The following is a 60,948-nucleotide window of genomic DNA, read 5'->3' as shown; positions in this document are numbered from 1 at the left end:
CTGGTTTCAAAAACAATGATTGATAGGCAGCTACAACTTCTTGAATTGAACCATTATTGGGTTCAAATACACATTTAGATTTGTGAACAGCCATCCACAACAACCACAATATGTACAGCACAATAATAAGTGACATCCTTATCGCCGTAGACTACACCAATGCTGTTGTAACGGATGTGAAATGGCTAGCTAGTTAGCGGGTACGCGCTAGTAGCGTTTCAATCAGTTACGCCACTTGCTCTGAAACCTAGAAGTAGTGTTGCCCCTTGCTCTGCAAGGGCCGCGGCTTTTGTGGAGCGATGGGTAACGACGCTTCGTGGGTGTCAGTTGTTGATGTGTGCAGAGGGTCCCTGGTTCGCGCCAGTGTCGGGGCGAAGGGACGGTTTAAAGTTATACTGTTACACTGTCATCCTGACCTCCAAACGTTTGTTCAAATTGGATAATCTGTGGATGCCGACAGCAGTCGCACCATTGGAAGACATAGCTTGGACTGTAGCCTACAAAAGCCTATTCCTGCTATTTTCCGCGATCCGTGGTGTGTTATCATAGTGGACTTTGATTTGTGGTCAGATTCGCTCAGGTGGAACAAACTTAAATTTGTGCCTTTTTCTATGCTGATTTGAATGTCATTGAGAAAATAAAGAATTGTCAAAGATTTTTTTCACAAACATATTTTCTGAATTTCAAAGTAATCCTCGAAGTAATCATCTAGTTTTTCAAAAGTATCTGTAATCTGATTACAATATTTTTTTCTGTTAACGTAACGGATTACAGTTTTTTGTAGGAACTACATGTAATTCCAGTTTTTAGGAATTAGTTTTTAGGAATTACATGTAATCCGTTACTCCCCAACCAGCATTCGATAATATATGTTTTATTTAACCTTTATATCCTCAGTTCAATAAGAATTGCTTTCATTTACAAGTGTAAATAAAGACTATTGATGCCGTAGTTTAATACATTTTATTAAACTACGGCATGTTTATTGCGTTTGCCCCAGATGAACCCTTTACGTCTAAATACGTAGCTCTGGGTGCACGCATTGAGTACAAAACAAACCAGAGGCGTGTTCTTTGCTTTTTCCCCATATATTTTAATTGGTTATTCGAATGATTGACTTGCGTCTTCTTCCATTCATAGAATCGTGTGCGCAGCGCATGAAGTAGGAAGTCACTTAATAATTTTTCGGAAACTCCGTCTGCCAGGTAAGATAAAATCAACAGAATCGTTACTTTAGCGTTGTTTAAGAGTTCAAAAATGTCAATAGAACGTTGATATGTGAGATAATCATACGTTGATATGTTATAAAGTTTTGTTTTGTAAAGTGAACCTAATAGTTGCTATTTCAGCCAGCCGCGTCGCTGGCTGGCTGGGTCGATACTGTTGTTATCCAGAATATGAATTCCCTGACAACTATCTAAATTAGCTATAATGGCTGGCTAGCTGGTAGCCCACCACCAACTGCTTTTAACTACGCAACTGGTTTGAAAACGATAGATAGTTACCGAATGTAATTTATTTTAAACATGCAGACTGCCAGGCTAAGTGTCTGGATGTTCATCATTATAAAAATAATAAATTAATCATAATTTGGAAGCGCAGTTTGTTTGTCTGACTAGTTACTATAGCTAGTTAGCACAGCCACAATGTCACATTTATTATTGGAATATTATGGATGCATTCACACAGGCAGCCCAATTCTGATATTTTTCCCCACAAATTGGTCTTTTCACAAATCAGATAAGATATTTTGCCAACAATGGGCAAACAAATCAGAATTGGGCTGCCTGCCTCTCAAGGTAAATTCTGTTCACGACATCTGACGTTCTCCTCCAGTTAGGCATGTCACAGTTTTTGTCCAAATAATGCCTTGTTTGAAATCTGACCCATCCCATAAATTAATAAACTCACTATTGAGGGAGTGAGGATTTTGGCATCAAATTTGATGCTATTAAATCATGTGACCATGGCAAATTCCACCTACACCTGTTTTACAGGTCATGGCCATCACATGACATTATTTGCTCCACATCAGGGGCATGCTGGTAGCACATATGTCAGAGGTACACACACAGTACACACATTTTAACAGATGGAATGAGTCTTTATTTTTTTGCCTCTGGGCTTGTTTGCCTTTGAATTATCTCTACCACTTAGGCTAATCTGAATGAATGGTTCTCCATGGCTATGATGCATGCCGTGGCTAAGAAGCATGTTGTAGCCTGTCTGACACATCAGGACATGTAGGAATCGCACGCTTTGTCTAACGCTTGAACGGATCAGCAGCAGGTGTGATTGTGTTCTTCTCTTTGCTATTTCAGGCTTTTCTAGTTGCGGTTGATGATTTTTGTGATACATTAGGCTACAGTGATTGGATAACAGTGGGGATTTTCAATGAAGTATTTGTTGTCCTTCAACAAGAGACAACTCGTTTTCGTGCAAATCTTTTCATTGAGAAATACTGCACCAACCATCTTAGTTAGATGTAAAATTGTACGACTAAGATGTTCTCAGAAAAAACATCAAAACTAATGAGAGATTCCTTGAGTTAACTTAGATTAATTCGGACTTTTGAGGAAGCGTACACTGCCTACGGCATCTCAAAATGGACAAACGGTACTCTTGCCACTTTTTTTCTTGTTTTTCATGCAAAGGTCTTTTAAGGGAGTATACGAGCACACTTGTTCGGTTCCCGAACTGAAGCATACTGACGCCTTTAGCCTTCTAAATGTTCTCTTTCTTCGAGGCCTTCATTCTAATAGGCTAGCCTGATAACTGTGTTGATCATCAGAATGAAGCTAGAACAGCCTGATTGCCTCGGTCTTCCTGTTTTGATAGTTTTTGTTATTTAGTTTTGTGGGGATTCTTCTAAACTTATATGCAAATCACTGAGTAATTCTCATTGAACAGTTCTGATCAATCAGATTTTGCAGTCTACAATTTATTTGTAATTATGTTCCGCCCCCCTGACCTATCTGCTCAAGAATCAATCGGCTCACGGCTGAATCTAGTTTATGATCCCCGCTCTACACTATTACTGTAGTCAGTCTGGTATAGATTTGACTTTGAAACAATTCAAAATGAAATTCGGATAGGCCTAGATGTTGTCAGAATGAATTGATTTAGACTAATCTCAGCATTTCTAAATCAGAACAAATTGACGTAATTTCTAAGTAGCCCTATTTAGCCTAAGCTGTTTAACATAGCATTTCAGATAATAGGTCTAAGCAGAGTACCACTATCTCTAAATGTATTGATTTGTTAGGCCTAGAGCCTGTTACATTGTCATAACCTCAGACCTGTCTTAGTAACAAAATAGTTAGCGGTAATCTGCAGTTCAAACAATAAGAAAGTGTCAACCAACCACTGATTTCAATGGACAAATATATAATACATTTAAGTGTCTAAAAATGGATGTAGCAAGTGCAGCTATCCCCTTTGAATAAAGAGAGATCCATCATATTTGACCCAATGAATAGGAACTCTATATAAGGTGTGTTGATTCATCATCATGAGTAGTTCAATTAAATCACATCACTAGATTGTTGTGTGTTCTGCAGTGCTGAACCTTGATCTTCATCAGAGCAGTGTATCTTTAACCTATTTCTTTTTTGACACTCATTCATTCCAAAGGTCAATAAAGCTTGTTCGAAACACTTAGGCTAGCCTATTGGCATCTTGGTTTAGCATGACAAAAGATTTGACAGTGGACTTGATCCTGGTACACAAAACATTAGGAACACCTTCCTAATATTGAGTTCCTTTTGCCCTCAGAACAGCCTCAATTCATCGGGCAAGGTGTCAAGTGTTACACAGGGATGCTGGCCCCATGTTGACTCCAATGCTTCCCACAGTTGGGTCAAGTTGGCTAGATGTCCTTTGGTTGGTGGACAATTCTTGATACACATGGGAATTGTTCAGAAGGAAAAACCCAGCAGCATTGCAGTTCTTGACACAAAACCGGTGCGCCTGGCACCTACTACCATACCCCATTCAAAGGCACTTACATGTTCTGATTTGTCCATTCACCCTCTGAATAGCACACATGGACAATCCATGGTTTAAAAATCCTTCTTTAACCGATCTCCTCCCCTTCATCTAAACTGATTTTTGAAGTGGATTTAACAAGTGACGTCAATAAGGGATCATAGCTTTCACCTGGTTAGTCTGTCATGGAAAGACCAGGTATTTTTAATGTTTTGTACTTTCAGTGTATGTAAATATTCTGCTTTGCCAACAAACTTGGATGATACTAGGTTATATTATATTTCTCAAATCAATAAGATTGGTAAAGAATTGTGTAAACATAGGACAAGAATTACCCCTTGACCTGCTCTCTCCCCTCCAGTCCCAGACCATGAACTATGTGGGGCAGCTGGCGGAGACTGTGTTTGTGACGGTCAAAGAACTATACCGGGGCCTGAACCCAGCCACGCTCACGGGGGCCATCGATGTCATCGTGGTGCGTCAGGCCGACGGCAGCCTCCAGTGCTCTCCGTTCCATGTGCGCTTTGGCAAGCTGGGGGTGCTACGCTCCAAGGAGAAAGTGGTGAGTATGAAGAAGAAGAAGATTGGAGTGTGTGGTGTTGTCTACAAATGGAGGGTGCATGTACTGTATATAAGCGGATAGTCTCTCACACACACACTGCCTGTGACCGTGTGTTGCAGGTGGACATAGAGATCAATGGGGAGCCAGTTCACCTGCAAATGAAACTGGGGGACAATGGAGAAGCTTTTTTTGTGGAGGAAAATGAGGATTGTGAGGTATGTTTTTAAACATTTTATTTTGACTATCTGATCCTATAGGTTTGTTCAGTCATGGAGTTGAACCTCTCTTTATAGTTGTGTTGAGCTAATAGGGAAGGTGACATGATGTAACCTATTTAGTTTCTTCTGTAGCTTATTGATGCTGTACAGTGCATTCGGAAAGTATTCAGACCCCTTGAATTTTTCCGTATTTTGTTACGTTACAGCCGTATTCTAAATTGGCTGAATTTTTATTCCCCCCCCCCCTTCATCAATCTACACACAATACCCCACAATGACAAAGCAAAAGCAGGTTTTTAGAAATTTTAGCTAATTTATTACAAATATAAAACTGAATTATCACATTTTACATAAGTATTCAGACCCTTTACTCAGTACTTTGTTGTAGCACCTTTGGCAGCGATTACAACCTTGAGTCTTCTTGGGTATGACGCTACAAGCTTGGCACACCTGTATTTGGGGAGTTTCTTCCATTCGTCTCTCTAGATCCTCTCAAGCTCTGTCAGGTTGGATGGGGAGCGTCGTTGCACAGCTATTTTCAGTTCTCTCCAGAGATGTTCTATCGGGTTCAAGTCCAGGCTCTGGCTGGGCCACTAAAGGACATTCAGAGACTTGTCCTGAAACCACTCCTGCATTGTCTTGACTGTGTGCTTAGGGTCGTTGTCCTGTTGGAAGGTGAAACTTTGCTCCAGTCTGAGGTCCTGAGCGCTCAGCAACAGGTTTTCATCAACGATCTCTCTGTACTTTGCTCTGTTCATCTTTCCCTCGATCCTGACTAGTCTCCCAGTCCCTGCTGGTAAAAAACATCCCCACAGCATGATGCTGCCATCACCATGCTTCACCGTAGGGATGGTGCCAGGTTTTCTCCAGATGTGATACTTGGCATTCAGGCCAAATAGTTCAATCTTGGTTTCATCAGACCAGAGAATCTTGTTTCTTATGGTCTAAGAGTCTTTAGTTTTATTTTGGCCAACTCCAAGTGGGCTGTCATGTGCCTTTTACTGAGGAGTGGCTTCCGTCTGGCCAATCTACCATAAAGGCCTGATTGGTGGAGTACTGCAGAGATGATTGTCCTGCTGGAAGTTTTTCCCCTCCCCACAGAGGAACTCTGGAGCTCTGTCAGTCACCTCCCTGACCAAGGCCCTTCTCCCCCGATTGCTCAGTTTGGTGGTGCCAAACTTCTTCCATTTAATAAGGATGGAGGCCACTGTGTTTTTGGGGACCTTCAATGCTGCTGTGTTTTTGGTAACCTTCTCCAGATCTGTGCCCCGACACAATCCTGTCTCGGCGCTCTACGGACAATTCATTGGACCTCATGGCTTGGTTTTTGCTCTGACATTCACTGTCAACTGGGATCTTATATAGACAGGTGTGTGGACATGATTTGTAAAGGCAATCAATTGAATTGACCACAGGTGGACTCCAATCAAGTTGTAGAAACATCTAAGCTCAATTTTTGAGTCTCATAGCAAAGGGTCTGAATACTTATGTAAATAAGGTATTTCTGTTTTTTTATGATGAGGAACAACTTTGATTAATTTGAGAATAAGGCTGTAACGTAACAATGTGGAAAAAGTCAAGGGGTCTGAATACTTTCCCAATGCACTGTATGTGTAGCCTAGCAAGTACCTTTCTTTACCTTAGTTTGAAATATGCATTCCCCCCCCCCCCACCAACCAGTCCAGAGTGCCAGCCCACCTCTGCACGTCGCCCATCCACATAGAGCTGCTGGAGGTGGCTGAGGAAACCTTAGAGGGGCTCCCCAGTTCCGGAAGCACACGAAGGAAAAAGAGGCGGCGAGTACGCATACGCTCCGACTCCCACCTAAGAGAAGATGGTAGCTCCTCGTCCGACGAGAGGGAAAGAGAGAGAGAGAGGGAGCAGTCAGGAGAACAGGAGAGCCCCTCCAAAGAAGAGCCCAACACGCCCATGCTCGCCAGGTCACTATCAGGGTTGTTCCACGAATAGAGTACATTTTGGGTAGTGTAACAGGTGTCGTTTTAGAGTTCAGAAATCAGCATTTGAAACTTTTTCACCTGCATTTTATATTGAAAGTCACTTTTTGTTGCTTCGATAGAATGATCAGGGGCGTGCAACTATCATTTTCCTTCGCAGTAAATACATTGTTGCAACACATTTGGCAGGAAATAGCTTCATTCATCAGATGACAACAGAAGTTCCTTTGCAATTTGGCTAGCAGCCACAAAAGTAATTGAGCTTACAATGAAAAAGCAAAGTATGTTTTTGCCAAAACGATGCATATTTTGAATGTTTATCATAGAAAGAATGTAGCCAGCTACATTTCCAAATGTTTGTTTGAAATTAGTCTGGCATTTTACCCGAGAAAAGTAGGCTACACTGAGAAAAGTAGCTACACATCTCTGCTGATAGAATGCCCATTTGTGAATTCTCATCCGAGTGCAGCTGAAGCACAAAATTAGTCTGAGCAGAAATTACAATGAGATCTGCATTTACAAAACGCAGCAAGATATTTCATATGTGTTTTTATTTTTTGCGTGATAAACACGACCCTTGTGTAACTTAATTTTTTTTTTTTTTATTGTCATAAAGAGGACACGTTCAACTTAATAAAACATATATTTTTCCCATCTCAAAAAAAAATAACAGGGTTGAGTTTTTCCATCTTAAATCATCCATAAATAACCTTGTGACAGGGGGAATAGAAGCTTGCTGTGTGCAACAGGGAGAGCAATTGAATGCAAGCTTCACCAAAAAGTTTACATTTTAAAAGATTTCTAGACTATCTGTTAGTGCTCAGCGATGAACCGAAATGTCAGTTATGTTTCGATGTCTAATTGTCCAACTTCAGTTCAGTTGTTTGAATTCCATTTAGCTCGTTACATTTTGTCCATTTCGTTCGCACGTTGCATTGCAGTTTCTCAGATAATGCCTAAACTGTGGGACATTGTAGGGAGTTTTAGTTTCCAACAGGCCAATGTTCTACATACAGTACCAGTCAAAAGTTTGGACACACCCATTCATATCATGTTTATTTATTTTTTTACTATTTTCTACATTGTAGAATAATAGTGAAGACATCAAAACTATGAAATCATACAGTAACCAAAAATGTGTTAAACAAATCAAAATATATTTTACATTTGATATTCTTCAAAGTAGCCACCCTTAAAAAAAATACAAAAAAATATGTTTAAAAAATACAATAGAAAAATAACAAATAATTAAAGGGAAACAAAGTAACAGTAGCGAGGCTATATACAGGGGATACCAGTACAGAGTAAATGTGCGGGGGCACAGGTTAGTCAAGGTAAATGACAAATAACAAATGTAATATACACAACAACTGAAATATTTTAGTAATGTAAATAACTGATGGTTAAAAATTGATAAGCAGTCACTACTGTCATGGGACTTTTTATATAATCGAAAACTTTTTGAATATTCAAAACCGAGCCGACTTCACTACTATCTGTGGGTAACAGTTGACATGTTATGCTCGACGGGCTCAGTTTCCCACCACAAAACACCAGAAAATGGACAAAAAGATGACAACCAGCTGACCTGCTTTTACAGTATAATTTGATTCCATGTTCAATGTTTCTTTTGAAAATATAATTTTAAAAGGTATAATTTAACCATATTAAAAAGAGAGTTAAGTTCACATATCAGTGTTGACCTTAAAATGAGGGACCGAAGTAAAGTAATCACATGAAATAAATGATAATCTTCAGAAATGATTGTCAAAGCCAGAACGTAAGTAGGGCCTTACAATGATGGTGAAAACGTGGACAAATGGTGGCGATAAGTGGGTTAAAATCTTGCTAGAAGTCTGAAAAACTAGAGGAGAGACAGATTTTTGGCAATTTAGCAAGTCTTTATTCATATTAAAAATCTAATTTTATTGAATTTTACATGTGGTCTATAATAAAGGGCACTTAATGTAAGATAACAGGCTTTTTAAAATTAAATATTGGTGCACAAATTCTACTTAAAATATCAAAGGGATGCAAAATGTACTCTTCGTTGAACAACCCATCAACTACAATTTGAAAACATTAATTCCTTTGGTTGAAAATTACTATTCTATCGGTTTCATTGTGCCGTCCAAGCTAAATCAGGCATACCTTGAGTGTTAGGTGGAAGGCGAATACATATTCAACCCAGGTCTAATTGTTAGATTTAGCATCCGGTATGTGGCTTTGAGTGATCAGCTTTAGTGTTCTGATACCCTGTGGCTGACTTTAAAAAATAAATACAATTTGTCTCCCTAACAGTAAGTCTGTGTACTTCTCGCTGTCCGAGGAGCCGCATGAAGAGTTGGTGGCCGTGCAGACCAGGGACGTCCACCCTCACTCTGATGGAGAGTGGTCCCCCTCAGAGAGGTCAGACAATCAATCAAATGTATTTTATAAATCCCTTTTTACATTAGCAGTTGTCACAGTGCTTTACAGATACCCAGCCTAAACTCCCAAAGAGCAAGCAATGCAGGCAGAAGCACCGTGGCCACGCTAAACTCCCTAGAAAGCACGAACTAAGGAAAAAACCTGGAGAGGAACCAGGCTCTGAGTGGCCATTCCTCTTCTGGCTGTACCGATTAGAGATTTAAGAGTACATTTGGACATTATGGCCAGACAACAGGTCAGGCAATTTACCTGCACTTTAAGGGGCAGTTTCCTGGACACAGATTAAGCCTAATCCCAGACCCTAAAAAAATTCTCCAATGAGTTTGCTTTTTGATCCAGGACTAGGATAGTCTAATCTGTGTCCTAGAAACCGCCACTGGTAGTCAGTTAAAATAAGTTTGTATTTTCATTCTCTTTTACTGTCTGTCCCCCTCTTTCTCCAGTTTATGAACCCTCTCTGTCACTTTTTCCCTCTTGTCTTTTTTTCTCCTGCTCTCTCTAATTAGGAAAAACACTCACACATCTGAGGTTAATTGTTGCAGGTGTGTGGGAATTATTTGGAACTATTGTTGAAATAAGAAAAAAAACCTGCACGCTCCGCTTGCCGCTATCAGTTGTTTATCTAGCTTAGGTTTACGTATGCATGACCTTCGTCAGAGCCTTCTGAGAGCTTCTTCTGCCCCCCCCATCTCCTTCTGTCTCTCTTTTTCAACAGTTTCTCTCTCTCTTTCCTTCAATTAATTAGCCTCTCTCTGTGTCTTCTATTTCCAGTGTGTTCTATAGTCGTCCTTCCTCCCCCAAGAGTGACTCTGAGCTACTGGTGAAGCCTCCGGAGTCTTCAGGGCCTCAGATGCAGTGGAACTGGGGTGGCTTTCCTGAGGTATAACATAACAGGGCATATTGAGGCCATAACTGGGTGTACAGGTGTCATAACAGGACATATGGGTAGCATAACACGTCATAATGGGACATAGAGGTCATAACAGGGAGTACAGGTGACATAAAATGACATTAGGGATGTAACAATTCACTGATGGGCATCCATCCCCGGTTCAAATGTGGCATGAATTGGTCTGAAAATTATTTCAAAAATCATGAACTGCCGCTTCACTAATGTTTTTCTTAATCATATAATTGTATCCCCCCCTACAAAAATATCTAATATTTTGTGACTGAGTTGATGTGTCCTCTCCTTCAGTAGCCTAACTAACTACGCATGTAAATGTGTATGAGTCATTGATCTCTAAGTCTGATAACAACTGTGCATACAGAGTGCAGCTGCTCACGCCAACCAGAGCCTCCCTGATCTAATATTCTTAGCATCTTCAGCATTCAAATGTTTGTAAAATGGCTTTCGCTATGTCAAATCATAGGCTTTATTAGTTGGGTGACAACCAATTTTATTTGCTTGGTCATTGTTACCAAATACACTGTAGAAAATCGTTTTACCGACAGAGGTGTGTAGGCTACTGGAGTGGTCACAACTCGCTGCTGATTGGGGCTTTTCGATTGCTAGGTTCACCATAGGAAATGATGAAGGTAGTTTTGCTTTAAATAGTCATTTTTACATGGACAGGGTAAAGTTGTAATTTCTGCTGTACTTATTTTGAGCTGCACTGTAGGCCTATGGTCTGAGCGGGAGTCGGAGTAGAGCAGCTCTCAAAGTTCAATTTTTTTTTTGTCATTTGCAGATGCTCTTATCCAGAGTGACTTAGACAGGAGCAATTAGGGTTAAGTGCCTTGCTGAAGGTCACATTGACAGATTTTTTTCACCAAGTCTGCTCATGGGATTCAACACTCTTAACCGATAGGCTACCTACCGCCCCAAATGGTCAAAACCATTCGCTTTTAAGACTGGGGTGAAATCCAAAGCTGTTCTATATTAATTGCTCATTTCTACAGATAAATATTGACATATTACTAGCGCCCCCAAAAATGTGCTGCTAAAATGCCAAGTTAATTGGTGGGTGATGGGGATCCCCCCCTCCCACACACTCACACAGTACAGTCGTTCCAGTACTGTATCAGAGCCCATGTATCTAGATGCGAATCGAATCGTGCTTGAAAGGCACATCCCTACATGACATAGAATTGACAACTGGACATACAGGTGTCATAAAAAGTTTGTTCAGTAGCTCCATCACGACACTGCTTTGTTTTCCCTGCTCCCTCTAGATGTGTCCAACGGAGAGAGGGAGGGTGGAGGTGCAGCATGTCTCCGCTGGCATCCACTGCTCGGACAGCTCCCACTTCCGCACCATCCAGCGGCAGGACTCCTTCGACATGGGCCTAGAGCCCGGGGTTAGCTTTGTCCAGCTTTGTCCGAGCAGTAGCGTGACGGTGGTGGTCAGGCCCACGCCCAGGACCGGACCAGCGGTCCAACCCACAGAAAGTTCCCGCATAGACCTGGAGAGAGCCTCCAATATGACCCACTCCACCCCGAATCACCACACCTCAGAGCTCTTCTCAGAACCGCTAACATTGGCATCGTTAGCGATGGCTAGCATAGAATCGCCCCAAGCCCCAGGGCCTAGAAAAACAAAAACGCAGCCACAAGTAGAGACCCAGCAGGCAGGGGATGAAGTAGCCGAGGAGTCCCCATCCAACCCGGAGCTGGAAGACTCCAGAAACTCCCTGGCTAACACAATTAGCATGGCTAATGTAGACAACACTGATAGACAAGCTAGCGAAGAAAGCACAGCAAATGTTGAATGTGTAGCTAACAACATTGTTAGCCAAGTTGAAAACTGTATAGACACACACATCCCATCCATAAAAGGTAGCAAAGCTGGCACAATCAGCGCAGACAGGCTAGCTAGCGACAGCACAACTGCTATAGCTAACAAGGCTAGTTTGGCTAACACAACTAGCTATGCCAGTGCAGCCAACTTAGGTCTCATTACCACAGAGTATCTGGGTAGTAGAGCACAACCAGAACAGCACAGTGCCTTTCCAGAACACAATGGACAAGGGACAGAAGTTGTCTTGAGTGAGGGTGACAGCGGGATTGAGCCCTGCACCGAGGGAGGGGAGGAGACAGAGAACGGCTCTGCAATGACGGACAAAGCCACAGACGGCTCCCTGACCAATCAGGCTGCAGAGAGTGTCGGAGTGACAGACTTGTTAGCCACTGAGGCTCTGGGGGAGGAGCAGTCTAGCTCAGCAGAGCACCAGGACAAGAAGAAAGGTGAGAAACCGATCTCGTCTCAATCCCTAAACCCTGGGCACACATCCTGTAGATCTGAGAGGATTTGACAGGTATACGCATTATAGTAATATCTTCAAGAAGATTTGAGTGTTGGTTTTGACATGACATTGAATTGTGTGGTCTGTCTCTGCTGCTGTGCTGTGTGAACACAGGTAAACGCAGTCAGCACCTTGGACCCTCCGACATCTACCTGGATGACTTGTCTAACCTGGACCCAGAGGTGGCAGCTCTCTACTTCCCACCTAAAAGGTAAAGGGCTCCCAGCTCTCCTTCCTTCCGTCCTTCCTTTTCTTCCTCAATAGCATGCAGCGAATTCATATTAGATGAAAAGCCGAAACAAGTATGACATCCTAGCATTTAAAGTGCAGGTTGGCATTTATTGTCATGCATTTTGCACTGGAGGCAGCTCTGCAAAATCAGAAAATCTGATTTTAAACTTAACCACACTACTAACCCTAAAGCTTAACCCTAACCAAGACCAAAAAAGCTACTTTTTGTTTTCAGGAATTTATATAGCCAATTTTGACTTTGCTGGTCCATCTAGTGAAAATTGCTCAGTTCTGCCTCCAGGGCAAGATTCATGACAGTGAACGTCAACCTGCGTTTAACCCTTGTCCTACAATTCTCTCTCTTCCCCCCCCCCCTCTCACACCCCCCACCCCGTGGAAATCAAATAATAAAATCTCCATTAAGAATCCATTTGCTTAAGCTAGAGAGATGTTTTTTTGTTGCATTGTCTGCTTCTCAATCCACCACATCTGCTGATATCGCCCTTCCACATCAGCGGTGAAATGAGGTAGAGCTAGAGCAGTGTTTGTCAGACCATGATACATTCCAAAAATCGGTCTTCTCACGAAAACGTCTGAACGGTTTGGCCTGAACTATTATGAACCCTCTATTGACAGATGAGACTCTCAAAATGGTGTTCTCCATTTTACTCTACGACCCCCACAAGCCTCTTGGGACTCCTCTGAAGGTCCCCAGTACTAGTTTAAAAAATGAATGGAAGTGTGTATATATGGAGGTAAATGCATGTAAAATAAAAGTCTTTCTTATGTCTCTCAGATATAGGACCGACATTTCAGAACAAACTTCCTTTAGATTGTTTTGGGGGACTATCTGTTGTAACATGTAGTGAATCTGTTATTCAGTGCATTTCTATTGGCTAATAGCAGTAATGCAAAATTCAATGTTCCCTCTAGACGGTTAAAGCATACAAAATATTTAATGTCACATTATCTAACTTTCTATTTTTGTATACCCAAAATGCCTACTATTTAGAATGCAAGTACAGGTATTCGGACACGGAGCTACTTAAAGTTAGAACGGACATTACTCTTTATCAACTGGGGTTTTCATGCCCCACATAATTATGCTTTGGTATTTCCCATGGAATGGAGGTCAACAGGCAATGGATTTCATAATATTTAGCCCAAAATATGTCACCTTTCCCCCACTTCTGTCTAGGTATGAGCCAAGTTCCCAGTTGGCATGGCTTCCGCATTCCACACTTACTCAGTGTCAAGGATGACACAAATTAGTTAACTCTGTGTATAATGTAGCAGGATGCGTTCCCTAACCAGATCATGAGTAATGTTATCTTAGGCTTGACTGTGTCCTCACAAGGCAGGTCACACTGGTAGGGACTCACATGGACATCAGCAGACATAAGATATCATAGACTGTATCACATCCTATACCAAATCAATAGTCATTTGAGTGTTTCTCAAAGTTAGAACCTATTGATCCCACTCCCGAATAGCACCTGATAAATGCAACAGCTTGGAACTTTCTATTGCCTCATAGTGATGAAATATTAGTGTTAGATTATCCATTATGTACATGGAATCAGCATGGGGATCAATTCCATTTCAACTCAGGCAATTCACTTCTCAAGTAAATACGTAAAAGGCATAGTGGTAGAAGATTTTGCTAATGGTTATGCCTCTCCACTCAGTGAGGCAGAAGGATGCTCGCGGCTCGGTGCGGAGCAAGGGTCCGGTTCTGGTAACCAGTCTCCCCAGTCGGTGGGCAGTGGGGCCATGGACAGCGGCACAGAGTACCTGTCCGACTCTACCACCAACCACATGGACGTTAGCATGTCCCTTTGCGGTCGCACCGGCCACACCAGTCAAATCAACAAAGGTGTGTGTGTGTACAGATGTAGGATCCTAATTTGATCACCCTGTTGCAGAAGAACTTTCCTGCAATGTCTATTTCTGTGCAGCTGTGTATGTGTCCGATGGAAGGAACCACATCCGCTCACCATTAGCTGCTTCTAGTGATGATCTTTAACAAGCTAGAGAGAACAATGAAGACGGACTTTTTTTTAGATGAAATATGAACACGTGGTAACCTATGCATTCTTACCCATTTCTAACAGTTGGATTGATGAGACTTTTTCTTGACTTTCTCTATTGCCATTTGCCTCTGTTCCAGATCAGTTTATGGAGCACGTTGTGAACTACCAGGATTTGGTGAGCAACCCTGGAATCATCGAAGATCCAAACCTGGTTATCTGCATCAACTCAAAGTAAGTGTTAGAGTTGCATTTGGTAGTGTACAATACGTTGCTTGCTTGTGGTTCTGCCATCATATTTTAAATGTGTCTGTCCATTGACAAATTCATGTTTTTTTTGTGCTCTTTTAGGTATTATAACTGGGCAGTGGCTGCCCCTATGGTTCTGTCAATGCAAGTTTTTCAAAAGAATATACCAAAGGTATATCTCTAATCTCTACCCTTGTTCACTTCCCTTCATGGATTTGAAATTAAATGACGAGTATAAATAAATATGAAGAGAAGTTTCTCTCTGGCTCATACTTACTGTACACCAATGTATGGGGAGTAGTGTACGAGTGCACACTTCAGGAGGAAGTAGGGAAAGTGGTGACAGGTGTGCTATATGATCTTTAACCTTGTACTGTATGTAGAGTGCCATTGACCAGCTGGTGAAGGACAAGATGCCCAAAAAGTCTGGCCGCTGGTGGTTCTCCTGGAGGAGGAAGGACATGGACACTAACTCAAACCAGGTAGCCTATCACAGGGTTTCTCAATCCATGCTAGGGTTGTGTTCAGTAGGCACAAAACGGAAGAAAAAAGGAAGGTACTATCTGAACTTGTCCAATAAGAAACAATCTTTTTTGTTTTCAGTTGCAACATGTTTTGCTAGCGTGTCACTTAATTAACACAACCCAGGTTTTCTGGGAACCCCCAGCCATTACACATGTTGTTCCTGTCCAGCACACCTTATAGTTAACATTTTAGTCAATTTGGAATTTCATGAATCATCTTTGTATTTAAGCAATAAGGCACAAAAGGCTGTGCTATATCATGAATATAGTCACAGATAAATGCTGTTGTTGAGAGAAATTCAAGAGAAGGTTCGGACAGCATCGTGGACATGATGATATTCTTATGGCGGCGCAGTGATACCGCTGAAGGAACTGTTAGCAGGCATAGGTGTGCCAATTTCAGCAAATACGCCACAGCGTTGAACACTGCTCGTCCAATCAGCATCCAGGATCCAAACTACCCGTTTTATAATGAAGGATAATGTTAAAGAGCTGCCTAACAACAACATGTTTCTTTGTCTTTCCCTACGGCAGACTGGAGAGAACTCTAAGCAGGACCAAGAGGAGGCACAGACCAAGAATGATGTCTCAACCTCTGTGTCTGTCACTGGTCCCTCAACAACCATACTGTGAGTGATTACACACAGACACACACTGTTCCTCATGCGTAACGCATATGACCGATTGTAGTGTTTTTAGCTGATGGACTAGTAATTCTGCCATATGTGACTTTTCAGGGCGACTCTGGATGACCTGACTAGTGACGAGGAGGCGGGCCTAGGCAGAGTGGGCAACCTATCATCAGAGACCCTAGAGACCATAAACACTGCCCAGTGTTTTAGCCAAATGTACCGCAAGTCCCTACGCCTCACCTCCGAACAGATAGTACGTCATCACTGCCACACACACACCAGTCATTTTTTCGGATCGCCTAAGTCCATTCCTTTTTTTGGGATCGAAAAATGTTTTCCCTGTAAACTTAAATGACTGAAACCCGATATACAGTGCTGTGAAAAAGTATTTGTCCTCGGAGCAGAATTCATGGTTCCTTCTATTAAGGCAAGTCGTCAAGGTCCTGAAGCAGCAAAGCATCCCCAAATTAACACACTACAACCACCATGCTTGACCGTTGGTATAAGGTTCTTACTGTGGAATGTAGTGTTTGATTTTCGTCAGGCATAATGGGACCCATGTCGTCCAAAAAGTTATTATTTTGACTAATCTGTCTATAGATTTCTTCCGAGAGTCTTGATGATCATCCAGGTTATTTTTGTCAAACTTGAGTCAACTTTTTGGTGAAGCATGGTGGTGGTAGTGTGCCGGTTTGGGGATTATTTGCTGCCTCAGGACCTGGACAGCTTGCCTTAATAGAAGGAACCATGAATTTTGCTCTGTATCAGACAATTCTACAGGAGAATGTCAGGCCATCCATGTGGGAGCTGAAGCGCAGCTGGAACATGCAACAAGACAGACAGTGATCCAAAACACACAATCGAGTCAACATTAAATGGTTAAAACTACACATTTTTAGTTTTGGAATGGCCTAGTCAAAGTCCAGAACTAATCCCAATTGAGATGTTGCAGTTCATGCTTGAAAACCAACACATTTCGCTGAGTTAAAGCAGTTCTGCATACAAGAGTGGGCCAACATTCTTCCACAGCGACGTGAAAGACTGATCAACAACTACAGGAAGCATTTGGTTGCTGTCATTGAGTGTAAGGGGACAATTACTTTTTTACACAGGGGAATCGGGTGTTGAATAACTTTTAATTAAATAAAATACTTTTTTTATTTGTAAGCTCTGGTTCCCTTTATCTAATATTAGGTTTTGTTTGAAGATCCAATTTAGCATATTGTAGCAAAAATTGAGAATCAGAAAGGGGGCAAATACTTTTTCACAGCACTAACTTGTATAGAAAAGGTAATGGACCAACAGTACCAGTCAAACGTTTGGACACACCTACTCATTCAAGGGTATTTCTTTATTTTTACTATTTTCTACATTGTAGAATAATAGTGAACACATCAACTATGAAATAGCACATATGGAATCATGTAGTAACCAAAAAAGTGTTAAACAAATCTAATGCTATTTTATATTTGAGATACTTCAAAGTAGCCACCCTTTGCCTTGATGACAGCTTTGTACACTCTTGGCAGTCTCTCAACAAGCTTCACATGGAATGCTTTTCGAACAGAGTTCCCACATATGCTGAGCACTTGTTTGCTACTTTTTCTTCAATCTGCAGTCCAACTCATCCCAAACCATCTCAATTGGGTTGAGGTCGGGTGATTGTGGATGCCAGGTCATCAGATGCAGCACTCCATCACTCTCCTTCTTGGTCAAATAGCCCTTACACAGCCTGGAGGTGTGTTGGGTCAGTGTCCTTTTGAAAAACAAATGATAGTCCCACTAAGCGCAAACCAGATGGGATGGCGTATCGCTGCATAATGCTGTGGTAGCCATGCTGGTTAAGTGTGCCTTCAATTCTAAATAGATCACTGACAGTGTCACCAGCAAACACCATCACCTCCATGCTTTACGGTGGGAACCACACATGCAGAGATCATCCGTTCACCTACTCTGCATTTCACAAAGACACGGCGGTTGGAACCAAAAACCTCAAATTTGGACTCCAGACCAAAGGACAGATTTCCACCAGTCTAATGTCCATTGCTCATGTTTCTAGGCCCAAGAAAGTCTCTTCTTATTGTTGTCCTTTAGTAGTGGTGTATTTGCAGCAATTCGACCATGAAGGCCTGATTCACGCAGTCTCCTCTGAACATGTTGAGATTTGTCTGTTACTTGAACCCTATGAAGCATTTATTTGGGCTGCAGTGTCTGAGGCTGGTAACTCTAATGAACTTATCCTCTGCAGCAGAGGTAACTCTGGGTCTCCCATTCCTGTGGCGGTCCTCATGAGAGCCAGTTTCATCATAGCGCTTGATGGTTTTTGTGACTGCACTTAAAGAAACTTTCTAAGTTCTTGACATTTTCTGCATTGACTGACCTTCATGTCTTAAAGTAATGATAGACTGTTGTTTCTCTTTGCTTATTTGAGCTGTTCTTGCAATAATATGGACTTGGTCTATTACCAAATAGGGTAATATATAGGCTATCTTCTGTATACCACACCTACCTTGTCAACTGATTGTCTCAAACTCATTAAGAAGGAAAGAAATTCCACAAATGAACTTTTAACAAGGCACAGCTGTTAATTGAAATGCGTTCCTGGTGACTACCTCATGAAGCTGGTTGAGAGAATGCCAAGAGCGTGCGAAGCTGTCATCCAGGCATAGGGTGGCTACTTTGAAGTATCTAAAATATATTGTTTGATTTATTTAACACTTTTTTTTGGTTACTGCATGATTCATAGTTTTGTTGTCTTTACTATTATTCGACCAATCTAGAAAATATTTAAAATAAAGAAAAATCCTGGAATGAGGTGTCCAAACCTTTGAATGGGGGGTGTGTGTGTGTGTTTGTTAACTAACAATCACAAAAATAAAAGTTAGGCAGTCAGGAAGAATTGAACATTCGAAAAGCAATTTATTTAGCAGTACATTTTTTTTGTTAAGTTTGAGCAAAATAACACAGCATTTGCCATGTCAAAATGCATAGAATTGTAGGAAATCACCTTTTTAAAACGGCCACATTCTTTCAGCTCCAGGGCAGAATATGTAGAATCGCAGGACATTTGCTTTAAAACTGCAAACATTTCTCAGGTCCATGGAGAAATGTGTAGAATTGCAGGAAATTGTCTTAAAAATGCTAAACGTTCTCTACACCGCCAAGATGGGGGGCCTCTAAAATTTGGGCAAGGCAGACGAGCCGACTGTGCCCCCCTGCCACGCCCACCACCTAAGCCCGTTTGATCCAGAAAAAACCCTGCACACACAGTCATACACACTGCCTCATAATCCCTACCCTGTGTTGTGATCAGGAGCGGTTGAAACTGCGTGAGGGGGCCAACAAGGTTATGTTCAGCGTAACCACTCAGTACCAGGGCACCTGTCGCTGCGAAGCCGCCATCTACCTGTGGAATTGGGACGACCACGTCGTCATCTCAGACATCGATGGCACCATCACAAAGTGAGTGTGTGTTTGTGTGTGTAAGAAAGGTACTACCCTGTGCTTTTAGAGACAGTTTAGCACCATCTCAGCCCAGTATGATCCAATCTGTATGTACATGTGAATGTGTGTTCAATGCTTTATGAACTCTCTCCTTGCCAATTACAGGTCTGATGCCCTGGGTCATATCTTACCTCAGCTGGGGAAAGACTGGACACACCACGGCATTGCCCGTCTCTACCACAAAATCCACCAGTAAGTCACACCAGGGTCCTGTTCAGTAGATGTCTAGATAGTCCCTCTCTTTTTCAGTCTGTTTTCTTCTGTTAGGTTCATAATGAACAAGATGCAGCTGTTCCCTCCACCATCAGTATTTACTGTGCATGTGTTGGTTCCAAAACTCTATTTTGAGCCAAAATGACAACATTGTGAAACAACACTTCCTGCTCTAAATGAATGTGCCATGATGTGCCTCTCATTGGAAGCCAGTGATAACTTACAAGATGCTTGTATCCAGTTGTTGTTTTATTATCAATGGGTAACCCCTCCTCGCTCTCCCTTCTAGAAACGGATACAAGTTCCTCTACTGTTCGGCGCGGGCCATCGGCATGGCTGACATCACCAAGGGCTACCTGCAGTGGGTGAACGACAAAGGCACCGTCCTCCCCAAGGGCCCCGTGCTGCTGGCCCCAAGCAGTTTCTTCTCGGCCCTGCACAGAGAGGTGGTAGAGAAGAAGCCGGAGGTGTTCAAGATCGCCTGCCTCACCGACATCCGAGACCTGTTCAACCCCCAGAGGAAGCCCTTCTATGCAGCCTTTGGCAACAGAACCAATGTGAGCCACACACAGTCACACACATACACAGGCCTTGTCCGATTCCCTGACTTGCGTTTTTAGTAGTAGGCGCTTTGGGAAAATATAACATTTTATAGGGGACGGGCTGTACCAAATGAACAAATGGCGGGAAACGACAAAATTATGCATTTGAGCCAAATATGTTGATATTTTTTGCTCACTGTATACCAAACATATATATTTTTGTACTTTTACCCTGTTTTCTCCCCAATTTCATGATATCCAATTGGTAGTTAGTCTTGTCCCATCGCTGCAACTCCCGTACGGACTCGGGAGAGGCGAAGGTCGAGAACCATGCGTCCTCCTGAAACACGACACTGCCAAGTCGCACTGCTTCTTGACGCACTGCTCGCTTAACCCGGAAGCCAGCCACACCAATGTGTCGGAGGAAACACCGTACAACTCGCGACAGAAGTCAGCGTGCATGCACCGGCCCCGCCACAAGGAGTCGCTAGAGCGCAATGGAACAAGGACATCCCAGCCCGGCCAAACCCTTCCTAACCCGGACAACGCTTTGCCAATTGTGCACCGCCTCATGGGTCTCCTGGTTGCGGCCGACTGCGAGACAGCCTTGTATTGAACCCGTGTCTGTAGTGACACCACTAGCACTGCGAGGCTGCACCACTCGGGAGGCCCACATTTTTACTAAACAGTACTTTCTAAATAGTATGTACTATGATTAGTACACAGTATGTAGTTTTAGTAGGTAAGACAGATTTCAGACACACACACACACCGCTGACTCACTGTCTGTGTTTGGCAATTGTTTCTCAATCCGTTCCCTAGGGGATGGATTGAGTTTTTTTGTATTTTAAATAAACCTTGATTTAAGTGTTGTCTGGACTTTCCCAGGATGCCAATGCTTATAAGGAAGTGGGTGTCCCTGACACCAGGATCTTCACTGTGAACCCCAAGGGTGAGCTCATTCAGGAGAAGAACAAAGGGAGCAAGTCCTCGTAAGTACACTAGCCACAGAGGAGTGACAGTCATCAGTCCACTCCTCATAAGTGCACACTAAATACATACAGTACAGTTTTTGTCTTGATTTAATAATTATTTTATAAAAATTTTAAAATGCTCCTGATAACAGCATGCTTTGGTTTAGAGCATGCTGTCATGTCTGTTCCAAGATGCGGAATAGATCAGACTCCTAATAATTACAGCTGAATTTATAGAGCTGTGATGGCTCCGGCACATTATTGTGTGTGTGTGTGTGTGCACCACAGGTACACTCACCTGAGCGAGCTGGTGGAGCACTTCTTCCCTATGCTCTCTGAGGATGGGAGGTCGTCCTCCTTCGACTGCCCCGAGTTCAGTCACTTCTCCTACTGGAGAGAGCCCCTACCACCACTGGACCTGTCCACTCTGGATTAGACACACACACACGTTCGCGCGCACACACACTCGCCACTGGACCTGTCCACTCTGGATTAGACACACACACACACACACACACACACACACACACACACACACACACACACTGGACCTGTCCACTCTGGATTAGACACACACACTCGCCACTGGACCTGTCCACTCTGGATTAGACACACACACACACACACACACACACACACACACACACACACACACACACACACACTCGCCACTTGACCTGTCCACTCTGGATGAGACACACACACACACACACACACACACACACACACACACACTCGCCACTGGACCTGTCCACTTTGGATGAGACACACACACACACACACACTCGCCACTGGACCTGTCCACTTTGGATGAGACACACACACACACACACACACACACACACACACACTCGCCACTGGACCTGTCCACTCTGGATGAGACGACACACACACACACACACACTCGCCACTGGACCTGTCCACTCTGGATGAGACACACACACACACACACACACTCGCCACTGGACCTGTCCACTCTGGATGAGACACACACACACACTCGCCACTGGACCTGTCCACTCTGGATGAGACACACACACACACACACACACACACACACACACACACACACACACACACACGCCACTGGACCTGTCCACTCTGGATTAGACACACACACTCGCCACTGGACCTGTCCACTCTGGATGAGACACACACACACACACACACACACACACACTCGCCACTGGACCTGTCCACTCTGGATTAGACACACATACACACACACACACACACACACACACTCGCCACTGGACCTGTCCACTCTGGATTAGACACACATACACACACACACACACACACACACACACACTCGCCACTGGACCTGTCCACTCTGGATTAGACATACACACACACACACACACACACACTCGCCACTGGACCTGTCCACTCTGGGTTAGACACACAGACACACTGTCTGGGGCGACAGGTAGCCTAGCCAAAAGGTTGCTGGATCAAATCCCCGAGCTGACAAGGTAAAAATCTGTCGTTCTGCTCCTGAGCAAGCCAGTTAAACCACTGTTCCCCTTGGCGCCGAAGACGTGGATGTTGATTAAGGCAGCCTTCCGCACCTCTCTGTTTCAGAGGGGTTGGGTTAAATGCAGATGACACATTTCAGTTGAAGCCCTTCAGTTGTACAACTGACTAGACAACTGTACAACTGACTGGTTTTCCTTTCTATCTGTCCTTCTCTCTCATCACCTCTTTTCTCCCTTATTCGATCCCTTTCGGAGTTCAGAAATAGTTTTAATTAATAAGCATTGATGGCCTGGAATATTGTAGATGTGAAAGGTTCTCATTTAATATTCTCTGTTTTGTGTCGATTCATCTGATGCAATTAAAAACTAAAGTGTCTGGCTTTCAGCAGAGAGAAAAATGTACACGTATGCACCGATGACACTGCATTTTACGCAACACTATATACTTCATATTATGCTATACTTGATTGCAAAAAGACATACTGCACTGGCCATACCATATTGCCAATAACTAAATGATACTGGCGCAATGTGCATTTGTGCTGCTCAAGAATTCCAGTTATATTTACATTTTAGTCGTTTAGCACGTGGTTTTCCAAACTTTTTCACTCAGGCCCACCTTTCCAGTATTTGGGAACATCCCAAATACATTCCAGGTTTGAGTAAATTGACTGTTTGGGTAATTGAAATGGCCATGGTCTGAAACGGTGCCTTTTTGCTTATGATTTATAAGCTTTCATATTTAAAGGGATACTTAGGGATTTTATCTACTTCTCGATGGTCAGATGAACTCATGGATACAATTTGTATCTCTGCGTACAGTTTGAAGGAAGTTGCTAACTAGCACTAGCACACGTAGTCAGTTGACTGGATGTCTATTGGTATCTGCTAGTACTTCGACTTCCAAGTCATTGTGCTAATGCAAGTTAGTATTGGCTCACAAAACTACCTCTAACTTCCTTCATACTGGACACAGAAGCTGTGTTCGAATACCCATACTACATACTTAATGAGTATATACTATTAGTTCATTTTAGTATACTGTAAACGAATGATATTCTTTCAGTTGAGCGTACTAGCGCTTCCCTGTCTACCGGAAGTTTTTTGCTGTTGCAATGCAACCTCTTGCTAGCTTGTTAGCATAACAAATTACTAGCAAGACATTTTAGGAGTAAATTCCATCTGGAGTGCCCGAGTGCGCTCTGAGCTTTCGTAAATTCAGAGCGTTGTCAGATTGTCCTTTCATAAATTCAGAGCGCACACTGGACACTGGCCCGTTCTGACCACGCAATGGCAGTCAAGCATCCAAGCTAACTTGCTAGCTACTTCCAGACACAAATGAAAGAACACCTCACTCTGACCATTTACTCGCCCTAGCAGAGCTGGTTAGGCTGTTTTTATGTCTTCCAGAGCGTTGGTGATTGTGCTGCTGGAAACAATTTAATTATGCTTTTTTTGCCGATAATGGCCATATTCAACTGGGGTTGAGCGTTAGTAAATTCATCAGTTATTCTGCGCTCTGCCACAGGTACACTCAGACGAGAGTGCTCTGGAATCAAATTAGATAGCCAGAGCGAATTTATGAACGCACAAATGTCCATTGTGAAAGCACAATGACTATACGATTTAGCTAAACTAAGAATGACGGGAGTAATCAAGTCACTAAACGTTGGGTAGATAGTAAATATACTGGCAAGTTCGATGTATTAGTAGCCAACTAATGTTAGGTAGCTAGCTAACATACTGGTATATGCTATGCGCTTTGTAAGGATGGTGTAGCTAACAAATTGTCAGCCAACATAACGTAAGGTAACTTATTTGAAAAGTAATTACTTTATTACATTTCTCATTTTCTTAACGTTTGTCATAATTAGTTAAACCAATGAATTTGTATCCGCTCTCGTTGGACTTCGGCTGCTTATTTTATTCAAATCCGAAAACGTTGAAGTCACGCCCATTTTCTGAATAATTACATTATAGGCCCTTAAGCACGGAAAGAGTGATCACTGCTTTTATACTTCGTATTTTGGAAAATGTAGTGCGACCACCGGGAACTTTTGGCATAATAACTATATCCATACTATGACCAACAAGCATACTATAATAGTCTATTTACGTCACAAATAGTGCTGTTAGTATGAGTATTCGAACACAGCTATAGACATGGTATCTACAAGTTCATCGGATTCTTAGGAAGTAGATAAAGGGCCAAAATGCCGAAATATCCCTTTAATTAATTATATTTAGAAATATATATATTTTTTTTTGTCATCCTAAGTGATACCAATTACTCTGTTTAGAGAGACATTGCATTGGACCCGAAGAGCCTTGTTATTTTCAAATGATCTACACTGAAGAAAATATAAACATAAAATGTAAAGTGTTGGTCCCATGTTTCATGAGCTGAAATAAAAGATCCCAGAAATGTTCCATGTGCGCAAAAAACTTATTTCTCTCAAATTTTGTGAACTAATTTGTTTACATCCCTGTTAATTAGCATTTCTCCTTTGCCAAGATAACCCTTCCACCTGACAGGTGTGGCATATCAAGAAGCTAATTAAACAGCATGATCGTTACACAGGTGCACCTTGTGCTGGGGACAATAAAAAGCCACTCTAATGTGCTATTTTCTTACACAACACAATGCCACAGATGTCTCAAGTTTTGAGGGAGCACGCAATTGGCATGCGGACTGCACGAATGTCCACAATAGCTGTTGCCAGATAGTTTAATGTTAATTTCTCTACCTTAAGCCACCTCCAATGTTTTTGAAAATTTGGCAGTATAAAAGCAACATGCAACAATTACAATTTCAAAGATTTTACTCAGTTACAGTTCATAAAAGGAAATCAGTCAATTTTAAATAAATTCATTAGGCTCTAATCTATGAATTTCACATGACTGGGAATACAGATATGCATCTGTTGGCCACAGATTCCTTAAAAACAAGGTAGGGGTGTGGATCAGAATCAGTCAGTGTGACCACCATTTGCCTCATGCAGTGCAACACATCTCCTTTGCATAGAGTTGATCAGGCTGTTGATTGTGGCCTGTGGAATGTTGTTCCACTCCTCTTCAATGGCTGTGTGAAGTTTCTGGATATGGGCAGGAACTGGAACATACTGTAGTACATGTTGATCCAGAGCATCCCAAACATACTCAATGGGTGACATGTCTGGTGAGTATGCAGGCCAATGAAGAACTGGGACATTTTCAGCTTCCAGGAATTCTGGACAGATCCTTATGATATGGGCCCGTGCATTATCTTGCTCAAACATGAAGTGATGGTGGCGGATGAATAGCACGATGATGGGCCCAGGACCTTGTCATGGTATGTGCATTCAAATTGCCATCAAAATGAAATTGTTGTCTGTAGATTATACCTGCACATACCATAACCCCACCGCCACCATGGGACACTCTGTTCACAACGTTGACATCTGCAAACCGCTCGCCCACACAATGCCATACACATGGTTTGCAGTTGTGAGGCTGGTTGGATGTACTGCCAAATTATTTATTTAAAACAACGTTGGAGGTGGCTTATGGTAGAGAAATGAACATTCAATTATCTGGCAACAGCATTTTATGACTTTTTTGTTTGTTTTGGTTTTCGGCAAGGGTTATTTCGGCTGCTAGTGCACACACAAAAATGTCTAGAGGCAAGCCAAAGTCAGTAGCCGAACTATGCCCCTACGTAGGTGATTCTTCAATTAAGTGTTTACAAATCGTTTTTATTCACATTTTTCCACTTGAGAAATACTGCATCAACATCTTAGTTGGATGTAAAATCTCCTTGACAAAAATGTCTAAATTTAATGACAGATTTTTTTGCGTTCTTCGATTAATTCTGATTACTGGCTATGGCGTCTCAAAATTAACCAACCGTCTTTTAAGGGAGGATATGAGCACACTCGTTCGCCTTGCCGAGTTTAAACTCGAAGCATGCGGAAGGCTTAAGCAGTCTATGGAAAACCTATGGCAGCAAGCTATACTTTGGGTTAGTTTCCCTGGCACTTTGAATATGATGCCCAAAAAATGATGTAATGGGATTTATGCCACAAATGCTAAAACGTTAGCATGTGAAAACAGTTCCAGGGACGCCTAAGCATGGACTGCTTATAGGGTAAGGAAACCGAAATGTAATCTGGATTTACTATCCCTTTTTAATATTACAGAATAGGACTGTTCCACTCTTATTTTATTGACTGTAATTACAGTGAACGCCCAGGTAACTTGTAACATAACAGGAAGTAGGTTAATAATTCATTTCATCATGGACAGGCACTTTTGATGTCACGGTGGAAGTAGGCTACGGCTAATTCAAGACAACTATCATGTTTCTAGTTTGTCTTCACTGTTAGTATCGACCTAACTAAATTACCATCCCCAGTTGTGCGGTGATGTACAGGTGCTGATCGGTGCAGTTCCTATCCGAATGCGCGCGCGAGAAAAAGTCGGATTTTAATGCAATATCAACAACGACAAGGTCTCCACGTTGAAAATATCGTGTCCTACTAAACAGCATTTTAGGTAAGATACTTTTATTATGGTTAATTGCATGTTTTGTATTACAGCGACACCGGGAATAGAAACTTCCAAAGCCACCTGATCCCGCGAGTTTACGTGAATGTGGCGCGGCAGCGTGAATTAGAAACTGAATTCCCAGGAAATCGAAAGTTATCTGCGACTCAACTGTCGTAGACATATTGGACCTTGAGCTCACAAGGGCCACAGTTTGTGGAGAGATCTGACATGTTGCCTAAGTTTAGCCTAGTCACGCGGTATACATTTGGGATGTGTTATAAGATTTCCAAATGTCTGAGTTTCTTTATGAACTAGTATAGGTTCTACTTCATTCAGAAGGGCTACAGGGTTTGCGGGTAAGATTTGTTTCATTTCTAGGCTAGGTCAAGGCAAATTAATTTACCTGACACATCCACATGATATAATACGGCCTGCTCTACTGTACAAGAGTAAGTAGGTTTAATACTATTGTTTGATGGTAGCTGTTTGATTAATCAAATGATTAAACCATTACCGGGTGTATGTTTCCTCAGTTTACAACCCTGAGAGACGTAACTGCATGTTTTAGCCAACCAAACATACTCTAAGGGACAGATCGAAATTTACTGGAGGGAGGGTTTTATGTTTTTTGCCTGGTTTACTGTTGCTCTTCTGCTCGTATTTTCCCTATAAACAATAGCTTGACTTTGATATTACCCTAATACAGTTTAGAAATGTTTGACAGTTTGGTGTGGCTATTATTAAGCTTTAGATAATTCAGGCCTATGATATGAAGGCAGACCATTGTGCTCCAATTGTCTCCGACAGTTGAACGTGACTTGAGGAAGACTGTTTCAGGCCAACCAGAGTATATCCTAAATTCAGTATCAACAAAAAAGAAAAGTCCCTTTTTCAGGACCCTGTCTTTAAAAGATCACTCTTAAAAATCCAAATAACTAGACAGATCTTCATTGTAAAGGGTTTAAACACTGTTTCCCATGCTTGTTCAATGCACCATAAACAATTCATGAACATGCACCTGTGGCATGGTCGTTAAGACACTAACAGCTTACAGACAGTAGGCAATTAAGATCACAGTTATAAAAACTTCAGGATGAGCCTGCAGGAAGGATACCACGAGGGAGGAGGATGTCTTTCCTGTAACGCACAGCGTTGCGATTGCCTGCAATGACAACAAGCTCAGTCCGATGATGCTGTGACACACTGCCCCAGACCATGACGGACCATCCACCTCCAAATCAATCCCGCTCCAGAGTACAGGCCTCAGTGTAACACTCATTCCTTCAACGATAAACGCAAATCCGGCACCTTTTCATTATAATGTTGGAGGACATAAGGAACGTATTTGCTGGCCTCATAAATGCTAGCCAGCTAGATTAATATTTAGAAAAACTATTTTTTTGTTTGGCGGGAGTTATGCGAACCCTTTTGCAATCTCTTTAGCGTTGCTTGCTGGCTAGCTACAGAGGTTAGCTGGCTAGTTAGCTACTGCCATCAGTTGTGTTATCATATTTTGCATATTCCACCTTTTTGTAGAATGCATATTGGCATTTCAATATAGTGCGGGAAAAGGGAATTCGGACTAGAGGTCGACCGATTATGATTTTTCAACACCGATACCGATTATTGGAGGACCAAAAAAATCCGATACCGATTAATCAGCCGATATTTATTTGTAATACTGACAATTACAACAATACTGAATTTACACTTATTTTAACTTAATATAATACATAAATAAAATCAATTTAGCTTCAAATAAATAATGAAACATGTTCAATTTGGTTTAAATAATGCAAAAACACAGTGTTGGAGAAGAAAGCAAAAGTGCAATATGTGCCATGTAAGAAAGCTAAGGTTTAAGTTCCTTGCTCAGAACATATGAAAGCTGGTGGTTCCTTTTAACATGAGTCTTCAATATTCCCAGTTAAGAAGTTTTAGGTTGTAGTTATTATAGGAATTATAGGACTATTTCTCTCTCTACGATTTGTATTTCATATACCTTTGACTATTGGATGTTCTTATAGGCGCTTTAGTATTGACAGTGTAACAGTATAGCTTCCATCCCTCTCCTCACCGCTACCTGGGCTCGAACCAGGAACACATCGACAACAGCCACCCTCGAAGCAGCGTTACCCATGCAGAGCAAGGGGAACAACTACTCCAAGCCTCAGAGCGAGAGATTCTGGCAAATGAGTTCGCAATGAGCCAGGCGGCCCAAACTGTTGCATATACCCTGACTCTGCGTGCAATGAATGCAAGAGAAGTGACACAATTTCACCTGGTCAATATTGCCTGCTAACCTGGATTTCTTTTAGCTAAATATGCAGGTTTAAAAATATATACTTCTGTGTATTGATTTTAAGAAAGGCATTGATGTTTATGGTTAGGTACACGTTAGAGCAACGACAGTCCTTTTTCGCGAATGCGCACTGCATCGATTATATGCAACGCAGGACACGCTAGATAAACTAGTGATATCATCAACCATGTGTAGTTATAACTAGTGATTATGATTGATTGTTTTTTATAAGATAAGTTTAATGCTAGCTAGCAACTTACCTTGGCTACTTACTGCATTCACGTAACAGGCGGGCTCCTCGTGAGGCAGGTGGTTAGAGCGTTGGACTAGTTAACCGTAAGGTTGCAAGATTGAATCCCTGAGCTGACAAGGTAAAAATCTGTCGTTCTGCCCCTGAACAAGGCAGTTAACCCACCGTTCCTAGGCTGTCATTGAAAATAAGAATGTGTTCTTAACTGACTTGCCTAGTTAAATAAAGGTGTAAAAAAGTTATTTTTTTATATATACCGATTTCCGATTGTTATGAAAACTTGAAATCGGCCCTAAGTAATCGAATACAGCACAAAGCTGCTGTTTTTTAATTTAAGTTGTTAATCAGTAACACTTCGTTCAACACTTATAAGCCATAAAATGTGCATTCTCCCTACTTATGCTACAACCAGCACTGCAGATGCAATGAGTGAGTATGGCAAAGTGTTCCGATAAGCTTGCGTTGTTATTATTGGCGGCTTGTCTTTTGTAATATCAAGGAATATTTCACTTTCTCTGGTCATAGGATGAACAACATGAATTGGTGCATGAGGCAGAAATAATTCAGTGCGACTTGTTTCGCCATCAGCTGGAAGACGGTGTTCACTTTGCTCAGTGGAGGGAGGTAGAGCGAGCAGCGGGATATGAGTCGGGTGAGAGGTAGCCTCACCGCTGCGCCCTCCCTCCCCTCAGACTGACCATCAGATGCAGGCCATCAGTCCAGTAAAAAAACAATCTAGAAATTATTATGCTCACTCAGCTGTGCCTCACAAGTAATACAACAAATGATCTATTACCAGTGTGATCCTATACCTAACATGTTGAAATATAATTTCAAAATGATCAGAGAAGAACAACATTGGCAGGGCAATTCAAGCATAGCCAATATGCCGTGCTAATGTATTGGGCCCATAGCCTACTCCACTAACCTCATTGCTACAGAACTGTTTTTAATTGGTTAATGTTGCGTAGGCATACGTTTTTAAAGCCATTATTTATTTATTTTAATTGCGGAATGTTGTGGAAATTCATACACTGGGACACTCAAAGTCAATCTTAAATGAATCATTCTTTATCAGCGCACTGGAGAGGTTCCAACCAACTCAATGCACCAAGTACACATGTCGATCAGGAGCTCTCACGGGGCAGTCCCGTTAGTTCTCTTATATACTTACACAAAGTAATAATTGCATGATTTAGCTTATTCATAATTAATTCTCATTAATGTTTGCTATTGCTATTCATGTGACAGACCAATACTGGTTTATGCATGTGACAAACCAATACCTCACAAAGCTTCTTCTCTCCAAGCTGAGACATTGAAACTGAGATATCGTTCTCAAAAAAGGGTCTGGGCGTACTACCAAATTGCAGATACTATAGTGAGGATTTCTCCCAGGCATTGCATGAACAATAACCACAAGAAATTGGTTATTAGAAAAGCCCAAATGTAAAAAATTCACAGGTAGATCTTGGCTTGTATTATGACTCGGAGTGATCTTGACTCACACATTAAGGTCTCCTTCAGTTGTATTGAACTACATATAATGTAATTCAAAGTAAGAAATCCCTATATACTACTAATTGCTTGCAAAGTTACCTGAATTTAAAAAAAAAAAAATATGTGTTTTTACAACTCTTTGTTGCTTTTTTTATTGTTCATTTTAGAGCCTGCCACTGCCAGCATGTCACTGTTTGAGACTGAAGGACCCCTCGTGCTGGACCTGAGCTGCCCTATCTGCCTGCAACTCTTCTCCGACCCTGTGTCCCTGCCCTGCGGCCACGTCTACTGCTCAGCCTGCCTTGAGAAGTACATGGACACTGACACGGCCCACCACTGCTGTCCCGAATGCCAGGTTGAGTACCAGGGTCCCCAGGCCCTTGTGAAGAACTTCAAGATGTGCAGCATCATCGAGAGCTATAAAGCCACCACAACAGGAAAGGTCAGATCCATCACAGATGGAGATGGTGGTGATTGCCACCAGGGGGTATTGTCAACTAACCAGAGAAATTATGGTAAGACCTCTGAATGTCTATTAGACATAGAGCAACAGGAGTTACAACACACAGGCTTGGCAGATGCAGCTGCAGCGCCCCCTACTTTTCTGAAAAACCAACTGACCAAGATGGAGAAGGTGATAATGGACAAGTCTAAACTTCTATTAGCGTCTCAGGTAACGGAGTTGACGGTGAGGCTGCAGATGGCTGAGGACCAGCTGAGGAGGGAGGAGGAGAGGGAGGTCGAGATCAGGGCCGCCAATGCCCTTCTGAGAGGAAAGGCAGCCAAGCTGCTGGAGCAGATGACTGAGCTGACGATCAACTACGTTACTGGGATGACAGAGTTGATTGAAGAGGAACTGCGCCCCACCGAGGAGAGCCTAGGCACCCGAGTACACCAAGTCTCCGAGATCCGAGAGAAGTTGAGGGAGGCCCAGCTCCGAGCCAAATCCCTCCTGACCGAGGAAGACAGTGGGGTGTTCAGTGAGGGGCTTCAGGAGGCACAACCGCGCATCATGGAGCTGATGGCCCAGCAACCTCTAGAGGAGCTGGACCACGACAACACCAGTCCTGAGTCGAAAGTTAACCCAGGCCGCGCTTGCGACGAGCTGGAACGGAGGAGCGCAGAGCTGAGGGAGGGACTCGGGACGGCCCAGCGTTGCCTACGCAACGCCCTCAACCCCTCAGAGGTGACCTTTGACCTGGACACTGCCCACCCCAGCTTGGTGCTGTCGGAGGACCTGAAGACGGTGACCTTCAGCACCAAAAAGCAGCCTTACCCGGCCCTGCCAACAAGGTTTAGCAACTTCCTCCAGGTGCTGAGCACCCAGAGCTTCTACGGAGGCGAGCATCGCTGGGAGGTGGAGCTGGACGGATCTTCTCCCTGGATTATAGGGGTGTGCTACAGCGGGGCGCTAGCACGCAGCGGGCTAGCGAGTGCCCTAGAGAGTAGCCGTGGCTCCTGGTGCCTGATGTGGTTCGATAACCTGCTCAGGTCCTTTGAGCAGGGCCATGATGTCCCATTGAAGAGAACCCCGGCAGTACATAGACTGGAGATCACGCTGAGTTTTAAGACTCAGAGGTTGAGCTTCTATAACGTCAGCCAGTGCAGTGGGAAGACTCACGTGTACACCTTTAAGGCGAACCTCACGGAGCCGGTGCATCTGGCTTATAGGATGATGTCAGGCCAACCGAAGGCACGCATAACAGTATGCTCTTGAACGGTCACTGGTACAAAAGAGAACCATGCAAGATTACATACTTTTGTTTTTATTAATCCTGTATTAATACCAAACTTTTCTTATTTACATTTAATGTTGTTCATGGTTGTAGAGACATCGTTGTTTTGGTCTGTTAATAGCAGTAGGGGAGAGTGGGGTAAGTTGAGCCACCCCTTCTTTCTAGGAAACCGTACACAAAATGTATAATAGGTTATCATTTAATGGAGTCTAGAAACCACATGGAAACCACATGGGAAAAGTAGTAAGCAAGCTGGTCCCAAAAACTTTTCACAAAGTCAAATAAATCTTTTGTCTTATAGGTTTCATGATTCTTGTATCTAAACCAGATCGTTTTAAGATTGTTGTATAAATCAGTTTGGTTCTCTTTATGCTGCATGGAATAAACCCAGCATGAAAGTGCATCCTTGTAGCTGTGTAGCCTAATATGGTCCAAATGTTTGCCTTGGGGTAAGTTGAGCCAATGACCACCATACCCCATCCAAATGGTGATTACAGTTTGTCCGTTTTATGAATAATATGCATATTATTTTTGCAATGTGTTTTTGCAATCCATATGAAATCAAAATGGTGCATTTTTATTGTTGCAGATATCATCATACCCCGTGTATACAAGTGTAAAACAAGCAGGGGTCTAGCCCCCCTTGTTTGTCCGTTTTATGAATAATATGCATATTATTTTTGCAATGTGTTTTTGCAATCCATATGAAATCAAAATGGTGCATTTTTATTGTTGCAGATATCATCATACCCCGTGTATACAAGTGTAAAACAAGCAGGGGTCTAGCCCCCCTTGAGGTTCTTAAGAGCGCAGCCAAGGAAGGGAAGTTCATTTGAGCAGCAGCAAGGAAAATTTTTTACAGAATTTCACAGAGGTACATTCACAAAAAAAGAAAACAAATATTTATCTGTGCGAAAGAGGCACACAACACAATTGATCTGATAACATGGAGTCCGAGCTTGTTAAACATATTAAGAATCTCGCACACCAGTTTCTTGGGTTTAGTAGCTTCAAATGCAGAGAACTTCCCCACAAATTGGCACATCGAAACTACATCCCTGTCCCAGCCAAGAAATGGAAGGGTATATCTGAATGTAGGCATACATTTAAGATATACAATATACCCAGAGCCCCACCTTTTGTTTTGCATGTTTGCAAACAATGTAAAAAAACATAATTGAGTTAGTAAAGCTGCATACAAACATGGTCTGTTTTTTGCTTTCTTGAGTAAGACAGCTCCAAAATGCAGGTGTTTCAGCCTAGCTCAGTGTTTTCTGTGGTGGTGGGGCAGCCAGCAGAAAATACAGTAGGGGTTGATAATGTTCTCTAGTTGCGCTGTGATTGTCTCAGTATACTGTTACTCATGGGGACACAACATCACCGCAAAATCTACCGGGAGAGCTCGACAATTCAAGCCTGTTGGGTGCTGCCATAGAGTTACATTTAGATGTGTCCATCCAAGAAGGCCACAAATAAAATTACATCAAATAATGTTATAACTACCGTAGCTTTCTTTGATTGGACTGATCATGTCAACATCATACATAAATCTTAGCTAGCAAGCTAGACAAGCAGTCATCATCATGAATCACGTCGACAATCTATTGGCAAAATCCTTGTCATATGGAGAGAAATTATAGATAAAACGTATCGGTGCTCATCGGCCATTGGACATAAACATTACACAACAACATGGGCCAAAAAAGTTTCTGTCAATCCAGCATGACAGTTCAAAACAAAAACTGGAAAATCTCAAGACTTCAGTGAGTCCAAGACAACTGGGAACTCGGTAAAAATCAGTTCCAACTGGGGGGAAAAAACGCTTTGAACGGTCATTCAACTTGCGCCTCTTTCTAGAGCTCTGACCTGAAGATCACTGACGTCATGATTCAACTTTCTTTTCCCCAGAGTTGCCAGTTGTCTTAAAAGCACCATAAATCCAGAGAATGACCGACTTTGATGACAAATTTTCATGACAAAATTTGCACGAGGACCACCGCGACACCTTTCTGTTTTTGTGAGCACAGCACAACCAGGTGAGTCTAAAAATGTCTTGTATGCTGCTGCATACAGTGCATTCGGAAAGTTTTCAGACCCCTTCACTTTTTCCACATTTCGTTACGTTACAGCCTCATTCTAAAATGGATTAAATAACAATTTTTCCTCATCAATCTACACGCAGTAACCTATAATGACAAAACTAAAACAGGTTTTTAGAAATGTTTACAACTTTATTACAAATTTTTAAAAAACACATTTATATTTGTATTCAGACCCTTTGCTATGAGACTTGAAAGTGAGCTCAGGTGGATCCTGTTTCCATTGATCATCCTTGAGATATTTCTAGAACTTGATTGGAGTCCACCTGTGGTAAAATCAATTGATTGGACATGATTTGGAAAGGCACACCCTTGTCTATATAAGGTCCCACAGTTGACAGTGCATGTCAAAGCAAAAACCAAGCCATGAGGTGGAAGGAATTGTCCGTAAAGCTCCGAGACAGGATTGTGTTGAAGCACAGATCTGGGGATGGGTGCCAAAGAATTTCTGCTGCATTGAAGGTCCCCAAGAACACAGTGGCCTCCATCATTCTTAAATGGAAGAAGTTTGGAACCACCAAGACTTTCTAGAGCTGGCTGCCCAGCCAAACTGAGCAATCGGGGAGAAGGGCCATGGTCAGGGAGGTGACCAAGAACCCGATGGTCACTCTGACCGAGCTCTGTGGAGATGGGAGAACCTTCCAGAAGGACAACCATCTCTGCCTTTATGGTAGAGCTCAGTAAAAGGCACATGACAGCCTGCTTGGAGTTTGCCAAAAGGCACCTAAAGGACTCTCAGACCATGAGAAACAAGATTTACTGGTCTGATGAAACCAAGATTGAAGACAGACACTATCCCTATGCTGAAGCATGGTTGTGGCAGCATCATGCTGTGGGGATGTTTTTCAGCGGCAAGGACTGGGAGACTAGTCAGGTTGAGGGAAAGATGAACGAAGAAAAGTACAGAAAGATCCTTGATGAAAACCAGAGTGCTCAGGACCTCAGACTGGGACGAAGGTTCACCTTCCAACAGGCCAACCACCCTAAGCACATAGTCAAGACAACGCATGAGTGGCTTCGGGACAAGTGTCAATGTCCTTCAGTGGGCCAGCCAGAGCCCGGACTTGAACCTGATCAAACATCTCTGGAGATACCTGAAAATAGCTGTGCAGCGAAAGTGAGCTGACATAGCTTGCGACGATCTGCAGAGAAGAATGGGACAAACTTGCAAAATACAGGTGTGCCAAGCTTGTAACATCATACCCAAGAAGACTCGAGGCTGTAATCGCTGCTAAAGGTGCCTCAACAAATAATTGAGTGAAGGGTCTGAATACTTATGTAAATGTGATTTTTCAAAAATTTAGAAAAACCTGTTTTTGTTTTGTCATTGTGTGTAGATTGGGGGAAACAGTTTAATCAATTTTAGAATAAGGCTGTAACAAAATGTGGAATACCTTCCGAATGCACTGTAACTAATGTAATATGCCAGGGAGATATGTATACTAAGGCAGCTCCAAAATGTTGGTGTTTCAGCCTAGCTCAGTGCTTTCTGTGGTGGTGGGGCAGCCAGCAGAAAATACAGTAGGGGTTGATAATGTTCTCTAGTTGCGCCGTGATTGTCTCAGTGTACTGTCACTCATGGGGACACAACGTCACTGCAAAATCTATGGGGAGAGCTCGAAAATTCAAGCCTGTTGGGTGCTGCAGTAGAGTTACATTAGAAGTGCCCATCCAAGAAGGCTCAAGGTCATTGGCCACAAATAAGATTACTTCACATCACGTTATAGCTACTGTAGCTTTGATTGGACTGATCATGTCAACATCATACTTTCAAAATCTTAGCTAGCAAGCTAGATAAGCAGTCATCGTCATGAATCAAGTCGATAATCTATTGGCAAAATCCTTTTCAATCCTTGTCATATGGAGAGAAATTATGGATAAAACGTATCGGTGCTCATCGGCCATTGGACATAAACATTACACAACAAGTTGGAAATTGCAAATTCAACAATGATTAGTTTGGATGGAATCAGTGTGGCTAACTGAAAGCGTTGCAAAGCGATCACTAGCCTGCTGTTCAGTGGAGTTGATGTGTGGTCCAAGTCTGGGTTTAAGGGTCTCTTTTCCAAACTTAAAAGGATAAACATTCAACAACATGGGCCAGAAAGGTTTCTGTCAATCCAGCATGACAGTTCAAAACAACTGGAAACTCGGATTTGGGTAATCTCAGACTTCAGTGAGTTCAAGACAACTGGGAACTCGGTAAAAAACAGCTCCGACTGGGGGGAAAAAAACGTTTTGAATGGTCATCCAACTTGCGCCTCTTTCTAGAGTTCTGACCTGAAGATCACTGACATCCATGATTCAACTTTATTTCCCCCCCCAGAGTTACCAGTTGTCTTAAAAGCACCGTAAATCCAGAGAATGACTGACTTTGATGACAAATTTTGATGACATAATTTGCACACGAAGACCACCGCGCCACCTTTCTGTTTTTGTGAGCACAGCACAACCAGGTGAGTCCAAAACTGTATTGTATGCTGCTGTGGCTGTAGCAAAATGTGGAAAAGTCAAGGGGTCTGAATACCTTCCGAATGCACTGTAAAAGATGTAATTTGCCAGGGAGATAGTATTACTTTCTTAGCTACAGTATACATAAGTGTATGTTGTGTAGTAAGCTGTTAGTAGCCCATGTGGTTCATCCTAATAATTGGGTCCCTTTCCCCCTCATAACATAGCTTAATGTTCTGACTTGTTCTGAAAAGGCATTAAATGAGGCTGAATGAACTGTTTCGCTTTCAGACAAGGCTCTGCTGATAGCCAGGTGTAGCAGTCGTAAGGATTCACTCCATGGTGCTAAAAAGAAAGCTCTGCTGTTAGGGCCTACATGAGGCTGTCCCAACAGTTTGGATTACCCAAACTCAGTAACATAATCTGATTACATTCCATTACTTTTAGATGACTTTCCCCTTAAGAGGCATTAGAAGAAGACAAATGCATGTTACCAATTGAACGACATCTATTGCAGGATAAATCAATGTTAAAGTTTACATAGCTGGCTATATATGGATGTTAAATTTTACTTTATGGGTTGGTTATGTAGGCTTCTTCTAACCCATTGTTTTCTACTACATATAATGATATCTTTACATTAAAAACCAAAGTCTAACAGAATTCCAGTCATTCCAATAAATGTTAATACCCCTTGATCTTCAAGAATAGGACTTGGAAATATTGAAGTATAGATTAGCCAAATTGTTTTACCTGAGCATGACCCCAAAACTAAGGATTTATTAACCAGCGCTACTGTTTATAATTTTGTTGTCATGGAGGACTGATTGGACTCATTGATTCCAGTTGAAAAATGCTGCACTCGTGGAATGGCATGCTTTGAGCACTAATGAAAAGTGCTATTTACATGTGAAAAATTAAAGCCATATGCTGCATTTGCTATAGACCTATTGTTTACCTTTTTGTTCGTGACACTTGATAATATGCAGCTGTTTTAAAGGACAAATCCACAGATGAAACAATAACAAACCAGTCACCCCACCCCGCCTCTGTTTTGGTAAAAAGCTGAGGGATGGGCCTGGAGAAATGTGACCACTCTCAGATTAATAGACAGAGCTATGGATGCAAGGACTGACCATCCATGATATAAAAATTATAGTTTTAACCATGTTATGAGGCTACACAGTGTTTGTTTACATTTAAACAAGAGTGTGCAAAGCTGTCAAGGCAGCGGGTGGCTACTTAGAATCTCAAATATAAAATAGATTTTGATTTGTTTAACACTCTTTTGGGGTTACTACATGATTCCATATGTTATTTCATAGTTTTGATTACTTCACTATTATTCTACAATGTAGAAAATTGTTTAACAAAAAATAAAGAAAAACCCTTGAATGAGTAGGTGTCTCCAAACTTTTGACTGGTACGGTATGTATTTATTATTTTTACTGACAAATAAAATCAATAAATCAATCCAAAATGTGCAGCAGCCAATTGATGGATGGAAAGAGTCATCTGTTCCAAAACACCAAGAAGTTGAATGACTTTCGGAGATTGTCAAGCCAAGCCTTCGATACAAGGTTGGGGGGGTATTTTCTGTTTGTCGAGATTGACATAGTCTATTTATTGTGGTGTTGAACACTCAAACCATGATAATGAAGTGCCTGAAGTCGGTATGCTTTGTTTATTGGTTGTGTTGTTTATTGGCACAGAAACCTCTTGGTGGAAAATGTTTTATATAATTATAAATATGGCATCAAAATGTTGAATCTCTAATATCCAACCAAGCTGACCATTGTCTGCAGCCGGCTCTAATTGTAGTGTAATGGCACATGTAGGGAGCGTGAGCTTGTCTGTGGTAGTTGGAAAACCCTCAACCTTCTGGCCTGTAGCCCAATGTGGCTCGACATTTCCACAAAAGCATGCTGAAGTGGCAAAGTCGATATCCATGTTTATAAACAGGGTCGCTACATTTATTGTTATTTGTGGTGGTAAACATTATTTTGAGTTAATTCTATGGGGGTCAGTTTGTTTTACAGTACGAGGGGAGGGTCATGTGAAAATATTTTTTATGTTGTGGAGGGGGTTCATTTTTTTGTTGACACCTTTCGTTGGACCAACCCCTCCCCCCAGTACATTTCGATCTGTCCCTTAATGTTAGAGTTTGTCTTCAAAGACAAGATGCAATACTGGCAACTTATAGTTTCTGCATATAGCTGTAATACGAATTGTAAAGTATCGCATATTACTGGTTACTTATCATGATAGGTACTAATAATTGCTATAATGATGCTTATTTGCAGAAGTATGCCAAAACCATTTAATTTTTCACGTTTGCATATGGCTATCCCTAAACTGAACCAAATCGAAGTGAAAGGGAGAATCTCAATCGCACAATTTTCGCATCTTCTCAAACCCCATTGGAGGAGAAGGTCAGAGGGACGGGACCTCTGGCTTCTCATCCACTGTTTTGAGAAGGAGGCGAGGATAAAGTTTGTCAGGTGACTAGCTGGCTCGGATAATTCATGAATTTAACAGTCGACAAAAGTATGATATCTAGGTTGCTTGTACCAACATTATTGTCCGCAAAAGGTCCTGCACAATATACAATTTCCCCCTGAATTTGAGACTACTGAAAAGGTAAGAAGATTGTTAGCGTGTTATGTTATTCAGTTTGACGTTAGCTAGTTAACTTTACTTATCTACTAATATTGTAAGTTATAGAGCTAACGTCAGCATTTAATTTAGTAACTAACGTTACTACTGTTAGATGCGTCAGTCAGCATTATACTACTAGTAGCCAACTAAGTTAACAGCAAGTTTCGTGACACTGACCGTTCCTTTCACCGATACGTAATGTTTACCTCCTGACGTGGAGAAAGACACGATTGAACAGACAGCCAGTAACTTATGGTTGTGTGGCTACAGAGTTGACACAACAAGCGTGTCGAAGAAACCCTTGCTGAATAATTTACCAATCTATCTGTAAATATAGCTACGTTAGGGAACAAGAGAACCGCTATTAATTGACCTTGAATAACAACAACCCATTGTGGCAATTGTATCCCCTGTAACACATCTGCCCCTACTACTAGGCTTTGAATGCATTATGCTCGACTCCGTGACTGCGGTGGTGATGATTGCGCAATACAATGGCAGTATATTGCCTACCTCAGTGGAGAACACATCAGCAACACCAACCTGGGGACCAGAGCCTCACAGATGTCTGCAGGTCCTATACGAGGACATTGGCGAGTTAAGGTAAGCCAGTTAGGGCTGTGTTGGTCCTGTCACTATAATTGTGTTTCTTTACAACGTGATGCATTACCTCAATGCAACATTTTGAAACATGGTAAGAGAATAGGTGTCAGCTCAGGTGTGACATTCACATTGCTGGAACTGTTGAGTTGTGTATTTAGTGTGGTTATAAAGAACAACACTTTCTCTTTTGAAATAACAACCATATACACTGTAGAAAACAGACTGAGTTTCCATGACATAGACTGACCAAGAAAATCCAGGTGAAGGCTATGATCCCTTATTGACGTCACCTGTTAAATATACTTCAATCATTGTAAATAAAGGGCAGGAGACTGGTTAAAGAAGGATTTTTAAGCCTTGAGACATGGATTATGTGTGTGTGCCATTTAGAGAGTGAATGGGCAAGACAAAATATTTAAGTGCCTTTGAACGTGGTATTGTAGTAGGTGCCAGGCTCACCAGTTTGTGTCAAGAACTGCAAAGCTGCTGGGGTTTTCACACTCAACAGTGTTCTGTGTGTATCAACAATGGTCCACCAACCGAAGTTGTAGTCAACATGGGCCAGTATCCCTGTGAAATGCTGTCGACGCCTTGTAGAGTCCATGCCCTGACAAATGAAGGCTATTCTGAGACCAAAGGGGGTGCAATTCAATATTTGGAAGGTGTTCCTAATGTTTTATACACTCTGTAGACTGCACAGCAGGTGACAGGGTTTGGATTGGTCTATAATAAGGGTTGAGATTCACAGCCCAAGCTTCCAAGACATTTTCATGTCCTTTTGCCTGTCTCTCCCCATCAGAGTTCGGTTTTGGGACCTCATGCTGCTCATTCCCAATCTAGTTTTCTTCATGTTCTTGATGTGGAAACTGCCCTCAGCCAGGGCCAAAATCACACTCACCTCCAGCCCCATCTTTATTACCTTCTACATTCTGGTAGGTAACCACTTATATCCAATCTCTGGAAATAGAACTTGTGCAGATAAGAGAAGTCCAGACATATACAAAAAGTAGGCTCTTGATAGATTTTTTAAAAGGCAAACATGTAGTTTGATAGCTCTCTGACATGCTTCAGATGCTGAATATAGAATTTAGCAAAAATAAAGGAATAACATAGTGGGTTAACTGAATTCATATTGATTCATTTCACAATATCAGATGGTAATTGCTATCTCAAACATGTCTTTGAGATATTGGTTTTCTACCTTGCACTGATATGAACACAATGACACTGACAAATATGGATAATGACGAACCTGTTCGCCCCCACTGCCCACAACCCCTCTTTTTTAATGGATGTCTGACCCTTGTCCTCCCAGGTGTTTGTGGTGGCAGCGGTGGGAATCACCCGTGCCATCGTGTCCATGACCATCAGTGCATCAAGTTCTGCCACCATCATTGACAAGGTAAGGCAACATGTAGGGCATAAATGGTGACACTATGAACCACCTGTGCTCAAGCTGTTTACAGTGCCTTCTATCCCACTTGTAGTGTGAAATAGACTTTCTGTCATCATTCATAACAGCTAAAGGCTCTTTGCAACAGCTGTTGTAGATGCACAAAGACTTTGGATGTGTAATGCACTACACACAGATGAACGTTATATGGAGGTAGATCATAAGTCAATGAGTGTCCTCGGCTTCAGCCCATCTTGCGTAAAAAGGGGAAAGGGGTACCCTTTCGGATCCAGAAAAGCATAATATCACAGGACATTTCACAAGATGATTATCTCAGAACAGAAAGAGGGCAGTCAGATGTCTGCTATGATCAGGACAAACATGGCAGATATCTGAGTTTCTTTCTTTTCTGAGATAGTCATCTTCTAGTGTCCTGGGGTAAAATGTGTTTTATAGGTTGCTGTGATGGAAAGGGGGATACCTCGTCAGTTGAACAACTGAAATGTGTCTTCTGTATTTAACCCAACCCCTCTGAATCAGAGGGGTGCGAAGGACTGTGGCGTACTGCATTAGCATTGAATAGCCACCGCGATATGCAACTTTTCAGGGAGGTCAGGAACCAATATACACAGTCAGTTAGAAAAGCGAAGGCTGGCTTTTTCAAACAAATTTGCATCCTGTAGCACTAATTCCAAAAAAGCTTTTGGACACTAAAGTCCATGGAGAATAAGATCACCTCCTCCCAGCTGTCCACTGCACTGAGGCTAGGAAACACTGTCACCACCGATAAATCTACGATAATCGAGAATTTCTACGGCCGGCCATGCTTTCCACCTGGCTACCCCTACCCCGGCCAACAGCTCTGCACCCCCCGCAGCAACATGCCCAAACTCCCCCGCTTATCCTTCACCCAAATCCAGATAGCTGATGTTCTGAAAGAGCTGCAAAATCTGGATCCCTACAAATCAGCTGGGCTAGACAATCTGGACCCTCTTTCTAAAATTATTTGCCGCAATTGTTGCAACCCCTATTACTAGCCTGTTCAGCCTCTCTTTCGTATCGTCGGAGATCCCTAAAGATTGGAAAGCTGCCGCGGTCATCCCCATCTTCAAAGAGGGAGACACTCTAGACCCAAACTGTTACAGACCTATATCCATCCTGCCCTGCCTTTCTAAAGTCTTCAAAAGCCAAGTTAACAAACAGATCACCGACCATTTCGAATCCCACTGTACCTTCTCCGCTATGCAATCTGGTTTCCGAGCTGATCATGGATGCACCTCAGCCACGCTCAAGGTTCTAAATGATATCATAACCGCCATCGATAAAAGACAGAACTGTGCAGCCGTTTTCGTCGACCTGGCCAAGGCTTTCGACTCTGTCAATCACCCCATTCTTATCGGCAGACTCAATAGCCTTGGTTTCTCAAATGACTACCTCGACTGGTTTACCAACTACTTCTCAGAGTTCAGTGTGTCAAATCGGAGGGCCTGTTGTCCGGACCTCTGGCAGTCTCTATGGGGGTGCCACAGGGATCAATTCTCAGGCCGACTCTTTTCTCTGTATACATCAATGATGTCGCTCTTGCTGCTGGTGATTCTCTGATCCACCTCTACGCAGACGACACCATTCTTTATACATCTGGCTCTTTGGACACTGTGTGAACAAACCTCCAAACGTGTTTCAATGCTATACAACTCTCCTTCTGTGGCCTCCAACTGCTCTTAAACGCTAGTAAAACTAAATGCATGCTCTTTAACCCATCGCTGCCTGCACCCTCCCGCCCGACTAGCATCACTACTCTGGACGGTTCTGACTTAGAATATGTGGACAACTACAAATACCTAGGTGTCTGGTTAGACTGTAAACTCTCCTTCCAGACTCACATTAAGCATCTCCAATCCAAAATTAAATCTAGAATTGGCTTCCTATTTCGCAAACAAAGCCTTCTTCACTCATGCTGCTAAACATACCCTCGTAAAACTGACTATCCTACCGATCCTTGACTTTGGCGATGTCATTTACAAAATAGCCTCCAACACTCTACTCAACAAATTGGATGCAGTCTATCACACTGCCATCCGTTTTGTCACTAAAGCCCCATATACTACCCACCGCTGCGACCTGTATCTTCTCGTTGGCTGGCCCTCGCTACATATCCGTTGCCAAACCCACTAGCTCCAGGTCATCTGTAAGTCTTTGCTAGGTAAAGCCCCGCCTTATCTCAGCTCACTGGTCACCATAGCAATACCCACTCATAGCACGCGCTCCAATAGGTATATTTCACAGGTCATCCCCAAAGCCAACACATCCTTTGGCTGCCTTTCATTCCAGTTCTCTGCTGCCAATGACTGGAATGAATTACAAAAGTCACTGAAGCTGGAGTCTTATATTTCCCTTACTAACTATAAGCATCAGCGGTCAGAGCAGCTTACTGATCACTGTACCTGTACACAGCCCATCTGTAAATAGCCCATCTGTAAATAGCCCACCCAACTACCTCATCCCCATATTGTTATTTTTTTTGTCTTTTGTTGGTCTCCCAGTATCTCTACTTACACATCATCATCTGCACATCTATCACTCCAGTGTTAATGATAAAATGTAATTATTTCGCCACTATGGCCTATTTTATTGCCTTACCTCCCTAACCTTACTACATTTGCACACACTGTATATAGATTTTTCTATTGTATTATTGACTGTACGTTTGTTTGTCCCATGTGTAACTCTGTGTTTTTGTCTCACTGCTTTGCTTTATCTTGGCCAGCTCACAGTTGTAAATGAGAACTTGTTCTCAACTGGCCTACCCGGTGAAATAAAAAATGAATAAAATTGACATTCTTGTCTTCGGCGCCTGGGGAACAGTGGGTTAACTGCCTTGCTAAGGGGCAGAACAACAGATTTGTACCTTGTCAGCTCGGGGATTCGATCCAGCGACCTTTCGGTTACTGGCCCAACGCTTCTACCTGCCAGCTACCTGCCGACCTGCACACCTTTGAGAATGTGGATAAATCCAAAACAGAGGCTAAAATGCAAAAATATTAATAATTTATTTGGACGTCATGATGCCCAAAAAGCGCGTCGTGCAGAAAAGTGCATATATAAAATGATACTGATCTGAGGAGAGCGGATAAGTAAAAGAGAAATGCAGATTAAGGAAAGGTGAAGAGCCGCAGAGGCGATTTGAGACGGCTGAGATTTACCTCTTCTCAATGTTGTCTCCTTTAGGTGCTGTGGGAGATCAGCCGTTTCTTTCTGCTCACCGTGGAGCTCAGTGTTATTATCCTGGGACTGGCTTTTGGTGGGTCTTCCAATAACCACCACAGTATTTTGATTCATAACGACATCTCCTGCAACTCAAATCCACTGTACAGTAGCCTGGTCCCAGAATCAGCTTATGCTATCATGTCAACCGCTTGATAGCAGAAACAGACTGGGACCCAGGCTAACTGTAAAAGATATGAAAACAAACACTACCAAGCACATGCTAAATACAAAGATTTCTTAGGACAATATGGAGAAGTACATGACTTAATGTGTGTGTCCGGACAGGGTACTAAAAACAGCACATTAGTTAAACAAATGTGCAATGTACAGTCAAAATGTTTAATGATCTGCAAAACTAAAACTCTTCCTGTCGGCCCGTCTCACTTCTGCTGTAAGACTAACACTTGGGATGACTTGGTCACCGCAACTGGTATGACTACAGTCACACATATAGTCATGCACTGTATAAGCAGAGGTGAATATATGAGTTGTTTAAATTGAATGTGTCCTTAGAGGGGGGTGGGATTAGGCTGTTTATAGGCAGTATAAACAGTAAAGCTGTATGCAGATTTTGGCATAGCCAGGGGTGTGAGCAGGACAACAGATTTGTATTATTGTTTCATCAGGAAAAATCCCATCCCTGACTATTACTACATTATTTAAAATTCTGTTTTTATTTGAATTGGCATGGTGGAATCATCGCCATATTACATTCACTTTGTGTCCGTTTCCAGTATTAAAGACCAACGCACTCAACTCCTTAGTGGTGCTGTTGAAAGCATGGCTTCTAAACGTTTCCTCTGTTGACAGGCCACCTTGAGAGTCAGTCCAGTATAAAGCGTGTGCTGGCTATCACTGCTGTACTGGCACTGGGCTACTCAATCACACAGGTAAGACTAGAGTCCTGAATGCTGATTTTTAGTTTGACGATGTTTTACATCTTTACTATGTTGTGCCCTACGGACCAAGACCCGGGTGTTAGAAGCTGAACCAATCACAGCTCCATAGATACCACGTTTCCTCTTAGCTAGGCCTATTCCCCTTGCACCCTCAGGGCACACTGGAGATCGTGTACCCCGACGAGCACCTGTCCGCCGAGGACTTCAACATCTACGGCCACGGAGGACGCCAGTTTTGGTTGGCCAGCTCCTGCTGCTTCTTCCTGGTAAGCGGCTAGTGGCTGCAAAGCAAATGCAGTGCTTTGAATAAAAATAAATCTTATTAATGTAATTGTATAAAAAAAAAGTTAACTTGTGTTCAAATAATACACGGACAGAGAGGATTTTAATCAGTCTTGTTTTGAGAAAGGGTAGAATTGAACATGCGTGTCCCACACATTTGGACATTTAGCCGTCTCATTTGGATTGGAATGAAAATAAGCACCTATGCATCCACCACTGTGAACACAAAGCACTAACTGAATAAACTGTTTGAGAGTAAAACACTGGTCCTTTTCCTTCCAGGTCTACTCTTTGGTTGTCATCCTTCCCAAAACCCCGGTGAGGGAGAGAATATCTCTGCCATGTGAGTTATTGGGACATTTTATTCACCAAGCAAGCTACACTACATGGCCAAAAGTATGTGGACACCTGCTCGTCAAACATCTCATTCCAAAATCATGGGCATTAATGTCCCCCTTTTGCTGCTATAACACAGGTCCCCCTTTTGCTGCTGAAACAGGACAGGGCCTTCCCCAAACTGTTGCCACAAAGTTGGAAGCACAGAATCATCTAGAATGTCATTGTATGCTGTAGCGTTAAGATTTCCCTTCACTGGAACTAAGGGGCCTGGCCCAAACCATGAAAAACAGCCCCAGACCATTATCTAAACTTTACATTTGGCACTATGCATTGGAGCAGGTAGCGTTGGTGAAGCGTGATTGATTACTCCAGAGAACGCTTTTCCACTGCTCCAGAGTCCAATGGTGGGGAGCTTTATACCACTCGAGCCGATGCTTGGCATTGCACATGGTGATTTTAGGCTTGAGTGCGGCTCCTCGGCCATGAACAGTTCTTGTGCTGATGTTGCTTCCAGAGGCAGTTTGTAACTTGGTTGGACAGATGATTTTTACTCGCTTCAGCACTCGACGGTCCCATTCTGTGAGCTTGTGTGGCCTACCACTTCGCGGCTGAACCGTTGTTGCTCCAAGACGTTTCAACTTCACAATTACAGCACTTGCAGTTGACCGGCGCAGCTCTAGCAGGGCACACATTTGACCAACTGACTTGTTGGAAAGGTGACATCCTATGACGGTGCCATGTTGAAAGTCACTGAGCTCTTCAGTAAGGCCATTCTACTGCCAATGTTTGTCTATGAAGATAGCATGGCTGTGTGCTCGATTTTTATACACCTGTCAGCAACGGTTGTGGCTGAAATAGCTAAATCAACTAAGTTGAAGGGGTGTCCACATACTTTAGGCAATGCCGTGTATAGATGGTAGAGGGGTTTTTTCAGGGTCCTTTCCTCATCTACCACAGTTCTTTTTGACTATCTCTTATGTTAATGTTTAGCTGGAGAGTGGCCTAGTGTTCTATACAGCTGTCAACATTCTACAAGGAAAGAGCCACATAATCAACATTATATAATCATTAACCAGATTACCCTGGATACGAGACTTAGATGAGTGGTAACTCAGTTCTAGAATGTTGTCATTGAGAATGAATCTAAAAATCTATTGACATGTATTCACATTCAGAATTGTTTAATTGATTGTTTAGCCATCCAGAGACCAATGTTCAAATGCACAGTATCTAGTTTTTAGGAGTGGTCTGTCATAGTTCAGCAGCAGTAGATTCTATAGCTGCAGAGGTAATGCACACCCCTTGTTTCCTCTTCATCCCCTCCCTCCACAGCTAAGAAGAGTTTTTATGTGTACGCTGCCGTTCTGTCCCTGCTCAATCTGGTCCAGGGGCTGGGCAGTGCCCTTCTGTGTGCCGGCATCATAGAGGGGCTCTGGTGAGTGGCTGCTTCTGTGTGTAGAAGGATGTGCTGGAGATTCAAGAGTTTAAGCAAAAGCGTAAAAGACTAAATCATCACACTACGATGTATTCTAATGAAGATCACAACAGGCTTGAAAACATTCTTATCAATCACACTTTGAAACATTTATCACAGCGCGTAGTCCCGTTTCTTTAACATCTGTGTTTAATCAGTAAACTGTAGCCAAACTGCAAAGCAATCGGTTTCTCAAGGTTTTTATCCGCTGGCCTGTTATGATAGTGTTACGTAGACCTTATAGCTGATGGACCAAGTACATAATAACTGATGGTCCAAGTAAAAAGGACATATCTGAAATTCACTTTCCCCTCAAAGCGGAGCAGCTTGTTTGGCGTGTCCATGTTCTGATGTTTTCTGTGTAGCCTAACTGAAGCCAAGTGTTATTCTGGTGCCGGCTTATGGACCTCTTCAAATCAAATTGTATTAGTCACATGAGCCGAATACATTAGGTGTAGACCTTACAGTGAAATGCTAACTTACGAGCCCCTAGCCAACAATGCAGTTAAAAAAAAATATGGATAAGAGATAAGTAATTAAAGAGCAGCAGTAAAATAACAATTGCGAGACTATAAAGGGGGGTACCGATACAGAGTCAATGTGCAGGGGCACTGGTTATGTACATGTAGGTAGAGTTATTAAAGTGACTGCATAGATGACAATGGAGAGTAGCAGTGGTGTAAAGAGGGGACGACAATGCAAATAGTCTGGGTAGCCATTTGACTAGATGTTCAGGAGTCTTATGGCTTGGGGGTTGAAGCCGTTTGGAAGCCTCTTGGACTTAGACTTGGTGCTCCGGTACTGCTTGCCGTGCGGTAGCAAAGAGAACAGTCTAACTAGGGTGGCTGGAGTCTTTGACAATTTTTAGGGCCTTCCACTGACACCGCCTGGTATAGAGGTCCTGGATGGCAGGAAGCTTGGCCCCGGTGATGTACTGGGCGGTTTGCACTACCTTCTGTAGTGCCTTGCGGTCGGAGGCGGAGCAGTTGCCATACCAGGCAGTGATGCAACCAGTCAGGATGCTCTCGATGGTGCAGCTGTAGAACCTTTTGAGGATCTGAGGACCCATGCCAAATCTTTTCAGTCTCCTGAGGGGGTATAGGTTTTGTCGTGCCCTCTTCACGACTGTCTTGGTGTGCTTGGACGATGTTAGTTTGTTGGTGATGTGGATGCTCTCAACCTGCTCCACTGCAGCCCTGTCGATGAGAATGGGTGAGTGCTCTGTCCTCTTTTTCCTGTAGTCCACAATCATCCCCGTTGTCTTGATCACGTTGAGGGAGAGGTTGTTGTCCTGGAACCACACGGCCAGGTCTCTGTCCTCCCTATAGGCTGTCTCATCGTTGTCGGTGATCAGGCCTACCACTGTTGTGTCATCATCTGTGGATCTGTTGGGGCGGTATGCGAATTGTATTGGGTCTAGGGTTTCTGGGATGATGGTGTTGTGAGCCATGACCAGCCTTTCAAAGCACTTCATGGCTACAGATGTGAGTGCTACGGGTCGTTAGTCATTTAGGCAGGTTACCCTTTCGTTGCACATTTAACATGGTGATAGAAATTTTGTACAACGGATTTAAGTTTCCCTGCATTAAAGTCCCCGGCTACTAGGAGTGCCGCCTCTGGGTGAGCGTTTTCTTGTCTGCTTATGGCGGAATACAGCTCATTCAATGCTGACTTACAGCCAGCCTCTGACTGTGGTGGTATGTAAAACAGCTACGAAGAATACAGATGAAAACTGTCTCTTACCAGATGCCGCTGTTCTATCCTGCCGCTACATCTTCTAACCAGTATGTTGATATTGTCGTCGTTCAGCCACAACTCCGTGAAGCATAAAATGTTAGTTTTTAATGTCCTGTTGGTAGTTTAATCTTCCGCGTAACTTGTAGATTTTATTCTCCCAAGGATTGCACTTTTGCTAGCAGAATGGAGGGAAGTGGGTGATTATTCGATCACCTACTAATTCGCAGAAGGCAGCCCGCCCTTAAGGTACGGCTACTGCGTAGGGGTCACAGTCAGCCCCCTGTTAAAGTTTGTTTCTGTGTGATTTGAGCAGCTGCGTGGATGTCACCACCTTCATCTACTTCTCTGTGTTTGCCCCACTCATCTACGTCACCTTCCTCAAAGGCTTCTTCGGGTATGTAGATCAAAGGCCAAAAACAATGGCTTTGTCTGAAAATGTTACTTGATGTCAAATCCTTGCTTCCGCTGTCCTTTTGTCTTTTCTTCTCAATTCCTCTCAAGGCTCATTGAGGAGGGGTTCAAAGGAGGGGTCTTAGATCCTCTGATCCAATGCGCTTTGAGATGAATTGAGGAAAGAAGGATGGAGGACACGGCAATGTTCTCAAATTTGTTTCGTCGCGTTTTACTGCCACCTTGGGATACAATCGCGCTCTCCTGTCGTCTTTGGTCTCTTTATCCCTCTCACTTTCTCTCCTTGCCCCTCTCTCTACCATCTCTCTTCATCCTTCTCTCCTCCTTCCTCCAGCTCAGAGCCCAAGGTCCTCTTCTCCTACAAGTGCCAGGTGGACGAGCCTGATGACCAGACGGATGTCCACCTGCCCCCCGCCTCAGGCCTGGGCCACAAGGAGCAGCTGGAACGGGGCTCCTTCTACCCTGGCACCCAGATAGATGGCCTGACTGCTGCAACCATGGGCACCGGCATAGCTGCTTACCTGGACAATGTGGCCTCTGGTCCTTTCGGGCCGGGTAGCATAAACAGCGACCGCTGGAGAGCCATCAACGCCTGAGAAGAGAGGAAATGAGAAGGCAGGATAGGGGATGTTGGACTTGTTGAGTGGAGAAGTTGGAGTTTGCTATGGCTCTCTCTCCCTCTGGAGACACTGAATTGACTATCATTTCAGCCCCTGTCTGTTCTCCATTTTGGATCTTGCTGCCTTGTCCATTCTGGCTCGAACATGACATTTTCCCCCTATACCTGCAGGGGATATTTCTACAACTTCAGTCAAGTGTTATCCCCCCTGTAAATGAGTGTGTGGCTGACCAAGATAAGAAGATAATGTAAAGGTAATGTCCGATACATTTCCATCGAAGGATTACAACTGAGGTAAAGTCCATTAACTGTGGCCTTGTATTAGATTTATAATCGTCTTGTATTGAGTAACTGCCTCGCTCGCTATAGGCCAGCCCTGTTCTTATTGCGCTAGGAGCCTTCTCTAAATTGCATCACTCATAATGAATCAAGTGTGCTTAATTATTTTTTAAATGTTTGATATCAGTTCTTTTTTCCCCACTCTTGTTGATGATCGAAATCCTACAGTGTAACGTCATGTACAAATTGAAGACCTGTTTGGCTTGAGTCTACAGGGACTTGGTATGCCATGTCAGACAATTAGCAGTGCAACTGGTATCTATGTAACTTGATGCTGGGGCTGGGAGAGACCCAAAATGGACGCCATGTCGCACCCGCATCGCCTGTACCTATTTTATGCTATTGTTTGCCGTCAGTTTTATTTATTTTAGTGACTGCTTGGTTTTATGTCAATAGGTAGTTCCATCAGCTGATCATTCCTGGTATTAAAGGTGCTTATGACTTAAGTAAAACTTTCCAACCACCAATCAAATGAGATGGAGAAGGCAGGAACAGCACTTGTGGCGAAACAATGTTTTTTGTGGACATTTTTATTTCAAGAAATATATTCATGCCCATATACATTGGATTCAACCCAAAAGTGTGTATTTTTTTAACGACTTAAAATTAGTTTCACTATATGAAATGATTGACGAAGTCACCTTATGGGGTTTCCCTTGTGTTAATTCCTACTTGTATGTCTGCTGTGAACTCAATAGCCCACAACACATGGCTTGCTGGGAATCCAATGCCTGAAAACAATGTCATTCCAGTTTGTGTGAATTACGATGTCACTTTTTTGATTTTAGTTTTGTTTATGCCCCTCTTGATTTTGTCACTATATTCATTCCCCCAAAGATTAATATTATGTTTGCTATGATAAATTGTGAAGTGGGTAAAGTTATTCATGTGACATAGCATCCAGTGGAGGCTAGTGAGGGGAGGATGGCTCATCATAATGGCTGGAACAGAGTAAATGGAATGGCGTCACACACATGGAAACCATGTGTTTGATGTATTTTATTCAAGTCATTACCACAAGCCCGTTCTGCCCAATTTAAGGTGTCACCAACCTACTGTGATAGCATCACTACGTAATATAAGAGACATTTCTTTTTTTCATAAGCGTAAGCCACCACAAAACAAGTGTTTTATATTGTCATTGTAGTATTTTATATAAGTCTTCTGCTTTGCTCTTCCCAATACCTGCCCTGCATCAACAGACTGTTGCTTGCTCTCAAACACTGCCTTATATTTCTACAGAAATGTCGGAAGAGTTGCATTTGAGGTACAAAATTATACTATACTCAAATCATCATGAATAAGGTCTCTGGGTGTGGGTTTCAAATGCAAGTACAGTCATGTTAAAGATTGAATCAAATATTTAAGATGGTAAATAAAAGAACTTTGAAAAAGAGTGAGGATACTTGATGCCAGCAATTTGTGAACAATTTATAGCTCAATGATACACTATTAAATTAAAATAAAAGAACAGTGTTGATGTGTTTCAGCATTCCATGAGAGACTATTAAAATATGCTTCCTTTTCATTCCTATAGGCTGCCCGTATCTATTTTCTTTGGACCGTGTCTCCCCTTGGTGTTTTGTTGTGGTATTGCAAATGGAAAAGAGGTCCCAGTAAATATTTCAGTTGTGCATGGCATGCAGTGTTTCAGTTGTTTGGGGTTAGCCAAAGCTGAATGTATGGCATACAATTTTATATATATTTTGGACTAACCAATCATCTTTCTTGTACAAACATGCACAACATTTGGAGATTTAGATTTCTGGGAGGCAGGGGATGACTACAGAGGTACAATTCCCAGCCCCTTTATGGTCGCCTATGATACATGATAAAATGTAATTGCATTCTGATTATTTTATCCACCTATACTGTGGAGAATACTGCATGTCCTGGAAAAGTGACCTTTCCTTTTGGAGGCCCTAAGCAAGATTTGGTTTGAAGGGGGGGGGGGGGGGGGGGTCACTTCGCAAGCAGAGCATTTTAGTGTCCCCCCCTCTTGATGGTGAGGAGAGACATTTTTTTAAAGTAAATTTCCTGTAATTCTACACATTTTGCCATGGGGTCCCACATTACAAAATTCTATAGTATACTGTGGTATAAATACAGAGAATGGTATATTTTATACTATCGTGTTCACTGTAGTTTAAAACTTTATTGTAGTGTTTTTGTGGACATGACTAGTATACTGTAGTGTGTTTGAGGACATTACTGTAGTGTACTGTATTTACTATAGTGTTTTTATTTTATTATCTTGGACATGTGGGTGCTTTCTCATTGAGGAAACCTACAGGACAAATGCTAAAAGAGCACATTTTCCGAAACCTGTAGGTAGGACTGGAGTCTGAATGGGTAGTTCAAAGCTTCTGATCTTTTCTATAACCTGTAGGGAACATAATATATGGTCTGTACTTGGCATGTACGTTTTTTTTTGTGGACATTACTTTAGTATTTACTAGTGTTTTTTGGGGGGATAATACTGTAGTATTTCCAATTGTATACTACAACATTCTAAAGGAAGTACTACACATGATTGAGGGATACTTGTGTGTAGTGTATTCTACTTTATAAACTGGGTGTCACGTTCTGACCATAGTTCGTTTTGTGTTTTCCTTGTTTTAGTGTTGGTCAGGACGTGAGCTGGGTGGGCATTCTATGTTTTGTGTTTCTATGTTGGGTTTGTTGTTTGGCCTAATGGTTCTCAATCAGAGGCAGGTGTTTGTCATTGTCTCTGATTGGGAACCATATTAAGATTGTTCCTGTTCGTGCGTTCATGTTTTCTATTTTCTCTAGTTCAGGACTGTAGCTTCGTTGGTTTTCGTCTGTTTATTGTTTTGTTCGTCTTGAATAAGTATTCTAATAAATATGGATACATACCACGCTGCGCTTTGGTCCTCCTCTCCTTCTACCGACGAAAACCGTTACACTGGGTGGTTCAAGCCCTGAATGCTGATTGGCTGAAAGCTGTGGTATATCAGACCGTATACCACGTGTAAGACAAATTTACTTTTTGCGTTGGTAAGCAGTTTATAATGGCAGTAAGACACCTTGTGGGTTTGTGATATGTGGCCAAAGCTAATGGCTTTTTCTAGGCACTCCATGTTGTGTTGTGCTTAAGAACAGCCCATAGCATATTGGCCATATATACAAAAGTATGTGGACACCCCTTCAAATTAGTGGTTTTGGCTATTTCAGCCACACCTGTTTGCTGACGGGGCTATACAATCGAGCACACTGCCATGCAAAGCTCAGTGACTTTCAACCTGGCACCGTCATAGGATGCCACCTTTCCAACAAGTCAGTTCCTCATTCGGCCCTGCTAGAGCTGCCTTGGTCAACTGTAAGTGCTGTTATTGTGATGTGGCAATGTCTAGCAGCAACAACTGCTCAGCCACAAAGTAGTAGGGTACACAAGCTCACAGAACAGGACCGTGAACCACGTAGCGCCTAAAAATATTCTATCCTCGGTTGCAACACTCACTACCGAGTTCCAAACTGCCTCTGGAAGCAACATCAGCCCAACTGTATTCTCGGTTCCCCCAGCCCGCTATGCGTCGTGGTCTGGCCAGCACACAACACTGTAGCAGCTGGTAAGCTACAATAAGAAAATGAAACTTTTAACCGGAATAGAGCTCGCCAGCTTGTAGTCATATTACCCTGAAATGAGTTACCTCTAGTTCGTTCAGCCATCCCTAGGGGAAAATGAATGGGGAAAGAATAGTATTTTGGAATAAACACCGAAAATAAGGTTTGAGGTTAATATAGGCTTTGGAGATTTTATTTGTTTTGTTCAATGATATAATAGCAGTTAGCTAACATGCCCACTACATAAATGCTTTCAAATTCACAAAAAGTGACGTTAGCTGATGAAGATTATCTCATAGAACAAAACATATAAGATCTCTGAAGGGTGAACTTCCCCTTTAATTATCTATAAAAGATTGTACAGTTTTATAACCACCTATAAGTAATTATGCACCCTTCTAGTCAGTTTCAGAATACATTAGAATTGTATTATAAGGCATTAAAAAGGATGTTATAAATCATTATACATGTACTTCATAGAAATTGTTACCCTTATATTTTATCAGGGTTTCCTTTTTTACACAACCTTAGAATATATGAAGTAGGTGTTGTTCAAAGTCTAACAACTCACATTTGAGTAGGTTCATTATTTGATTGTTTCCATATTAAGGGTCCTAACCTAGGAACACAAATCTCTGTCCTCTCTTGAAGATGCATGCAGTTCTCTCTCTCTCCCTTACCTCCCTCACTCGCGCCCTTTAACCCTACTCCTCTGGCAGAACCAGGAAGTCCCTCCCCCTCCTACAAACTCTCTTCTGAGCAAACAAAACTGATCTGAGTCTCTGTGTCGTCTGTCTGTTTGCGAGTGAACAACAACAGTTTAAATGTCTCAACAGGGAGTTCTGCTGGACCAGGACCAGTTCTGTTGTTCTGTCTGTCTGGATATACTGAAGGAGCTGGTTACTATTAACTGTGAACACATTACTGTAGGAGCTGTATTGAAGGCTGCTGTGATCAGGATGATGACAAAGGGATCTACAGCTGCCCCAATTGCACACAGACCTTCACTCAAAGGCCTGCTCTGAAGAAAAATAACATGTTTGCTGAGGTGGTAGAAAAACTAAAGAAGATAGAGCAGAACGGGGAGCAGCCTGGAGTCCTGTGCTATGTTGGACCTGGAGATGTGGGATGTGATTTCTGCACTGGGACCAGAAAGCAGAAAGCCCTCATGTCCTGTCTGGTATGTCTGGTGACTGCTGTGAGACTCACCTCCAGCCTCACTATGATACTCCTGGACTAAAGAAACACAATCTGGTCAAAGCCACCACACATCTACAGGAGAAGATCTTCTCTCGTCATGACAAACTGCTGGATATTTACTGCCCTATCGATCAGCAGTGGGTTTGTTATATTTGTACAATGGATGAACATAAAGGCCATGATGCAGTGTCAGCTGCAGCAGAGAGGACTGAAAAACGATGTTTACTGCCTCCAGAGCCTAAGACCAGAGAACGCTTCTTACAATATGCCTGTCAGCTTACTCTGGACTCAAACACAGCACAGAGAGAACTCTCTCTGTCTGATGGGAACAGAAAGGTGACCTCTACACTCCATGCACAACCATATCCTGATCATCCAGACAGATTCATAAACACCCGGATGGTGCTATGTTGGGAGAGTCTGTCTGGACGATGTTACTGGGAGGTGGAGTGGAGTGGGAAGTTGGTTTTTGCAGCAGTCTCGTATAAAGACATCAGCAGAACAAGGAGTGGTAATGCATTTGGACAAAATGACAAGTCCTGAAGTTCAGTTTTCATTAATGGTGGTTATCATTTTAGGCACAATGTAGGGACTAAAGTATCAGGTCCTCAGTCCTCCAGAGTAGGAGTGTACCTGGACCATAAGGCAGATACTCTGTCCTACAGCATTTCTGACACAATGACCCTCCTCCAGAGTCCAGACCACATTCACTCAGCCCCTCTATCCTGGGTTTCGTCTCTGTGGTACTGCTGAGCTGTGTAACTGGTAGGAGCCATATAGATGCTAGTCATGCTGATGGTGACGGTCCCCAATTGTGATGATTCATTCTGTTCTGTTTTTCTGTACACAAATTTCTTCTGACTCATTTGATCTTCAGAGATTTAATGAATAAACATGTAATGTATTCATATTTTACCAAATGCAATGTTTTAATCTTGTATGTTCACATTCATCATGATGTATGCTTTTTATGTATATTGGTTGGCTATAGCATTCAGTACAATTGATATCTTTCTCAATTGGTTCTCTGTCACAAATACATTTTCCTCGCTGTCAAGGAACAGGTAGTAGTACTTACTTTCTAACTAACCTACAGTTGAAGTCGGAAGTTTACATACACGTTAGCCAAATACATTTAAACTCCTGACATTTAATCCTTGTAACAATTCCCTGTCTTAGGTCAGTTAGGATCACCACTTTATTTTAAGAAGGAGAAATTTCAATAATACTAGAGAATGATTTATTTCAGCTTTAATTTCTTTCATCACATTCCCAGTGGGTCAGAAGTTTACGTACACTCAATTAGTATTTGGTTTGCATTGCCTTTAAATTGTTTAACTTGGGTCAAATGTTTCGGGTAGCCTTCCACAAGCTTCCCACAATAAGTTGGGTGAATTTTGGCCCATTCCTCCTGACAGAGCTGGTGTAACTGAGTCAGGTTTGTAGGCCTCCTTGCTCGCACACGCTTTTTCAGTTCTGCCCACAAATTTTCTATGGGTTTGAGGTCAGGGCTTTTCGATGGCCACTCCAATACCTTGACTTTCTTGTCCTTAAGCCATTTTGCCACAACTTTGGAAGTATGCTTGGGGTCATTGTCCATTTGGAAGACCCATTTGCGACCAAGCTTTAACTTCCTGACTGATGTCTTGAGATGTTGCTTCAATATATCCACATCATTTTCTTTCCTAATGATGCCATCTATTTTGTGAAGTGCACCAGTCACTCCTGCATCAAAGCAACCCCACAACATGATGCTGCCACCCCAGCGCTTCACGGTTGGGATGGTGTTCTTCAGCCTGCAAGTCTCCCCCTTTTTCCTCCAAACATAACGATGGTCATTATGGCCAAACAGTTCTATTTTTGTTTCATCAGACCAGAGGACATTTCTCCAAAAAGTACGATCTTTGTCCCCATGTGCAATTGCAAACCGTAGTCTGGCTTTTTTTATGGCGATTTTGGAGCAGTGGCTTCTTCCTTGCTGAGCGGCCTTTCAGGTTATATCGATATAGGACTCGTTTTACTGTGGATATAGATACTTTTGTACCTGTTTCCTCCAGCATCTTCACAAGGTCCTTTGCTGTTGTTCTGGGATTGATTTGCACTTTTCGCACCAACCAAGTCCGTCTCTAGGAGACAGAATGTCTCTCTTTCCTGAGCGGTATGACGGCTGCGTGGTTCCATGGTGTTTATACTTGCGTGCTATTGTTTGTACAGATGAACGTGGTACCTTCAGGCATTTGGAAATTGCTCCCAAGGATGAACCAGACTTGTGGAGGTCTGCATTTGTTTTCTGAGATCTTGGCTGATTTCTTTTGATTTTCCCATGATGTCAAGCATAAGGTCTTGAAATACAAGCTTGACTCAAATGATGTCAATTAGCCTATCAGAAGCTTCTAAAGCCATGACATAATTTTCTGGAATTTTCCAAGCTGTTTAAAGGCACAGTCAATTTAGTGTATGTAAACTTTTGACCCACTGGAATTGTGATACAGTGAATTATAAGTGAAATAATCTGTCTGTAAACAATTGTTGGAAAAATTACTTGTTTCATGCACAAAGTAGATGTCCTAACCGACTTGCCAAAACTATAGTTTGTTAAAACTTCTCTAGGGTAGGGGGCAGCATTTTCACATTTGGATGAAAAGCATACCCGAATTCAACTGCCAGCTACTCATCCCCAGAAGATAAGATATGCATATTGTTAGATTTGGATAGAAAACACTCTGAAGTTTCTAAAACTGTTTGAATCATGTCTGTGAGAATAACAGAACTTATTTAGCAGGCGAAACCCCGAGGACAAACCATTCCGAATAAAAAATTTTTGAGGTCACTCTCTTTTCAATGAGGTTTCATTGGGAAACCAGATTTCTAAGTGACCTGCTTGCAGTTCCTATGGCTTCCACTTGATGTCAACAGTCCTGAGAAATTGGTTGAGGTTATTCTTTTGTGTAATGAAGAAGTACGGCCATCTTGAAGTCGAGTCACTCTAGGTTTCCTGTTGGATCGAAGCGTGTGAAGAGAAAGCTGGCTTTAGTTGGTTTTAATCCTGTATTGAACACAGATCATCCCGTCTTCAATTTTATCGATTATTAACATTAAAAAATACCTAAAGTTGTATTACAAAAGTAGTTTGAAATTTTTTGGCAAAGTTTACCTTTGAGATATTTTGTCGTCACATTTAAGCAAGTTGGAACCTGTGTTTTTCTGGATCAAACGCGCCAAATAAATTGACATTTTGGATATATATCGACGGAATTAATTGAACAAAAGGACCATTTGTGATGTTTATGGGACATATTGGAGTGCCAACAACAGAAGCTCGTCAAAGGTAAGGCATGAATGATATTTTTATTTCTGCGTTTTGTGTCGCGCCTGCAGGCTTGAAATATGCGTATCTCTCTTTGTTTACAATGGTGCTACGCTCAGGTAATAGCATCGTGTGCTTTCGCCGAAAAGCCTATTTGAATTCTGACATGTTGGCTGGATTCACAACCAGTGTAGCTTTAATTTGGTATCTTTCATGTGTGATTTAATGAAAGTTTGATTTTATAGTAATTTTCATAGTAATTAATTTTAATTTGGCGCTCTGCATTTTCTCAGGCTTTTTGCCAAGTGAGACAGTAGCGTCCCGTCTAAACTCAGATTTTTGGATATAAATATGAACTTTACCAAACAAAACATACATGTATTGTGTAACATGAAGTCCTATGAGTGTCATCTGATGAAGATCATCAAAGGTTAGTGATTAATTTTATCTCTATTTCTGCTTTTTGTTACTGCTCTCTTTGGCTGGAAAAATGGCTGTCTTTTTCTGTGACTTGGCTCATACCTAACATAATCGTTTGGTGTGCTTTCGTCGTAAAACCTTTTTGAAATCGGACACTTTGGCTGGATTTACAACAAGTGTATCTTTAAAATGGTGTAAAATACTTGTATGTTTGAGGAATTTAAATTCTGGGATTTCTGTTGTTTTGAATTTGGCGTCCTGCAGTTTCACTGGCTGTTGACGAGGTGGGACGCTACCGTCCCACATACACTAGAGAAGTTTTAACAAGAAATTTGTGGAGTGGTTGAAAAACGAGTTTTAATGACTCCAACCTATGTGTAGGTCATCTTCCGACTTCAACTGTATATGGGTCGGTTTCCCGGACACAGATTAAGCCTAGTCCTAGACTAAAAAGGATGATCAATGGAGATTCTTAATGGAGATGTCCGGGAAACAAGCCCCACGTTTGTCCTTTATGTTATTGACTAAACAATGAAAAATGAATCCTAATTTGCCACTCAGTATATCAGTAATGTTCTGAACTTTACTATGATATCATTGGAGATTGACAGTCTTTTAAATCAACTATAAGTGAGGAACACATTAAGTTAGGTCTGCTACTGTTCAGGGATTAAATAAGGTGATGGTGATGGCTGTTTTTAACTTGTAAATGTTCCAAATGGTTCCCTATTCCCTACGTAGTCTACTAGGGTGCTTTTGACCTGGGCCTGTGTTC

At 42.3% G+C, this 60,948-nt stretch overlaps 3 protein-coding genes across 9 annotated transcripts; all 3 read left to right on the top strand.

Moving 5' to 3' along the window:
* Positions 1–1,139: 1,139 nt before the first annotated feature.
* LOC120065396 (phosphatidate phosphatase LPIN2-like) lies at positions 1,140–22,379 on the top strand. The gene is made up of 19 exons (XM_039016379.1): positions 1,140–1,205; positions 4,349–4,549; positions 4,669–4,764; positions 6,448–6,707; positions 9,024–9,131; positions 9,924–10,032; positions 11,328–12,339; positions 12,513–12,609; positions 14,318–14,505; positions 14,800–14,893; positions 15,011–15,080; positions 15,292–15,390; positions 15,967–16,061; positions 16,170–16,317; positions 19,378–19,526; positions 19,674–19,760; positions 20,071–20,338; positions 21,212–21,315; positions 21,586–22,379. Exons 2-19 carry the CDS (start codon positions 4,358–4,360, stop codon positions 21,731–21,733), a joined length of 3,324 nt encoding a protein of 1,107 aa, XP_038872307.1. The 5' UTR covers positions 1,140–1,205; positions 4,349–4,357; the 3' UTR covers positions 21,734–22,379.
* A 4,390-nt stretch (positions 22,380–26,769) lies between these two features.
* Positions 26,770–33,501, top strand: LOC120065394 (E3 ubiquitin/ISG15 ligase TRIM25-like). Of its 6 annotated transcripts, none has more exons than XM_039016375.1 (3): positions 26,770–26,901; positions 27,169–27,308; positions 31,522–33,501. In XM_039016375.1, the coding sequence occupies exon 3, from the start codon at positions 31,539–31,541 to the stop codon at positions 33,069–33,071; it is 1,533 nt and encodes a 510-aa protein (XP_038872303.1). In that variant the 5' UTR covers positions 26,770–26,901; positions 27,169–27,308; positions 31,522–31,538; the 3' UTR covers positions 33,072–33,501. The 6 variants fall into 6 exon arrangements, with proteins under 6 accessions (XP_038872303.1, XP_038872305.1, XP_038872302.1 ...); XM_039016378.1 differs by lacking the exons at positions 26,770–26,901; positions 27,169–27,308 and adding an exon at positions 27,489–27,658 and having other exon boundaries at positions 31,522–31,869; positions 32,020–33,501; XM_039016377.1 differs by lacking the exon at positions 27,169–27,308.
* A 6,595-nt stretch (positions 33,502–40,096) lies between these two features.
* Positions 40,097–53,195, top strand: LOC120065393 (transmembrane protein adipocyte-associated 1 homolog). 2 transcript variants are annotated; one of them, XM_039016371.1, is made up of 11 exons: positions 40,098–40,280; positions 40,736–40,901; positions 41,701–41,833; positions 42,217–42,303; positions 45,523–45,595; positions 46,372–46,451; positions 46,616–46,726; positions 47,025–47,085; positions 48,414–48,516; positions 50,606–50,686; positions 51,038–53,195. In XM_039016371.1, exons 2-11 carry the CDS (start codon positions 40,750–40,752, stop codon positions 51,297–51,299), a joined length of 1,143 nt encoding a protein of 380 aa, XP_038872299.1. In that variant the 5' UTR covers positions 40,098–40,280; positions 40,736–40,749; the 3' UTR covers positions 51,300–53,195. The 2 variants fall into 2 exon arrangements, with proteins under 2 accessions (XP_038872300.1, XP_038872299.1); XM_039016372.1 differs by lacking the exon at positions 50,606–50,686 and having other exon boundaries at positions 40,097–40,280.
* The last annotated feature ends 7,753 nt before the right edge of the window (positions 53,196–60,948 follow it).

The sequence above is a fragment of the Salvelinus namaycush genome, chromosome 20 (genome assembly GCF_016432855.1).
Source record: "Salvelinus namaycush isolate Seneca chromosome 20, SaNama_1.0, whole genome shotgun sequence".
Classification (NCBI taxonomy): domain Eukaryota; kingdom Metazoa; phylum Chordata; class Actinopteri; order Salmoniformes; family Salmonidae; genus Salvelinus; species Salvelinus namaycush.
This window is presented reverse-complemented; position numbering and strand designations above follow the sequence as displayed.

Coding starts and splice junctions, on each gene's coding strand:
- LOC120065396 (XM_039016379.1), top strand. CDS start 4,358: ATGAACTATGTGGGGCAGCTGGCGGAGACTGTGTTTGTGACGGTCAAA. Junction 4,765..6,447: donor AGGAAAATGAGGATTGTGAG/GTATGTTTTTAA, acceptor CCCACCAACCAG/TCCAGAGTGCCAGCCCACCT. Junction 9,132..9,923: donor GAGTGGTCCCCCTCAGAGAG/GTCAGACAATCA, acceptor TTCTATTTCCAG/TGTGTTCTATAGTCGTCCTT.
- LOC120065394 (XM_039016377.1), top strand. CDS start 31,539: ATGTCACTGTTTGAGACTGAAGGACCCCTCGTGCTGGACCTGAGCTGC.
- LOC120065393 (XM_039016371.1), top strand. CDS start 40,750: ATGCTCGACTCCGTGACTGCGGTGGTGATGATTGCGCAATACAATGGC. Junction 45,596..46,371: donor TATCCTGGGACTGGCTTTTG/GTGGGTCTTCCA, acceptor CTCTGTTGACAG/GCCACCTTGAGAGTCAGTCC. Junction 46,452..46,615: donor TGGGCTACTCAATCACACAG/GTAAGACTAGAG, acceptor TTGCACCCTCAG/GGCACACTGGAGATCGTGTA.